The following is a 72,089-nucleotide window of genomic DNA, read 5'->3' on the forward strand; positions in this document are numbered from 1 at the left end:
GTCGCACGACCTTAAACTACATAGTCCTAGTTGCACGACTTTAAATCTCATAACCACAGTCCAAACTATATGACTTTAAACCATAGTACACATCCTGGCTGCATGATGTTAAAAGGCACAGCACCATAGTCTATACTATATAATCAAAAACTGTAGCGGAGGTCTAGTTGCACGACCTAAAACTGCATGATCCTAGTTGCATAGCTTTAAACTGAAAAACCACAATGCAAACTATAAGAGTTCAAACCATAATACATGTTATGTCCCCATGACGTTAAAAGGCTAAGCACCACAGTCCAAACTATACCACCATAAACTGTAGTGGAAGTCTAGTTGCACGCCCTTAAATGGCATGGTCCTAGCATAATGAATTTAAACTGTGCTTCGAAGCCTCACAGTTGAAATTGTGGTACACCTCTTTGATATATGGCTTTATAGAGGCAGTCGCATGTCTTGACGGTTGCATGCTATGCTTTGAGGCCTCACAGTCATAACTGAGGTACACCTTGACTAAGGAGGACACGTCGGAGGGGTGGTGTCCTTTCTCCGGGGGCTTGTAGAGAAGGATGTCGTAGGGGATGTGTAGGAGGGTGTCATGCGGTAACCCCATGGAGACATGTAGGAATAGGAAGCAGTTTATAGTCGTACGAATGTACTATATGTCGCGTAGTTTAATGTCTTGCTACAGGGACGTTTGACATTTTTACTCGTGATGACCCGTAGGGGAGGATCAACATGCCCGTCATTTGAGAGTAAGTGCCCCGAGGGGTTTTCACCACACCCCCCCTTATTTTGACAATCTTGCTCATAGTACCCTCTCTAGTTTTCACTATAACCTTCTTTCTTCTTTTTGACATATTTTGCTCATGGTGGCCTTTGGGGTGCACACCATGTCTGTCATCATTTTTTTTATTGTTATTTTTTTTTTTTTGCCCATGACATCCTTGCCGATTTTCGTCATGCCCGTCTTCTTCTCTTTTTTTTTGTGGAAGAGTGTTTTAAGGTCATGCCACTGTGACCATCAATTTAGCATGTTTTAAGGTCATCCACCGAGACCTGAGGGCATGTTTATGGTCTGGCCTCTGAGATCATCTGTTGTGCAGTTTAACGTCATGCCGCTAGGACGTGTGTTATAGTTTAGGGTCGTATAACTTGGACCATAGAGTTTAAGGTCGTGCAACTAGACCTCCACTACAGTTTAAGGTCGTATAGTTTGGACCTTGCAGTTTAGGTTGGTGCATCTAGACCATGGCTATGCAGTTTAAGGTCATGCGGCATGGACCATGGCTATGCAGTTTAAGGTCATGCAGCACGGACCATGGTTATGCAGTTTAAGGTCATGCAGCATGGACCATGGCTACGCAGTTTAAGGTCATGCAGCACGGACCATGGCTATGCAGTTTAAGGTCATGCAACACAGGCTATGGCTATACAATTTATGGTCATGCAGCATAGACCATGGCTATACAGTTTAAGGTCATGTAGCACGGACCATGGCTATGCAGTTTAAGGTCATACAGCACGGACCATGACTATGCAGTTTAAGGTCATGCAGCACAGACCATTGTGTGGAATCATTCTGCTAATTCAATCTCCCCATTGTTTATGAGATTCTGGATAATGTCTCCAATGGCAAGACACTCCTCAGTCTTGTGACCAAGTAACCTATAGTATTGGCAATAATTGGGTTCGTCATCCCGCCCGACCTCTTTCGGCCTCTTCGACGCAGGCAGTTCGATCACTCCCTTTGATAAGAGAGTTTCCAACAACATGAGGATCATAGACTTTTGAAAGGAATAACTCATGTGTTGGAAATAATTGATTTTGTTCTTAGGGACGTCGAGTCTTTTATGTTAGTGACTCGACTTTCCTACCTCTGAGGTATCCCGTCTTTTTTATGCTTTGACTACCATGCCTTTAACAAGTCCTCCACTCCAAATTCGAAGACAGGATGGAGAAGGGACTGACAATGAGGGAGGCGAGGGTGAGCATACCCTTTCTTCTTATAGTGTTGTTTCGATGATCCGATACGGTGCATGAGAGACGGTAAATGAGGCTTGGTGCCCCGAGGGAGTATGCTCAAGCTTATGAGACTTCAGCACCACTTGACACAAGGCTCTTATCATTTCGTCTTTCGACCTCATCTTGGCCTGCAATTGCCTCAATGTGGCCTTAAGTTGTGCGACCTCATCTTCATAGGCTTTCAATACTTCACTGACTGCTCCGGTTTCACCCTTAGCCATTCTTGAGGGCTCCTTACAATTAAGAGAGGAACTAAACCTTCCATCATCATCCTCAGGGGGACATGTGAGGCACTCATGGCATAAGGAGAGCAGGACATTAGCTTTATAGGGAGGCGTGTTATTCCCTAGGCATGGACAAGCCACTTGAACAAGGATATCATGAGGGAAACGGGAGCTCGCTTCATCCAATACTAGGGAACATTTTTCCTCGAATGAGAATGACGAGCTCTCATGAGAGGCAAAAATGTCAGAGGGAGAGGAAGCGAGGGAAGTAGCATCATTAGGGCCACCGAGAGTAGACAATTGTCCGTCATATGCTTAAGATTTTGTGATGAATCCCTGGAAAGAAGGAAGGAGAGTGGCCAGTGGTAGGGTTCCCTTCTTATTCTGAAGATCGATCTCGACAACAGGTTTCTCAAGCCCTTGCAACAGCTCAACAGTATCAGTTTTCTCTCCAGCTTCATCTTGAGGATCCGGGATGCCAAGGAAAACTTTGAGCGAAACGATGGATCATCCTCTTACATTATGGGAAGGGAACCTGTCTCTTCATGAATCAAACTCTCCACCACAAAGGGATCATGGTCAACGCCCTCGGTGGGTTCGGCTTCCATTTCGCTTGAGGCATCAAGATTGCCCCGCAGCAGTACCTTCTGACTCCACAGGAGTTTAGGGGAAAGTAGTTCGGATCCATGAGCTGCCCCGAGTTCAGTCTGCTAGAAGAACGCTTTGCCCAGACCCAAAATGGGCTCGAGCGTCTGATAAGATGATGGTACGGTTGACTCAGGATTGAAGGAGCCACTGGGGCCAAACTGGCTTTTTGCCCCGTTCGTAGGTTTGTCCTTGCCCCGAGTGGGACTTGGACCTTCATAGATAACCGACTTCATCATCCCCCGAGTAACCATTTTGGTGTTCTCCTCATTCAATGCTTTTCCAGCATCATCCGCATGAAGGGGAGTTAGGGGCAAAAAGGGCTCTCGTCTTCGGCAGAGAAATCTTACGTGGTGTCCTCTTCTTTGCCTTCAAAACTAGGGGAAGTTTTGGATCTATGCATGTGTGCACATTGCTTAGTTGTGCCCTGGGTGGGGCGGGGGGATTGGCACGTGTGTGCCCTCTGCAGAAGGACTTCGGGTGACCTGGTGGTCAACTCGGGCTCGAGCAATGTGTCCAGCCTTAAGAGGCTCGGTGCCATGAGTGAGTGTGTCTAACGGAATGGCCATGTGACCATCCCTCCCAGGCATGTGCTGGGAAGTGGGACTAGGAGGTTCCCCTTTGTGTGCTTGGGCAGACGCAGTAACCAGGCTGCCCAGAGCGGTGCAGTTCATATGCAAAGGGTGTGCAGGGCTAGGTCCAGGAAGAGCCGGACCGTGACAATGCCCCGAAGTAACTTGAAGGTCGCCTCAAGTGATGCAGTGTACATGCGAAAGATGTGCAGGGCTAGGTTCAAGAAGACCAGAACCCTGACAATGTCTCGAGGTAACCTGAGGGTTGCCTCGAGTTGTGCAATGCGCATGCAAAAGTAGTGCAAGGCTAGGTTCAAGAAGACTTGCTCCCTAATAGTGTCCTGAGGTAACCTGAGGGTTACCATGAGGTGTGGCTAGCATGGACGGTTCACTAGCTTTGGTGTGTGTGTGCGAGGCAGTGGCTTTCGAGCCACCTCCTCTTGGTGTCAAGTATCCTGTTACACGGGCTCGCAGTGATAGAGAATGGGGGGTAGCCTCGCAGCGACCCACAGGAGCAATGACAAATGAACTGTCAGTCGCAGGAGAGGGAGGGGCGGGCTCAAGGCTGCCTCAAGCAATGGGACCGATAAGTGAGTTACCGGTAGTAGGGTGTGTGCTGTGTTTGGCGGCATGTGTGCCACCAATGCAGGGTGTGTTGACAGAGGGTCCACCATTGCAAGGAGGTAGGGAGTGAGGGACTTTCAGGTCCATCCTTGCCTTTATCTAGGTGATGAGTTGAGAGCGCGACACAAGGTCGATGCTCAGGAGAAAGGTCGTGCACGAGGTTCACGGAACCTGTTCCCGATGAAAACTCACGAGTGCGGGGATTATGAAATCCCCGACTCGGATGAAGGGGTTAAGTAACCCCAAAGACAGGTGTGTGTATAGTGATCAAGAATTAAAAAGAAAGCAAGGTTAAACCAGAACGATCCAACAATGGGGCAGCGTGTCCCCAGTGGGGTCACCAAGCTGGTTTGGTGCCTCGATCTCGCTCCGGATCTAAGTGATCGGGTGACACGTGTCTCAGGTTTGGAAGACCCGAGACCTGAGATCTCTCTCTCGGGAACCTTGTTCACAGAACAAGGGCAGGTGTCCAACTAGTGAGAGAGAAATTTGGGTCGTGAGGCGGGACTTACCTCACTTGGGTCCGTGACGTGCTCGGGCTGGCTCGCGTGGGCGCCCTCTTAGATCACCTTGGAAAGCCCTCTGGCCTATGGCCGGTTTGGAATCGCGTCCCTTGACCTGTTTCTCCTTTCTTGTAAATACACGCACACACATTAAAAGTACCGACAAGTCGGGCAAGGTCCCCACCTTGTTACAAGATGAAATAAAAATGAGAGAGATGAATTAAAATAAAAATAAGAATAAAATAAAATTAGTAAATAGAATTAGGATTGAAATGGAATGAAGTGAAGCGAAATAAATAAAATGAAATGAAGTAAAATAAAATAAAAGGGATCGAAGAAAATAAATTAAGATGAGATAATTAAGGGATAGTAGAACAAAATAAGTGAAATAAAGGAAAATGAAATAAAACGATTGAGGTGAGAAAAATAAAATAAGGGAGGTGAATGAAAAATAACAAAATTAGAAAAAATGGAATTAGCATTAAATAAATTGAAATAAAATGAATTGAAGTATAACGAAATAAAGGAAAATAAGATAAAATAAGATGAGGTAAATGGAAATAAAGTGAAAGAGGTAAAAATAAAATAAATGGGGTAGATGAAATAAATAATACTTAAGATAAAATGAATAAAGTAAATAACATATAGTCAGGGAACATTAAAAAAAAAATGGAATAAAAGAAGATGATATGGAATAAACTAAAGCAAAATAAGTAAAATGGATAAGGTTGAGATGAAGTAGAGGAGATAAATTAAAATAGCGTTAGATGAATGAATTGGTTAAGAAGGTGAGAGGGTTTGACGAAATAGCGTGAAAGGGAGGGGGGAGCGAAATGTGACGAAAATAATGATAAGAGAAATGAAAACGAAAAGATGGAAGGGGCTTTTGCTTGTGGGTTTTTTTAGAGAGAGAGGGAAAGCGATGAGGTTACAGGGAAGAGAAATGGTGGCGCACGAGGTCACGGCGAGAGCAGCAGGTGGTTGAGGGGCCAGCATGCGACTGAGAAGAGCAGCTGAGGGGGCAACAGAGGTGGAGGAGGTTGCAAGAGAGAGCAACAGGTGAAAGTCGTGGCTGGTGCGGGATTAGAGAGAGGTGGAGGTACCTGCTGCTGATGGTTGCGGAAAGAAGAAGATGATATGGTGTGCAGGTGATGGTTGAGAACGGGAGAAGTGATGACAGCGACTGGTTGTGGGGAATTAGGAAGAGAAGAGGTGGAGGTTGCAGGTGTGGAGCAGTGAGGTGTAGATGGGCGCAGCAACTGGGGCTAAGCGTGGCGGAGATGTCTGCCACCTGAGGTAGGGGACAATAGAGTGGAGTGACTGGGAACAGGGGCGGTGAAAGGTGTGCCAAAGAGAGGCAAAGACGTGAGAGATGGGAGCGGCATATGAATGGACGGTGGTGAGGAGATTGGTCACGAGCACAGGAAGAAGAAAGAGAGATGGGCGAGAATGGGGGGAAAGGAGCAGCAGCCAGCTACCATCTGGCGCCAGAGAGGCAGAGAAGAGGGGAAGCCTGGTTGCAGGCAATGGAATTGCTTGGCAGCGAAGGTCGCGGCTGTGAGAAGGTGGCCGCCCGCGATGGACGTCGGTCGCGCACGACGATGTGGAAGATGGGATGCGCCCGGCGTAGAGGAAAGGCGATAGGGGAAAGATGGCTTCGCGTGGCGACAGGGGTTTTAGTAAGGAAATGGGCAAAGGTGGTCTCCTGGGACTACAGGATATGAGAGGGAGGAAGTCACCCCGAGGGTGCACCAAAGAAAGGGTGCTATGAAGGAGTACGAAAAAGAAGAGAGGGATGAACATGAGGGACCATCACAGGAAGAAAGAGGAGGTGGACCCGAGGGTCCACATGGAGGAAGGGGTCATGCACGCATCACAATAGAAAGGAGAAGAAATTAGGTGGACCTGAGGGACCACCAGGAGATAGTGGGGAAAGGTGGTCATGAGGGACCATAGACAGCGAAGGAGAGAATAGGAAAGGAAGAAAGAGTGATACATACGGCGATAGGCTTCCGCTATATGTAGGAGAGGAGAGAGAAAAAAAGAAAAATAGAGGAAGAGAAGAAGAGAAGAAGAGAGAAAAAGAGAAAAAGAGAGGAAGAGAAGAAGAGAGAAAGAGAGAGTAAAGAGAAAGAGAGAAAGGGAAGAGAGAGAAGAGATAAGCTCTGCGGTATCAACCCAAAAGTTTCACTCCTTTTTCTCTCTCCTAAGACGTGACCCAACAATAGGCAAGATAAATTTGTTATTAAGTGAAGGGTGTACGTACAATGGTATTACGTAGTATATATACAATTGTGTCCAAACATGGGTGGATTGATCAAAATTAAACCTAATTGTTGGAAATTAAGATTTAATTGAATAAAAAGATATAGAAAAATAGGGTACAAAATGACAGATTTGTCTCTTCCTAACAATTTGTGGAATTTCAAGACAATCTCTATGCTGCCTTAGAATGTGTGTGATTTTTCATGGATGATCCGGGGTTATTCTGATACCCGTTTGATCGAAAGATGATTGTTTTCTTGTGGGGCTCAGCATGGCGATCAATTTGATACCAACTTCGAGCCATGGATCGTGCTTTTAGGCCACGATTATGTGACTTGAAATTTGGATGAATCTTGAAACTTCGAATCAATAGTGCGCTGGTTCTTTGATGTTTTTCTATGATTTCTTCGCTAGATCACACTGAGCATATCGTCACGATCGCATGGCAATAAATGCAGCTCGATTCCATGTCCGGATGAAGATTTTGCAACTTTGGAGTTTCAGCTAGAATCCAAAATTTCGATGCTAGAATTTGCAGTCACTTCGTCGGCTTCGTGTGTGGAATCCGACCATTCATCATGTACGGGGTTCGGACTAGAGATATCCTTAGACCTTACGCATGCGATGGAACTGGTTTCACGTTGATCGACTTGCGAGTGCCGTGATTTGGCTGCTCAAGCGAGGCGTGATGCAGCTGATTTTCTTGCAATTTCTTCACGAATTAGCAGCTTCTCTCTAGCTTTTCTTCGCGCTTGGGTGTCGGCGTGGTGTGTGCCACATATCGAAACGCTCGTCTTGACAAGAGGAACATGCTCACAAAATTTGAGGGCGATCCAACTCGGGACGGGTGAGATATGGGCGTCAAAATTCACTGGTCGTGACTGCTCCTTTAATGTAGTTGAGTTGCTGGGTGGCCGCACGGGAATAGCATGTGGCTCCTCCTGTTTCGCTCTTTTACCTATAACTTCTTCCTAGAATGTCTGTTCAAGCTGAAATTTGACCCTTGGCAGTGGTCCTACAGCAATTTGACGCACCGAAATATAGTTCGAGTTATAGGGGTATGTTTCAAGGTACTTGATGATGATTCTGACAAAACTGTTTCTCAGTATGCACTGCCTTAGACATGTTGAAATGCAATGAAACTTGGCAGAAGACTTTTAGAAGTCCTCATGAAGATCTTGACCAGTTTTGGGGCCATTCTAAGGCTGTTGGAATTTCTACTATTTTGTTAGGCGTTATTAACCGAGGACTAAGGTGCTGAAAAATGTCTTCAAACAACGTCCAATTCTGGTGATGACGCTAAAAGATACCCAGATCGGTCCAATCTGAGTGACGACCTTAAAAGCTCTCCCCCTTCTTTTATCCCTGACTCTTCTAGCCCTTCTTTATCTTCTGCTAACGTATCTTCTGTAGGATCATCACGCAAATGCTCAGACTATGAGGCTCTTGACAAAAAGCTGAAGAGTTGCAACATTAGCCGACGACATCGAAGGCAGTTGAAAAAGATGGTAGCCCAAGCAGTCAGCTTCCTGTCAGTTGTTGATGCCTTGCGTCAAGAGCCAATGCAAAGCCTCCTCCTACTACCGAAGAGATTCCCAAGGGGAACAAAAATCACAAGGTCAATAAACCTCAATGGCCCCCTGAGCCTGACTTCGAGCAAAGGATGAGAGAATCAAGAGGGAATAGCTTCTACTCTCACGAGGCATGCCACATGGTGCAGATCTTGGAAGTAGTAACCAATGCTGACCCGATCAGTCTCAAGTCAGGCAAGAAGCTACAGCCACCTGTGCAGAAGCTGAAACTTTTGAAGTACCCTAGTTTTCCACTCATCCCTTACCGTAACACACCGACCAATCCACCACTCCTCAAATTCTCGGATCACCATGGGTCCCATATACCCAATCATCTCCAAGACTTAAACCTCCATCAACCTCCATTTTACTAACACCTGCCCTAGTACCCAATTCAACCAGCCCACGCCAGACTTTGCTAGACCTAGCCAGTTGACACCAAGTCCAGTGGCACAACGTTTACCTACTCAACCCTCACAAACTACCCAATCCACACGGTTATACAGTAAAACAGCCAGTACCCCAAAACCAACCTTCATCATCTAAATCTACGTCACAACCCTCTATACCACCCAAACTTGTGGTGTGCCTAGGAGCCCAAAAGATTGATGATGATAAGGTCAAGTATGACGTGGTTGGGAATTTGAAGAAACTCCCTACCCTTCTCAGTGTCTATGATACCCTCATGCTTTCAAGGGACTTTCGTATAGCCCTTGTTCAAGCTCTATCATATACTGAGGTGTATGAGATCGAAGTAGAGCCCATTGAAGTAGACCCTGCAATTCTAAACAATTATATGGTCGTCACTTTCTTGGATGACGACTTGCAATTGGGAGGAAAGTTTCACAACCGGCCTCTCTTCGTAACTGGTGAGTTACATGTGCGTCCCATCAATCGAATTATGATAGATGGGGGATCAGCAATCAATCTTATCCCAAGAAGGATTCTCACATGTCTAGGGTTGGGATCTGATGACCTCACACCAACGAACATTACAGTTCAACGGTTCAATCAGTTGGGAGAAAAACCAGCCGGCATTGTTTGCCTTCGGCTCAAGATCGGTGCATTAAATGATTACTCCCAGTTCCATGTAATCGACACCGATACCTTGTACAACATCCTCCTTGGATGCCCTTGGATGCATGATAAGGGAGTGGTTCCTTCCACCCTTCATCAACGCTTTAAGCACAGTCGGGATGGGAGACAATACAAGGTCTATGCTGACAAAAGACAGTTCCCCATCACCAAGACACATTATGTTGATGCAAAGTACTACTTTGCAGACCTGGTACCATCTTAAGAGAAATAACTAAGTATGATTGTAAAGACACCAAGTTTTCCTGGTCAAGAGGTGCACACAGCAAAAGAGGTCGTAGCAAAGGCCTAGTGTTGTGTGTAGAAGAAAGAGAAGGATGGCCAAAGACGTGCATGACCTAGGCCATTGCCATACTAGAATGATGCCAATGCTATGAGTGTAATGGGCTCACCTCCATATGCTCACGGTCATCTGCTCACTGCTGTCTGCTCACCACTGTTTGCTCACCACCGTTTGCTCATCGCCGTCTACTCACCGTCTGCTCACCACCATCTGCTCACCGTCGTTTGCTCACTGCCATCTGCTCGCCTCCATCTGCTCACCACCGTCTGCTCACCGTTGTCTGCAGATAACCGTCTGCTCATTGCCATTTGCACACATTGCCATCTACACACCGTCGTGTGCATTTGTTCAAAGAGTACAAGAGTCGTACCTATCAGCGCCGCGCAAGTGACGTCAACCATAGTATTTTTCCAACCACCCCGTGACATCAACCACAGTGGGTCTCACTTACCCATGAGCTTATAAGTCACGCTCCTCCCCACCCTCAACGTCATTTTGCCTTTCCTTCCCTTCCCTCAAACTTTCTCTCTCTAAAACATAGTGTGAGCCTTGTGCTGCTGCCGTTGGGAAGCTGTCATTAAGAGAAAGAGGTGACCTGCGCATGGAAGTTTAGAAGCGTCGTGACCACAGGTAAGTAGGTTTAGTGTTGCGCTTCACCCACATTGATAGGGATCATGATGGATTAAAAGAAATGGGGAAAACTTGGTAGAATGAAATGTAGAATGGAGTTAATGAGTGATTTAACAATGTCAAGGGTTTTGATGAATGTATAAAATGACTTCCACACCAAATTCATGTGACTCACTTAAAATGAGCAAGGCTTGCATTAGAACTGATTTTGACTTGTGAAAGGGTTGTATCCTTATGATAGCATGTTAACACTTGTCGAAAGGAAATTTTCCAGCAACTGTGAGGGTTCTTGCCCTGAGTTTTTTTATAAACAAACGGTCTCCAAATGGGCCCAAATCAGTCTTAAATGAAAGATATACATGTCTAATTTAAGTTTTATTTTTGTATCATGTTAAAATGTTGTATGGATTGAAAGATATGGCCTAAAATGTTGAGATATGTAACTGCTCACCATCGCTGTAAATGCCAGCAACTGTGACTTTTTTGGGCTGCACTTTTGGCCTAGAAAACGACATCTAAACATACTCAATTAGCCATCATTGGAAAGGTCTATGAATAGGCTTAAAGTTGTATGTTTTAAAGTTTTTGAAATTCCCCTCAAAATTTTGAGTTATACCCCAAAATGCGTGAGCATGTTACTGCTCACTGTTTTTCAGCAACTAGTACTTGTTTAGCACCAAGCCTTTGACCTAATAAATGGGGTCCGATTTCCTTCAAGCACCACTATCTTAAGGATCCGTGAGTAAGTTAAAGCCCTGTGTTTGAGGCATTTGAAACTCCCCTAAAGTGGGAGTTATACCTCGAGAAGAGGGGTACGTCACTATCGCACGTCACAGTACTAACATCGTGCTCGTCTCTTATCGTTTCCTCCGAATTTCGCATATGAATTGAAACATTGAGTTTTCCTTGATAAGCGACAAGTGTGAATATTATATGATAATTGCTATGCATATGCGATAAGGTTATGTTAATGATGCTCCGCAACAGTGTGCTATGTGAAAAAGTGATAAATGCATGATTAATGTGATAATTTCTTGATGAAAATTTCATGATAAGTGCCAAAATTTCGTTGATGATATCCATGTGTATGTACCCTATGATAGTCCATGTAAATGATGCTTCTCGCTAAATGCCATATTGTTATAATGAGAATGTGATTTATATGTTATAAAGCATTGAATTGGCACGAATGAATTAAATGCTCGAGCAGGAGAAGAGGCCTTAATGATGACCATTATACAAATGGGACACCCATTGGTAGTGGGTACTGATATGTTATATCATGTGAGACTCACCACTACGCAATGGGACACCCATCGGTAGTGGAGAGTGATGTACTGAGAAAGTGATGGCGTCACATTCCCTAACTCGCACAATGATAGGAACAGGTTAGGGGAGAACGGAGAGTCGCACCCTGAGATTTATGCGATGAGATATGTGATTGATGCCTTGCAAGGTAAGGGCCTATCGAACCCCCAATGTGCGCTGGGGACAGTGTGCATGAGTTGAGGGTATTATGAAGTTGATTACCCCACTTGTCATTACCCTCCCTCTTATGAGATGGTAGAGGTCCTAAGCAACGATTAGCCTGATGGATAGGGCTTCTACTACGGGAGTAGGTGAACTAGGGACTGAGTGGGTAATGATTGAATGGTGAATGAAATAGCTTTTAATTGAGATGGTTGGATTATGATTGCTATTTAGATATGATGCCTATAGTTGATGCACTGATATGATGACTATTGTACATGATATCTATACTGTAGCTTCTCATAGTTGAATAAATTGTTTTATTAAATGGTTAGACTTGTCACTAATGCATAACACTAAATCTACTTACTAGACTTTCAAGCTCATTCCACTATACTTCTCTTTCTTGTAGACTGAGATCAGCAGGTCTAGAGTTGGGAGTATAGGTTGCGGTCGTGGGTCAAAGACAACCACTTTTGAGGAGAAGTTTTAAAATTTGTATGTTGTCGGGCTCTTAGCCCTGATTGTAACTATTTTTGTTGAAATATGTAATTATGGGCCCTGAAGGCCTGTACCTTATTGTAATAATTTTTGGGACAAAATGCAATGTAATATCTTTTGGTAGAATGGGTTTGCTAATATTTAAATTTTTAGACTAATGTATATAATTACTTTCCTTGGCTTGCTTGACTATCAAGATAAAGGCATTGAGTCTACGTCTACTTGAGTGACAAACGCTACATTGGGATCATGAACACATGCTCGATTGCCTCCGTCATGTAAGGTAAGGCGGTCGGGGCCGGGGTCGTGACAATGATGAACCAAGATCAGTAAGAAGAGCAAAACCATCTTCACATGAGGATGCTGAGGATGTAGGGTGTGTCCTTTTTGATATGTTCAAAGAAGATGAGAGAAATGAAAAGATCCTCCCTCTGACCTCTATCAACACCATCACTCCATATCTTCTCCCTGAAGGATTACCTACTTCCCTTGAAGATGAGTCTCTTCCCTCCTCATCCTATCCAGTGATTGCTAATGAGCTCAAAGAAGCCATGGTAATAGAGGTTGTGGTTCCAAGGGTCATCTATACCCCAGACCAGCAAAAGGTCTTGCATATTCCTATTGCGCTCCTCGAGGTAGAAGCCTCAGATCACGCCTATCTCCTATACACGTGCATGCAATAACTAACCTGTCCTGTGACCTTTCGTCTCTTTTGTGAACGCCTCACCGGGAAACCACTGACGGGGTCCTTGTGATCACTGAAAAACCACTGGTGGTCACCAAAGAAACCACGTGACCGTCGAAAAACTGTCGCAAATCCTCAACCCACCACATGCTCAACCCCCGCAACCTGCTGAAACTCCTAGGGCCTTGACTGCCCTCACTAGAGTACCCTGGACCAACCAGAAACTCCCCTACTCACCACCAAAATCCTTGCCCACCGTTGACTCCTCCCTTCAACCGCTAGGATTTTCCCCTTCTGCTCTCTCATGTAACTGTCTTCACACCCTCGTCGGAACTCTCTCCTTCTGCCGGAGTCCTCAAGCAGCTCACAAATAAAAAAGCTAAGGTAAAAAGTGAAAAGGGTTTTTACCCCTTTTTATAACCGACCATTTCCAATCTTGCCCCTCCTAAAAGCAACTGACACACAAGTTTACATGAACTTGTATGCCATTTCCTGAAGAAACCAAGGACATTTCAGGAAGCCTAGGGCATTGAAGATATCAAGCTACATTGGACTGACCGAGTTAGCCTAGCCCAAGTCCAAGACCCGGATGCAACTGTTCAGCTGCTGTCACGAGCATCTCATCTCTGTGTGTTCCCCACCATGAACTCTCAAGCTGTCGTGAGTGTTCATAGCGCCATGAAGCCGCCGCGTGGGATTGTCTCTAAGATCAGCCACTGTGAATGTTTAGTCTTCCCCATGCAACCACCATGAGTGTTGGCTAACGTGCGCGTATCACGGTTGTGTACGTGCATCGCCATACGTACCCATCATCGTGGGCGCTCTCGTCCCCGTGCATGTATTCTGCTGCACGAGTGCATTTAAGCCATCATGAATGTCCAATATGATTGCTCAAGCCGCTGTGAGTGCTGGAGGGTAAGCCCTAAAGGGCCGCCAGTGTCCTTCCATGACGCACATGCCCTTTACATGCGTCTGGGCGCATGTCTCCCCTAGCCGGCCCATTCGTATGCGCATCCGCAAGGTTCGACCCTCATCACCGGGGCCATCCCCAGAGAGTCAGACCCACTTTGTAATCCCCATGAGTTCGCTTCCGCCTACCATCCCTCACTGAGTCACCCTCACCATCTGAACCCACTGCCCATGAATGGTCCTGGCCAGTTCATCCCTAGTGAGTCAGACCACCATCCACAAGTTCATTTCCCATATCTCATTAAGTCCACCCACCCTCATTTGGTGACCTGTATACATGGCGACTCCCGTTACGGTCAAGCTATATGACCCTAGACTATAGTGCACGTCTTGGCCACAGTCCAGCTGTATGACCCTAAACTATAATGCACGTCCTAGCCACATGATGTTAAATTGCTTTGCACAATAGCCAACTATATGACCGTAAACTATAGTGCACCGCCTGACCACATGATGCTAAACTGCTTTGCCCAAGTCCTGGTAGCATGACCTTAAACATGCCTACATACATAGTTCTTACCACCTTCATTTCCTCCCCAGCGAGTCCATCTCCATCACCCTTTATGAACTCACCACATTCCCCAGGGAGGCGACCCCACGCTCCCAAAACCATGGTGAGCCATTCCATCATCCATACTCATCGACCGCTAGTGGGTCACTCCTTATCCACCTTCCATTTAAACACAATCCATCATTCACATACAGTCTCTGCCATCACCCCAAAGTGAGTCAAATCACCACCATACTCACCCTATCACCTCCATAGATCGTCATCCATCTCCGTCACAATCTAGTTGTATGACCTTAAACTATAGTGCACGTCCTGACCGTATGACGCTAAACTACTTTGCCCTGGTCCTAGAGGCATGACCTTAAACATGCCCCCACAAAAAAAAAAAAAAAAAAGGTCATGGTGTAAACCCGAAAAGTGAAATGCCATGAGTAAAAATGACGGACGGGCATGGTCACGAAACCATGAGTAAGAGTGTTCCATAAATAAAAACTAGGCAAGATGAAAACCTGAAAGGGCATTGTGAGTAAAAATGGAAAGACGGTAGACATGACCGTCAGGTCATGAGCAAAAGAGCCTAAATAAAGAGGAGGTTGGTGAAAACCGTCTCTACGACACCACTTCCCCTGTCAAAGCGAAAACCCGAAATGGCACTCGAACCAATAAGCAGGTTGATGCAGCATTCGCCACCATAAGCTGCTTCAGTCAGCATTTCAAGAAAAAAATTATTGATAGCATAATGTCTTGTTATCGGAACCCAAAAACAAATCATTTCACCATACGTCCAATGGGGTGTACATGTTAAAATCATCCCTCCAGATCGCACACAGGGAAGCAACTGTCAAATCAGGTCAATACTTGCCTACAGCAACCAGGGTGAAGCCAACCAAGGCCGCCTTGCCACAATCCCTCCCTAGCCGAAGCAGACATTCAGGGTAGGCCACAAAAAACCCCTGGCTGGGCTAGGCAAGATGGGGCCACAGAGGTACCCTGCTTGTCAAAGAAAAATTGGTGTAGCAGCAAACAATGCCACCTACATGTCCGATGAGGGTGAAGACTTTAAAAGCATCTTATACGTCCAACATGGGTGAGGACTTTAAACACATCCCTTAAAAGTCTCCATGTCTGGGGTAAGCCAACAAAACCCTCAGCCGTCTGAGCGCCTTAGTCACCCTATGGGAAGCAGCTTTGCAAGTGTATCCCTTTGATGTTTGTGTGATCCAGTGACCAGGAAGAAAATTGAAGTTGGAGGAACAATTTTGTTCCGAATGTTGCACTTCTCGCTTCTCTTAAAGCACAACAATCGACGGGGCAAGTTGTTTGAGGTCATCTTCCATCACTTGTATCCCTGGTGTGAATAAGGAGAGAGTAGTTCGCGACCTAGGTCTACAAGTACCAAAATGCTGGTGGACCACAGAAGCTGTAGGACAATAAGCACCGATCTGAAGTGAAAATTCTAACAGTCTCAGAATGCCCTAAGAATGTGCAAGAACGTGGCTAATGGGCTCCTAAGAACACCTGTCAAGATTCATCTAAATCTGATGGGTTTTAAGCAGTGTAGAAGGTAAAATTGTTTCAAGAAATCATGCCTCTATCATGCCGAAAATGGGCTTTGAACTACAATACCATTATCGAAACATCAGATGGCCTCCAGATCATCGTCATTGGATTAAGAAAGGTCGAAAACCCCCGAGTACTGGTTTTTTACGCGTTTGGATGCTTCTGGAGAAAGTTACGACCAAATTACCCAAAATAGGTTGGTAGTACACTATTACGGTGCGCCCTCGGTCAACCAGTTTCCATTAATGGAAACTGTGTATCACCAATTAGGGTGCAAACTTCACAATGTCATATCTTCCTCATCCTGGGTCAGATTGAGCCCAAATTTTGGGAGCATGTTCGTCTCGTCGTGAACCGAGCCGGGAGAAATCGAAGAGAAAAGTTTGCTGGAAAAACCCAAAAGTTGCAGAGAAATTCCAGCCACACGTCTTGCCGATCAAACTACCATATCACAGTGCTCGCCTGTCGGATCAACCTCAAACTAAACCCATTAAGAGCACAAGGTCAGAGGCTTCATCTGAGCCAAACCTTGCACGTGGACGGTTGGATTCGACGCACGATGAGTCCAAAGTTGCTGTAATTCTTGCCATCGGAAAGCAAATTTCGGCCAAAGTTTCCCAATTTGGAAAATGGTTATCTAGGCATCAAATCGAGCCATTCTGTTTGCAGAATGATCGTGGCAACTTGTTCATTAAGCTACAACCAAGAAATCAACAAAGAATACTGAGAAATGCACTGAATCTTAAAATCAAGAGTGCACATTTTTTCATGTTTTTGCCACATCATGATCATGGTTCAAAACTCAGATCCATAGCCCAAAATTGGTACCAAAATGATCGTCTTCTTGAGCTCATCTAGAAAACATTAATCTTACGGCCAGATGGTGATGGAAAGCCCCGAATCAGCCATAGAAAGTTCGCACGAGTGAACAGCCATTACAGGGGCCGATTTAAAATTACCCAAATTGTCGGTGCAGAGGCAAAATCATCATTTTGCCCCCATTTATTTAGATTTTCTTTAGTTCTTTTAATGCATAATTTTCAATAATTAGGTTAAAAATTGATCATCCATCCATGTTTGGGCCCCACTTCTATATAAAGAACGTAGCATTTATATGTAAAAGACCCCTTTTTGGAGGAATAAAAAATTCCTTTTTGCTTGAGCGTTGGGTCACTGCTTGGAGAGAGAGAGGAAAGAGAAAATTTAGATAGGTACCCCTAGGTAACTTTCTCTCTCCTTTTCTCTCTCTTCTTCTTCTCTCATCTTTGTCTATCTTCTTTCTCTCTTATTTTTCTCTCTTCTCTCTCTTCTTCTTCTCTCTCTCTTTATCTTTCTTCTCTTTCTCTCTTCTCTCTCTTCTCTTTCTCTCTTCTCTTTCTCTCTCTTCTCTCTCTTCTCTTCCTCTCTCTCTTCCCTTTTTCTCTCTTCTCTTTCCCTTTTTTCTCTTTCAATCTTTCCTCTCCCTCTTACATAGACGGCAACATCAGCTGCCACCTATATCAATTCTCTCTTTCTCTCTCTTCACAGACGGCAGCAAGCCGTTGTATGTGTCTTTGTCTCTTCTCTTCATCTCTCTCTTCTTCTCTCTTCTAACTTTTTCTCTCCTCTCTCTTCTTTCTCTCTCTTATCTTCTCTCTTTTCCTCTCTTTTCCTCTCTTTTCTTCTCTCTCTTCTAACCTTCTCTCTCCTCTTTCTCCTCTCTCACTTCTTCTTTCTCTTCTCCTCTCTCTTTTCCTCCCTTCTCCTGTCTCTTCTCCCCTCTCTTATAACTTTATCTCTCCTCTCTCTTCTTTCTCCCTCTTCTCCTCTCTCTTCTTTCACTCTTCTAAATTTTTCTCCTTTATGTTCTTTCTCTCTTCTTCCTCTCTCTTCATTCTTCTCCTCTTTCTTCTTTCTCTCTCTTTTAACTTTCTCTCTCCTATTTCTTATTTCTCTCTTCTTCTTCTCTCTTTTTTATCTCTCTTTTCTTCTCTCTCTCTTCTCTATTCCCTTTATGTATCTCCCTCTACACAGGGGTACTAATGTGGGCCTACCCTTTTTTGTGGGCCTAGTCGGGGTTCCTGTAATCTTTCTATCTCTCTCCTCTCACAAGGAGCAATGATGTGGGCCTACCCTTTTTGACGGGCCTCGTTGCCATCCTTGTATTATCTTTTCTTCTTTTTTCTCTTTCTTTTCTTTCTTTTCACAGACGGCAATCAAGATGCTGTCTGTGTTCTCTCATTCTCCCCTCTTCACAAAAGATAGTCAAGCTGCCATCTGTATTCTTTTTCTCTCTGCTCTTCACAGATGGTAGCCAAGCCGTCGTCTATGTTCTCTTCTCTCTCTTTTCTCTTTCTCTCTCTTCTTTCGGTTTTTTCCTCTCTTCTTTCTTTTCTTCCTATTTTCTTTCTTTTCCTTCTCTTTTCTTTCTCCTTTCTCTTCCCCTTCCTTTCTTTTCTTCCTCTCTTCTTTCCTTTGTCTCCTCTCTTCTTCTTTCATTTCCTTCTTGATTCCTTGTAATCTCTCTCTCTCTCCTCTCACAGGGAGAGTGACGTGGGTCTATCCTTTTTGGTAGGCCCCGTTGCCATCCCTCTATCCACTTCTCCTTTCCCTCTCTTTCGTTTCTCTCCTTTCACAAATGGTAGTCAAGTCACCGTCTATATTCTTTCTTTCTCTTCTCTCTTTTCAGATAGTGGCAAGTCACCGCCTATGTTCTTCTCTCTCTTCTCTCTTCACAGATGGCAGTAAGCCACCATTTGTGTTCTTTCTCTCTCATCTCTCTTCACAGACGACAGTAAGATGTGTCTGTGTTCTTTCTCTCTCTTTTCTCTTCACAAACGGGAGTAAGCCGTCGTTTGTATTATTTCTCTCTCTTCCCTCTTCACAGATGGCAACAAGCTGTTATCTTTGTTATTTATCTCTCTTCTCCATTCACAGATGGCAGTAAGTCATCGTTTGTGTTCTTTTTCTCTCTTCCCTCTTTGCAGATGGCAGTCAAGCCTTCGTCTGTATTCTTTTTGTCTCTCCTCTCCTCATAAACAGCAACAAGCCATCGTTTATGTATTTCCCTCCCTCTTTTCCTCTCTTTATCGTCTTCTCTCTCTTTCTCTTCCTTCTAATGTATTTTCTCTATCTAACCCTTTTATTCTCTCCCCCTTGTATTGTAAGATATGTATTGATAGTCTTTTATCAAGGAGACGCCAAAAGGCATTCAAATTGATACAAACTTGATCATGTTATTTTATGTTTTCCTTTGAGTACACAAGCATGTGTGCACTCACCCTATGACAAGGTGGGGTCTTCAGACACACTTGTTTTGTATTCTAATGTGTGTGTGTGATTGCAGTAAAAGAGGAAATAGGCTAAAGGAGGCTATTTTGAACCGGTCATAAATTCGGGGGGACATTCTAATGTGATCTAAGAGGGTGCCTATGCGAGTTAGCCCGAGTACGTCATAGACCCTGGTGAGGTAAGTCCAACCTCACACTTTAATTCTTCTCTCACTGGTTGGTATTTATACTCGTGTCTTACACGATTCACGAGAGCGGTCTTAGGTCTCTGATCCATATCGAACTCAGAGCCACGTCACCAGCTCACCTCGGACCGAGGGCCAGATCGAGGCACCTAACTATAGTTATCGTACACCATACCCTATACCATACACACTAGTTTCTACAAACTATACATCATCATAACCTACCTAAAATCATATACCAGCCTTGGACCCTAGTCTTGACCCACCAAGACTAAGACCTCTCTCTCTTGTGTACATAAAGGGACTAATAAAGGTGCACTTAGGTTCAAGCTCATTATAAACCTACTATCTCTCTTCTCTATCTTTTTCTCTCTGTCCTTCTCTCTTCTTTCTTTCTCTCTCTCTTCTTTCTCTCTCTCTCACTTCTCTCTTTATTCTTTATCTTTCATCTCTTTCTTTATTTCTCTCTCCTCTCTCTTCCTTCTCTCTTTCCCTCTCCTTCTTTTTTCTTCTTTTCTCTCTCTTCCCTCTCTCTTCTCTCTTTCTCTCTCTTTACTCAGACCTAAGATAGGTTCGAGCTTCCTCTTCTCTCTCTCTTCACTCAGACCCAAGGCAGATCTGAGCCTCTCACTCTCTCTTCCCTCTCTTTACTTTCTCATTCTCTTTCTTAGTGTCCACTCTCCCTTTCTCTTTCACGTTTAAAGCCCCAGCCTCACACCTAGGGAGGGCCAGACTTCCCTCTTTATCCTCTCTCCCCGCTCATCTAGATCACAGACCCGCGCCTTATGCAGGTTTTTTCTCTCCCTCTTTCTCTTTCCTTTACTCTCTCACTCCCCTCTCTCCCAAACACATGGACCTGCACCCTAGGTAGGTCCATCTCTCCCCTCTCTATTCTCTTATTGTTTCTCTCTCCCCCCCTCATCAGTTGACTGACCCGCGTCATAGGCAAGTCCATCTCACCCATCTCTATTCTGTCATCGTCTTTCTCTCTCTCTCTCTACCTCATTAGTTGACGGACCCAGCAGGTCCATCTTCCCCCTCTCTACACTCTCATTTTCTCTCGTCCTCTCTTGTCCCACCAGGTCCTGGACCCGCACCTAAGGCAGTTCCACCACTTCTTCACCTCTTTAACCCCATACATACGCCTCCTTTTCTTGTTTAACTCACATACTCACTTCTCATTCAACTATTTCCATTTCTATTTTATTTCATTCTTTCTCCATTCTCTCTCATTTTTAAATACTGTCTTCTCTATCTAAATCATACCTCAACTGCTCATTCATTTTTACTTCATCATTCTTTTATTTTTCTCATTACTCATTGTTTCTTTCACCTCTTGAACACTCGATTTGTGGTCATCCCGAGATAGTGCCCTAAGGTTTTAACTTTTGGATTGTTACTCTAACCATCAACTCGTACAATGAAATCAGGTCATAATAGACATTGATTATCTTACACTCGGTCACTTGGGTTGGGGTCATTATGAGTTGGCTTTCATTAGAGTTATAACCATTTCACTACTCTAACCACTAAGTCGCATAGTGTTTGGGTTGTGGGAGCCTTTTATCTCTCTTCTCTCTCTCTCTGTCGCTAACTTTCTTCTATTCCTTGATCACATTCATGGAGTTCTTTGGTTTGGTGGTATAATTATAGGCTCAATACTGTAACTCCACTTTCCTAATCCTCTGGTTATCAAGGCGTTAAGCCTAGTGCTTTTTCTTATCTACGGTAATACCTCTTAGGAGAGGTTACATCAGGAGGCTGCTCAATTTTCTTTAGGTCGTATCTTCACTTTTATCATCTTCTTCCACTAACTTCTAAACCATGCTCTCATTCTTATTCTCTTCTTTCTTCCCTCTCTTTCTTATTTCTTTAACCACTTCACCCTCTAAACTAGAACCGTTGACTCAAAAGAAGCACATCAAAGAGGAGTACATTATATTTGGATATCATTAGCAGTTTTCAAGTGAGAGTCCAGGCGGAGTGTTGGTTTTAGAGAGGGGATCAAATTCAAACCGCACTGCTGGACAACCAGAAGGCCTTCGTTCATTGATCTAAGAGGGCTATAACCTGGGCTTATCCTACGAACTCAAACCACGGTGAGGTAGGTTCGAGTTCATCTCTTCATCGCTCTAAAATCCACTTATAATTGGACATACCTATCCGCACGTGACTCACAAGACACATATGCTTGTGACGGTCAAGGCAATTGTTCGAGAGGGGGTCGATGAACCTGGGTCCCCGAGGGAGCCCGAGCGAGGTAGATCTAGGCTCGATTAACTGAAGACTCCATTGGGGTGTAAGCCACCCTATAGTTGGTTCCGTCCGCTCTCAAACAAACATTTCATCTCACTCTCTCTTAAAAATTGTATGGAGTCCAATTACTCCTATCTCATCCGAATTAGGGATTTCATCATTCCCACATTCACGAATGTACTTATGAGAAGTAAGATTTTTCAATGTACTACTCTCATGTATCTTTTGAGTGGTCTCTCTGACCCTACTACCTGAGCTCAGGCTCAGGGAAATTTGAGAAAGGGACCTCTACTCCCTCTCTATCGGTATCAATGGGAAGCCCATTACTGTAAATTGCATGAGTGGTTCTAAAACCGCCACCCTTCATGCTCACACTGCTACTGATGGACTTTCCATCAGTCATAAGCTCAAGAGTGGTTCTAAGACCACTCCCTCTTCTCTCGTAACTAGTTCTTCTAACCCCATTCCTTCAATGGGTAATCACAAGGTTATCCCATTTTCACTCCACACGATCACTACTCGTATTGGTTTGTTGCCCCACACACATCATGCTGACAGTTCCCTAGCCAAACCACCTCACTTGAATGGCTTCAAAGCCATTCGACACACACTTACACATGTCACGGCAAAGGGCTCAGCCATGCTGTGATGAATCAAGGCAAGCAGAAGCTTACCCCTGTCACTTCACTCACTTCACGCGTCTTGGGACCGGACCCATTAAAATTGGCTCTCAAGCCATTCATGCATTGCATAATATTCAAACAGCTCAGGGCAGTTTGAATACTCTATGCGAAGGATTGCATCAATTGCATAGAAGGAATAAGAATCCAAAAAAGGTATGTGATTTCTATCTAGTATGTTATTTTTGTTTTCCACTGCTTTCCGATTTCACTGATGAATCCTACAAGCTTGTCCTTGAGTTGGCTCTTGTCAAGAGAAAATAGAGATATGGTGGGGTGAATATGAACGACCACACACAATAATCGTATAAGATTTGACACACAATTTTCGTTGTTAGCATGTACTATATTATATATTTGATAAAGTCACTGATTTTGACCAAGAATCGACTAGGTCAACAGAAACTCCAATAGACAAATTTTGAAATACTACAAAAAATTTTAAGTGATGCATAATTTGTTGAAGAAGGGATCTACATCACTTTCCCTTTTTGAGAGGCCTCCCTCCAGCATAGAAAGAGACAAAGAGACATCCTTCATATTGGAAAATAATAGATGCACATGATTTTGGATTTGAAATTGGCTAAGACCAAACCAATTCTAGAAGGTATTCGTACCAACCCCTCCCACCCAAAAAATGACCCCCTTTCAATTTTTTTCCTCTTAGTTTAAAGCTTATTGTAGATACCCCGATCTCGACTAGAGAAGTTATGGATATGTTGAAATGTTATGGATATGTTGAAGTTATCTCAATCTTATCTCTTCCATTGTATCTTATTACTTTTATTCTCATCTTGTACTTATATCCCTTTGTCTCACTAGTAGATATATCTTTTCCTTTCTTCTTCATATTCATTTCCTTATCTCTATAGTCTTATCTCTCTCATTTTATATGATGCATGCTTGGTTTAGCCTTATCTCCTTATCTTCTTATTTTTTTTGCACATCATAGTTAGATTCTTTATCTCCGTGTATTTCTACTTCCCTAGTTTAGTTGTTTATTTGTGGTTTTTCTCTCTTGTTCTCTTTTAAATCTATTTTCTTAAAACCATCTTCTAATCTCCAAACCCCTTTTCGAAAGCTTTCTATTTGAATTCCAACGTTGAAATAAGAGTGAAGCCTGGCAGTCCGAGAGAGATAAGGTCCTCCCTCGGAACGTAATTTGACGGGACTAATAATCTTCCAACTCTTCGATTTGTTAGCACTCGAAGTCCCTTGCCCATATGTTCGAATATAAACACTTATGTAATGTTTTTCCAGACCCCCTAAGTTGCCCCTCATAAACCCCTATTTTATTTTATTTTTTTTATGGATTGGCAATTCGGACCAATCCAAACCGATCTAGATTGGTGATCCAGAGTTTCGACACAAATCTGTGAGGTGGACGATCCATATTACAGATCAAAGTTTTGAAACACTGAGGGGAGAGATCTTTCTTATTTTTTTAGATGCACATGAAATAAGGTAATAGTATCCTAAATCTTAACTCTTTCTTGGATGCCTGAATTTTGTTTCTTGGATAGTAATGAATTACTATAACACATGTTATCTCCAAGGGTAATTTATTTTAAGGGAATTTGTTAAAATACACTTGAAGTAGTCCGAAAGGATATGAGAACTCATGTCATTACTGAGGGTATGGTCTCTAATAGAACAGAATGACGGACCAAGATTTATGTAGCCTACCCCATTTAATTGGGAAAAGGTTGTGATGATGATGATGATGTTAAAATACACTTGAGATTAGCTACTTCATATATTTACTCGTATGCTATGCATTTATTTCAAATGTCAATCAAAATGCACATGATTTTAATTTCGAGTCCTCAAAAAAAAAAAAAAAAAAAAAAAAAAAAAAAAAAAAAAAAAAAAAAAAAAAAAAAAGGAAAAGGTTAAAACGCTAAGTAGTTAAAAAGTGAGGTGTATTTTGATAAATTTCTTTTCTTTTAATACTCGTGACAATACAAGTGGCAACTAGGCTCATCTCATCTGATTAACGGATTGGATGTCAGCCCAAAAAAAAAAATTGTGGAAAAAGAGCACCAATTGGATAGTGGAAGCCTATATTTCTTTTGTACCTTACAACTCATCAAATGGACGATGATTGTTCCTTATGTACACATATTCCTTATGGAGACTGCAAAATAATTTCCCTAAACTCCAATGTGGTCTTGGAGTATGCTATTTCATAGTCCATTGCACTATTCTATTATTCTATACCATGCCGTTAAATTTAAGAATTTCAAAATTCAAAAAAATTAACAGAACGTGGGCGGCCAACTCATTTTAGGAAAAGAAAAGAAAAGAAGAAGCATTAAAAACCAAAAAAATTGGCCCTAGGTTTTTTCCACGTCATTGAGGCCAGCATATTTGGAAGCGTTTTAGCCGTCCACATGTGAAATGGACGGCCTACAATTCTTCCCTAATAACTCGCGTCTTGTTTCTACCATTCCTTTTTTTTTTATTTTCTCCTAATAATTCTCGCCCCAAATTTTCAGTACCCATGTTCATCGTATATATACCTTTTGACCCCATTTTCCTGTAACCTCTCTCTCTCTCTCTCTGGTTCTTTCTGAGGGCTTTGAATTTTCAGGCGACCCATCATCGCCATTGGCGAACGGATCCGACGGTGGAAATCGGTTCAGGTATCTTCATTTTATCAGCATTGCAAATCCTAAGTTGTGGGCTCTCTCTCTTGATCATTTGACCTGTTTTTCTTCCAGATTGTGGAGAGCAATCTCCTAAACACATCTACAGTCTGCTTCTCTGAGTATATGTTTTTAGAGAGAGAAAGTGTTTCTCCTCTTGGGCTGCGTAGATGTTTTAGAGAGAGGAACACTTTCTCCTCTTGGTCTGTGTAGATGATTTTAGAGAAAGAAAGTGTTTCTCCTCTTGGTGGATGATTTTAGAGAGAGAAATTAATTTTCGGCAAGCGAGAGAGTTTCTCCTTTCAGTTTTTTTTTTTTGGTTTTTTAAAAAAATTGTTGTTTTTGCGGTTTCTGGAACTAAAAATTCGTTCAGGAGAGAGAAATGTGCCCTTTCTTCATTCTTTTTTGTTTTAAGTGGATTTAAACCTTTCTCTTTCTACATTTTTTTTGTTTTATTTTATATATATATATATATATTCACATATATTATTTCGGCCTATATGTTGTTTTTTAGAGGTTGGGGCTTCTTCATTTCCAGTTCTTGTTTTTTTTTTTTTTTTTTAAGCACAATATTTGTCTTCAATAAAAATCACATCTCGATCTCTAAAACTTTTGTTTATGTTCATTTATATTTGTAAGAGAGAGACGTGAGGTGTACGCCCAGTTTTTAGTCTTTTTTTTTTAATATTATTATTATTATTATTATTATTATTTTATTCCTCATTTTTGTGCCCAGTTTTCTGTTTTTTCAATAGAATCGTCTTTATAAATCTTGAAAGTTGTTTTTATGGGGGAGATAAATCTCTAAAATTGTTTTTTAAGAGACAGATTTATTCTTTTCCAGATCTGTTTCAGTCTAAATCTGTTTTTCCTTTATTTTTTTAATCTGATAATACAGTTTTATGGATCCCTGCAGGTTTGAGCTGAGCTCGTTGCAATAAACCTAACCCCGGATTTGCCCCAAATCCTAATTGCAGACAACCCAGAAACCCATTTTCTGTGCACCCTCAACAAAAGGCCAAACTTTGGTCTGAATTATCTTTTCACCCCAAAACTGAGAAAGCTCCTCACTTCAATTCAATCTTGAGCTTGATAATAATTTTCATCATTGTCTTTAAAATTACTCTTTCTAAACCTATTTCACTTAGATTTTCACATTCAATTAACAATTCTTTTAATCTCTAGCTAACTAGCCATGGCTGACACCAAACCAGACCCAACAACCCAGCCATTAATGTATGAAACCCAAAAAAACCGAACACCCCAACCATCAAGAAAGAATCGGAACCTGCCTGATTTCCAACAATCAGTGAAACTCAAGTATGTAAAACTCGGTTACCATTACCTCATCACCCATGCCATGTACCTCTTTCTCTCTCCTCTACTTATCATAGTCATCGCCCACCTCTCTTCTCTAACAATTCAAGACTTCCATGTCCTATGGGAGCACCTTCGTTACAATCTTGTCTCAGTAGTAGTGTGCTCAGCTCTTCTTGTTTTCCTTTCCACCCTCTACTTTCTTACTCGCCCAAGACCTGTTTATCTTGTTGATTTTGCATGCTATAAACCTGAGGAATCACGTAAATGCACACGCGAGATCTTCATGTCTCGCTCTCAACTCACCGGCTCTTTCACTGACCAAAGCCTCCAGTTTCAAAGAAAAATTCTAGAGCGATCGGGCCTTGGAGAAGACACCTATCTCCCTCAAGCCGTGCTCAATGTACCCCCAAACCCATCTATGGCTGAGGCTCGAAAAGAAGCTGAGGCTGTCATGTTCGGTGCCGTTGATCGCCTCTTTGAAAAAACTTCTTTGAAACCTAAGGATATTGGAATCCTCATTGTGAACTGTAGCCTCTTTAATCCTACCCCTTCTCTTTCAGCTATGATAGTGAATCGATATGGGCTTCGAGGAAACATCGCGAGCTATAATTTGGGGGGAATGGGGTGTAGTGCCGGTCTCATATCAATTGATCTTGCAAAAGACCTCTTACAAGTGAAACCCAATTCGTACGCTCTAGTAGTGAGCACCGAGAACATCACTTTGAATTGGTATTTTGGGAATGATCGATCGATGTTGGTCTCAAATTGCCTATTCAGAATGGGAGCTGCAGCTGTTCTGCTCACAAATAAAGGGCGTGATAGACATAGGTCTAAATACCAGCTTGTGCACACAGTGCGCACCCACAAGGGCTCAGATGGCAGGTGCTTCGGGTGCGTGACCCAACAAGAGGATGAAACCGGTCGTATTGGTGTCTCTCTATCCAAGGAGCTCATGGGTGTTGCAGGGGAGGCCCTAAAGGCTAATATCACAACTCTAGGCCCTCTTGTTCTTCCTCTTTCTGAGCAACTCTTGTTTTTGAGCACGTTGATAGGGAAAAAGCTATTTAGAATGAAGTTGAGACCTTATATTCCTGACTTTAAGCTCGCATTTGAGCATTTTTGTATTCATGCGGGTGGGAGAGCAGTTTTGGATGAGCTTGAGAAGAACTTGCAGTTATCAGAGTGGCACATGGAGCCTTCAAGAATGACTTTATATCGGTTTGGGAACACATCGAGTAGTTCGTTGTGGTATGAGTTAGCATACACTGAGGCCAAAGGGAGGATTAGGAAGGGGGATAGGACTTGGCAGATTGCATTTGGATCAGGGTTTAAGTGCAATAGTGCAGTTTGGAAGGCACTTAGAACTGTGAATCCTGCGAATGAGACAGTAAACAATCCTTGGATGGATGAGATTGATCAATTCCCTGTCAAGGTTCCCACAGTGGCTCCCATTTCGAACTGAATATTCATCATGAACAGGACATTGTTACAGGAAATTAGGAACTGCGTCTTACAATTGATTCTTTTCTTTTATAAGGTCCTTGTTGGAATGGAAAATTTTTATGGTTAGGGAATAAGAGCTACAATGCAGAGTGTCTGGTATTTAACCTTCCTCCCCAAAAAAACGAGATGTTCAAGTTGGGGGCTCTTATTGTTTTTCATTTCTTTTTGTATTCCTTTTAATTTAGTTTTTATTTTTCTGAGGCAGTTGATGGGAATGGTGGGAGATCTGGTTTGTATGAGTGAGCTGGAGGCAAGAGATTTCTGAGACACAAAACCAGCCTGACCTGTCTTTCTTCTTCCCTATTCATTATTGATATTGGGAATGTATTTGGGTGGAATTGTATTTGGTCTTTTTGAGATTGTGACTTTGGGTTCTAATGTATTATTTTATGATGGAATTCTATTGGTCATTCATTATGTTTTATCCAAAATATGAGATTTAATATAATGAGACTGTTTATTTTTGATACAAGGTAGTCACAATTACTTACAACTATCCGATGTGAAATTTGATAGTTTGGGTGCATCATAAAGTTCGAAAAACTTTATTTTGAAGTTTGAGCGTAGTCAATGTAATAAGTGCAACAACTCAATTTCACATCTAATGGTAAAAAATTATTTGTTATCACTTTATACCAAAGGTAAATCGTCTCATTTTATATTTTTTGGATTTTATGTTGTTTGACAAAGGTGAAGAAAGTTAGAAAAAGCACAATTTGAAATTATTTGTTTTTAATCTTGCCTTATGGCAATGGGCTCGGAGCGGACTAGGCCCGGCACAGCCTTGCTGTGGCCCTGGCTTAGGCCTAATCTGAGGCCCGGCCTTCGTGCTATGGTCGCCCAGCCCTCATTTGTGGCCCCGGCGATAGTTCTTCAGCGCCATTTTTCTTGTTTTACATCTTGCATGTAAGATTTTGTCACATCATAGAGCGTATGTCAGTCTCCCAATGGAGATCTATCAAGGTAAACAAGAGGACACTAAGGGAATGTGGTAGTTGCAGTTCGGTGCGAACTTGGAGATAACCCAACGTGAGCACCATAGAAAATTATTTTATTTTTACTTTTATTCTTATAAAAAAAAAGGAATTATATGATTGTTTTTGGTTTTGAATTTGTTTTATGTTAGTCTATATCCATATTATTTAGGAAACCCTTTATATAAGGTGTAAACTTTATACTATAGAAATAAGGCGCACCTCAAAAAACCATTTGAGAAGGTTGTTTTGATGCCCAAAAACCCTTCAATGATCCTCTGCCTTGAGAAGCATCGATGTGAAAAAAAAACTTTCAAGTCCTGGAACATGTATATCTTGTAATGTATTATCTATACTGTTTATTTTCGACATTTTCAAATATTTCTAGATCTACTTCATCTACATCATTTTTTGAGTTTTAAATTTCATAATTAGATATACAAATAGATTTTTAGGTGATTTATAGATAGCCCTTGGAAATTCCGGCTAATAGAATATCTAGAAACCTCGATTTTGAGTCTTAGGGATCATTTTAAGCCTAATGAACTATAGAGAACCTAGGCACTTTAAAATTGACCCAAAATCACCCAAAATTGGCTCAAATGATAATGGTCCCCAATAGCTTTCTAAGGGTCTAAGAATCACCCACATCTAATACAGTATTCGAAAGTTATAGCCCTGAGAAAATTGTATAAGACAAATAACACGGAGGTCCTTGGTGCGCACCGCTCTGCAGGTCGCGCATGGGCAGCAGCATTTATGGAGGTCGCGGGCCCATGGCCAGGCACCCCTCTATGAGTCGTGTAGGCCCAATAGGCAAAACTCCCATTAAGAGTTCAGGAAGGTTTTTTTGGCATAAGTTTTTAAATTTCATAATTAGATATACAAATAGATTTTTAGGTGATTTATAGATAGCCCTTGGAAATTCCGGCTAATAGAATATCTAGAAACCTCGATTTTGAGTCTTAGGGATCATTTTAAGCCTAATGAACTATAGAGAACCTAGGCACTTTAAAATTTACCCAAAATCACCCAAAACTGGCTCAAATGATAATGGTCCCCAATAGCTTTCTAAGGGTCTAAGAATCACCCACATCTAATCCAGTATTCGAAAGTTATAGCCCTGAGAAAATTGTATAAGACAAATAACACGGAGGTCCTTGGTGCGCACCGCTCTGCAGGTCGCGCATGGGCAGCAGCATTTATGGAGGTCGCGGGCCCATGGCCAGGCACCCCTCTATGAGTCGTGTAGGCCCAATAGGCAAAACTCCCATTAAGAGTTCAGGAAGGTTTTTTTGGCATAAGTCTGACTACGCAATTTGGCCCTAGATACAGTGTTTTGGACAGTTTTACCCTTTGGCAAAATCAGGATAATTTTATAGGATAAAGAGTATATATTTTAGAAGTCCCTAGGCCTAGTCTATATAGACCCTTAATTCCCATAAAATTCATCCAAAAAATCCCTAAAAAATCTAAAACATAATAGAAATCCCCATAAATTTAGAAAAATCCCAGAAATTTCCCATAGATCCTAAAAAATGATATAAATTCGTAGAAAATCCTAGAAGCCCTAAAATCTTAGAAAAAAACCAACAAAACCCTTATAAAATAGGTAAAACCCTCATGGAAATCCCAGATCTAGAAACTCTAAAGGACTCAATTTGGTATTAGAAGCCCTATAACTCAACTCAGAAAATCTAACCTATTTTCAGCAAAACTTTTGGCTATATAACTTCTTCAAATTAGCCTCTCAAGGAAGAGCCTACAATCAAGGAGAAGGTGTACAAAAGGTGGTTTGATACAAGCAATAAACTCCGAGTTTTGGGTTTCTCGAAGTAAGTTCTCTCATCTTTATTTTTATTTGTTTATTTCCTATTTACTTCTTCACTTCATAATTTAGGATCTTATTCAAAATTATAAACTTTTAAAAGATCTATCTTGGTGTGAGATTGCATCTGGCACTGCCAGTAGATCCAAATCTGATTAGATATGCCGGATATGAGTATGCTTTGAATCGATAATTTGATTTGTCCCACTTTTTCAACCTATTTGTTATATTTAACTTGTTTTGCAAGAATTTAAAGTGATCTCATCAGAGATTTGCTTAGATTTGCGCGTAAACAATTTGGCACACACCGAAGGGCTATCGAGCATGTAGATTCACACCTTTAGATCATTAAAAGTTTTATATCGTTCTCAACTTTTGTTTTCCAAGTTTTATATCGTTCTCAACTTTTGTTTTCCAGTAGAAACATAGAAAAGCAAGGGCTAGAAATTATCAGAAAAGTCCTTGGAAACTCGATCATGGGTTTCCTGCATTAGCCTAGGTCATTATGACTCACGCAGTTTCTACGTGAATCGAATCGACTCGCGTAGATCAGTGGGTTGCCAGATTTTTTTCTGGGGGCCTATTTCCTGCTAATTTTTTTTCCCCTATGTTTCCTATTCTCAGCAACATCGCTTACTATTTTCCCATAACAGAAAAAATAAATAATAAGAAAGTTTAGATTAATTCGTTAGTATAGCTTTATTTCTCTTCGTATTGTAGGTTGGCTTTGTTTGCATATTGCCTGTTTGCCACAGATCCTACACCCACCACATGCGTGCTCATTCTCCACACTCGGATCACACTGGTAGCACCTTCAAATACGTTTTATTTCAAATGATTTTCTAGGACCCCTAAACTAACATCGATATGGCGCAGGATCCCAAGTTTTGTGCGCATAATGGTTGGGGATATACCAATGCGAATGTGAGTACCTCTACAAACTTCCTTAGCTCAAAACAACCCACACATAGTAAGCCCTCGCCTCCGCTATATTCTTACATGAGCACCTATATAGACCTATCCTGACTTCAACTTTTTCACTAGTTAGTGAACCTTGACCTACCCAGTAGTAAATTAGGTCTGTAAGGACGTGGACTTTGCCGTGCGTGAAGGAAGCCACCGTGCGTGCAAGGGATGTCACCGTGTGTGTAAGAAGAAGCCACCGTACGTGCAATGGATGCCATTGTGTGTAAAGGAAGCCGCTGTGCGTGTAAGAGATGCCGACGTACGTGTGAGGTAAGCCGTCATGTGTGACACTACTGAGAGTGAATGTGCTTGCTCCTTCTTGAGTGCCATGTGTGCCACTTGTTCACCACTGAATGCCACATGTCCGCCACTTGTTCACCAATGAATGCCACATGTCTGCCACTTGTTTGCCACTGTAAGCTACCTGGATGCCACTTGTAGCCCCTTACATGCCACCTGCCTACTGCCTCCCCCTCTTTGCTTATATAACCCCTCTCAAGAATTTTTACTCTCTCTATCACTCATGACCTCCCTTCAAACACTTAGAACCTTAGGCTTGGTCATCCTTGGAAGCTTGTCATTTGAGGGGAATCTGTGTGGGGCAAACTTGAAGTTCTTTTGGATACAACTAAGTAGATCTAGCATCCATGACTTTGTTTGATTGATTAGTATGAAATCCAAGCATGCATGTGAATGTAAATATGGGGTGGATGTATGTTAATGAAATTATGCTAAATTGTGCCCTGTATTTCCAAAACCGTGACTCTTATTTGTGTAGTCTTGAAGGCATCACTGTTGGTTATGAAATTTTGTGGGGAAGTACCTCTTTGAATCTATTTTAAGAAGGAAACGACACCATATCAATATCTCTTTTGATTGGAAAGTTATGAGCCATTTGCTAGAACATGCCAGAATAGCGAAAAGAAATTCCAGAAACTTTACATGTTTTTGTGTAAGATTGTTCGATGACGAAATCAGTTGGAATAAGCTCAAACTACTTCTAAATGAAAGATGTGTGAATCTATTTAGAAAAAGTCTTGGAAGCATGATCAAATTCTCAGTGATTCGAAAGTTATGTTCATCATTCTACAAGGATACCACACTGAATTTTCTGTTGAATTTTTCAGAACTATCCCATGTTTTGTGCAACATTATTTACTGACCAAAATGTCTTAGAATGAGACCAAACCATTTGTAAAGGAAAGATAAATAAGTCTATTTTCAAAATAGCTTTGCAACCATCATCAAATTCCCTATGGAGTTGAAGCTACGCTCATTTTTCTAAGAGATTATTTCACTGAGATTTCTACTCTGTTATGAAAGTGAATGCTTATGGATTTAGTAAATGCTTATGAATTAGTTAATACTTATGAAATATTGAATGAGCATGGTTGTAATAAGAAATACTTATGAAATTAGTGAGTTCTTATGAATTAGTGAATGCTTATGAAATGTTGAATATGCATGGCTGTAATAAGATATGCTTATGAAATGGTAAATGTTTATGAATTAGTGAATGCTTATGAAATATTGAATGAGCATGGTTGTAATAAGACATGCTTACGAAATTAGTGAATGCTTATGAAATGTTGAATATGCGTGGTTGTAATAAGATATGCTTATGAAATGGTGAATGCTTATGAAATAGTGAATGCTTATGAGATAATAAATGTGAATAGTTGTAATCAGACATGCCTATGTGATAGTGAATATGCATGGTTATAATCAAACATGCCCATGAGATAGTGAATGTGCATGGTTGTAATCAGACATGCCACAAATGTGATGTGAAGCACTATGCAATGGGTCATCCATTGATAGTGCAATATGGTATGATAAGAAAGCTGTACTGGCAGTTGAGAGCTTTCCCTGACTCCTTATGATAGGACGGGAGTTAGAACGTGCATGTTAATATTTTGGTGGGTCGTGCCCCCCAAATCTATATGAGCACTACGCTCTCTCACCAGAAGGGCATAAGGAGAGGGTCGTGTCTTGCAAGGCCCCTGCCTATCAAAAGCCCCAAAGCGAGCTGAGGACTGTGTGTGTGTGTGTATGTGTATGTGTGTGTGAAGACATTACGAAATGGATCATCCATTTGTCATCGTCTTCCCTCCTGAGGAATGGTAGAAGTCCTAAGCAATGTGATTTGGCTTGGAATGATTGATAGGGCTTCTACTTCAGGAATAGGTGATATTAGGATTACATCATTATATATTTGCTTGAATTATTGATCTGTTATTCGAATAAAAAGAGTTGATAAACTGTTAACTCTTATGATATCTCATATCTGATTTGTGCTTGCTCCACCATGAAAGAAATTTCTCACGGCATGTTGAACTGTGATGCATGACTCCATATTATATAACTTACATGAATTCTGGGGACGATTATGAATAATTGTGTATAGGCAGGAATGCATCGTGATTGATCTACTTACTGGGCTTCATAGCTCATCCCTTTGACTTTCTTTAATGTAGAGTGAGTACTCGCGGTTTGAGGACGGACGGTGGGGTATTCACGACTGGCAGTTGATGACCCATACTTGATAAGAAGCTTCCTTTTTGATTGTAGGCATTAGATGGTAGTTGGCCGTATAGTTGTTTTGTTGTGAAGCTATGTATTATTGTTATTGGGCTTTTCGTGCCTTGAACAATTTGTAATAAACAGGAAATTCTATATAATTTGGTTTTAGTTTGTTCAGCTTTTGTTTTGGTTGTGTTGGAGTTTTTTTTTTTTGTTTTCTTTGATTCCTTGTTTTCAAAAGCCTCGAGCAACTCTCACCTGAGTGGCATTCGCTACCTCTTATCGCCGTCCCGTACCTTGTTACTCTGTGACAATTTACGGTATGGGGGTATGGGGTAGGGCTGTGACAATTTATGGTATCAGAGCAACCAGGATAATATTCTTGGCCTAAAGAGTCTTAGAAGTGTCCTTAGAGTAGTTTTTTGGATAGGCTAGTAACTGGGTGTTCCTGTTTTAGGTCAAGATGACGAGGACTCGTGCCAACAATATGAGTTTTAGTAATGAAAACACTGAGGCCTTGGGGGAATTCTTCAAAACGCTTGGGGCCATGACTCAAATGATGAAGGACTATATGTCGACCCCGACTGCCTCCACCCCAGGCCTAGATGACAATAGATTGATTGAGAGCTTTAGAAGACTTGCTCCTCCCGCATTCCCGGGACACGGAGAAGTGGAAAAAGATGAAAAATGGAGGAGGCAAGTAGAGAAGATATTTGGAGTGTTGCATTGTTCCAATGAGCAGAAGGTTAGGCTAGGGACCTTTATGTTAGAAGGGGATGCCGAGCACTGGTGGAGTTCGGTGAGGCAATCTTGGGAATAGATAGAGACTGAGGCAACTGGGGAAAGTTTTCTAGCAGCATTTAATGAGAAGTATTTCCCCGATTCAGTCCGAGAAAAGAAAGAAGTGGAATTCATTGGGCTACATCAAGGGGGGTTATTAGTGGAATAATATGCTGATAAATTTACAAAGCTCTCTCGCTACATGGCACATATCATCAATACAAAGGCACGTAAGGTGAGCAAGTTTGAGAGGAGCCTCAGGCCGAATAAACTAGGCAGAATAATGTCAACTAATCTTAAGACATTCTCCCCGTTGGTGGACCTAGCTATGAAGATTGAGAAAGACTGTGAAGAGTTCCAATTAAGGAAGAAAAGAAGAGTAAGGTCCACACCATTTGGGAGTTTTGGGAGGAAGACTCGGTCGCCTCCTAGAAGTGACTTTAGGGGAAAGGCTAATCAGAGCAACCAGAAAATCCAAAAGACATTCCCGGATGATGTGAGGGATAACTGACGCATGGCCTGCTCATACTGCAGAATGAATATCCACTTTGTGGCTGTGTGCCACAAGAAGTCGAGAACGTGTTTTGGTTGTGGCAAGCTTGGCCGCCTAATCAAGGACTGCCCTGTGAAGAGGCCAGAAAATCGATCAAAGACTCAAGATCGGGTGTTTGCACTCACAAAGAAGGAAGCTAAGGCGTCTACCTCAGTGATTTGAGGTACACTCTTTGTTTGTGGTAGAGAAGCTAGAATTTTGATAAACCCTGGTTCTTCTCATTCTTTTGTTGCACCTTACTTTGCATGTCACATAAATGTTGAGCCTTCACTTCTTGACTGAACTTTAGAAGTATGTACACTCATGGGGAATTCTATGGAAACTAATATGGTGGGGGGTTGCTTGAGGGTGTGTTCTGCCCATAGACTTGATACTTCTAGATATCCGGGACTTTGATGTTAGTTTGAGCATGGATTGGTTGTTTACACACCATGCCACTGGTAGTTTACACACCATGCCACTGGTTGTTTACACACCATGCCACTGTTGTTTACACACCATGCCACTGGTTGTTTGCACACCATGCCACTGTTGGCTAAGAGATGTGTGGTCGGATGCCTCGATCTTGCCTCCCCGGATGTAGGTAATCGGGTGACACGTGTCTCAGATTCGGAAGACCAAGGACTTGAGATCGCTCTCTCAGGAATCTTGTTCGTAGAACAAGGGCAAGTGCTCAACTGGTGAGAGGGGAATTTTAAACGTTAGGTCAGGACCAACCTCACCTAGGTCCATGACTTACTCAGGCTGACTCGTGTGGGTGCCCTCTTAGATCACAACGAAAAGCTCCCCTGCTGCTTCAGCTGGTTCGGGATCGCCTCCCTTGACCTCCAATCTCCTTGCTTTCTGCAAAGCATTAGCATGGTTAATTTGTAAGACAAGTGGGCCGAGGGACCCACCCTTGTCTTGGGCTGAACATGCATATATGTGCACATTCAGATGGTAGAGAAGATGAGAAGTTAGGGTGACGAAGAAGAGAATTTAAATAAGGGGACAAAAGAAAAGAGAACTTAAAAAGGGGATGAGACTAGCATGATAGTTGTACCAATATAGTGACCGACTCGGAGTGGTAGCAAGACGGGCATGGTAACTCAGACCAGCACAACGATAATATTACTTGAAACCAAGGCCGATATAACTATCATAATTTGGTGTGGCAGCATGACGAGCATGGTATTTGGACCAACACGATGGTAATACTGCTTTACAGCCAGACTGTTATGATAGTGCTAGACTTAGTCTATCTTTTAGTCAAGCTAGAAGAGAAGAAAATAAAGCAAAGAGAAGACGGGAGACGACGGAGTAAGAAGGTCCCGGCGGCGTTAGGCATCGTTGCCCACAGCCGTGGAGTAACAGTGTCGTGGTCCCTGGACGACACTGGACACCGCTTCTGGCTGTGGAAGGGCGACCAATGAACTGCAGACGGCGTTAGCCATCATCGTCAGCAACACGATCCTTTGTAGGCGCCGATAGGTATAGTCGTCTGTGATAGGCACAGAGTGCACAAAAGAAGCTTGCGGATGGCGATAGGCACATGTAAGCATCGCCGCGACCCTTCGCGGGCAGTGGTAGGCATTGCCATCTGCGATAGGCACATGGTGCAAGAGAACATGTTCATAAATGGCGATGACTATCGCCGTTTGCACTTGCGCAGGATGTCGAAGACATGCCTGCAAATGGCGATGAGCAGCGCCGTCTGTGACCCATGAGAAGAAAGAAGGATGGCTTGTGGTCGGCGATGCATATCACCTCACGTGACACCAATCTTGAAACCGAAACAAGAGCCCGACCCGTTGCTTGAACACAGCCCGGCTCACCATGTGCTCCTTCAGATGTCGTTATGCACAACGACGACTAATGCCATGCATGAACCATGTTGATGGAAAGAGACGAATGAGGAGAGGGAGAAAGAAGCTCACGCACGGCGCTGCCATCGCCATGCACGACCTGCGAAGTCACAGGAAGAGGAAGAGAGAAAGAGGCATGCATGGCACTGCCACTGCTGTGCATGGCCTCTGAGAAAGACTCAGTAGAAAAGACGAAGAAGAAAGAGAAGAAGAGAGAGAAGAAGAGAGAAAGGAAGAGAGAGAACGAAAAATTAGAGAGAGAAGGGAAGAGAGAGAAAATACCTTGAAGGTAAGAGGAGTGCCACTCTAAACTTTCTCTCTCCTCTCTCTCTCTCTCTCTCTCTCTCTCTCTACAAAGAAGAAACATGACCCAACTCATGCTCTTGAAAGAATAATTTTTATTAATCAAACGTCTCTGTGAGTTCAAAAGAGAGGTTTCTTTACAATAAGAGGTAGCGTTTATTTATAGACTAGGGTTGAAGCATGGGTGGATCACCCAAAACTAACCCTAATTGATGATAATTAAGGTTTATTTGAATTAAAAAAAAAAGAAAATAGGGTGCAAAATGATTGATTTGCCCCTTCCTAACAATTGGAGAAATTTTAAAATAGTCCCTATTGAGAACTAAGGACGTTCTTGATTCTTCTTAAACGATCCATTGATGATCCAGCATCTGAATGAACAAAAGATGATTGCCTTCGTGTAGGGCTTGATGCTGCGATCATTTTGATAATAATTTTAAGCCATGAATCACACTTTAAAAGTATGATCACATAACTTGAATTTTGAATAGATCCTGAAAACTTTCGATCGATAGTACATCTTCATCTTGATGTTTTTCTTCGATTTCTTTGCTGAATTGCACTGAGCATGTTACGACGATCGCGTTGCAACAAATGGGACACAATTTGGTGCCCAAACGAAGTTTTGACAATCTTGAACTTTTGGCCAGAATTTAGAATTCCGGCTGTCGGAATTAGTTGTGACTTCGACTTGATCTTGTGCAAAGTCCAACTGTTCATCACGCACAGGGTTCGAACTAGTGATAGCTACGGATCTTACGAATGTGATGCAACTAGTCTCATGTCGATCGGGCTGGCAGGCACTATGATTTGGCCACTCGAGTGAGTACGCGTCCTGCTGATTTTCTGCAACGTGTGCCTTCGAATCACAAACTTCTCTCTAGTTTTTCTCCCTGCTCCGACATCGTCACTGGACGTACAACATATCAAAATGCTCGTTTCGATGAGATGAACACGCTCCAACAAGTTTAAGCGCGATCTGATCTCAGACGAGAGAGATATGGGCATCGCTAGTTCCCTGTTGTTGATTGTGCTTTAATGGAGTTTAGTTACAGGGTGGCCACATGGGAATAGTGTGAGGCTCCTCCTGTTTCTCTCTTTTTCCCATAACTTCTTTCAGATCCAATGGTGGTGGTTCCACTACCATTTGAAGCTCTAAAAGTAGGGTTCTAATTATAGGGGTATGTTTCAGGGTGTTAGAGGTTGATTCTATCGAAATTGTTTCTTCGTTTACACTGCCTTAAACATGTCGGAATGCGACAAAAATTGACAGGAGACTTTTAGAAGTCCTTATGAAGATCTTAGGCAGTTTGAGATCATTCTGAGACTGTCAAAATTTCCACTGTTTGTCAGGTTTTATTGATCGGCTTCTCTTTTATTTTGCATCGGGGACTCATGGTGCTGAAAAATGTCTTCGAACATCATGCCCCGCCGAATGTTGTGCTTCGAGAGAAGCGAGAAAGACAACATTCGAAAAATTTATTTCTTTTTTCTTCTTAGCCACAGGACCACGTGAATGCCTAGGAGATTCACATAATGTTGTAACTAGGATGCTCAGACGTTTGGATGTAATATACAGGTCCATCAATGGAGACTTTGGGGAAGAAGATACTTTGAGGGATCTTGTCGCGGTCCTCACCCTCACGGAACGTAGGGATTAGTTTTTAATGTCTTCACCCTGTCAGACGAGTTTGCGACATGGAGAGGTTGGTATTTATAGTCCTCACCCTATCGAACGGTACCCCAGAGGACCATTTTGTGTTTTTGAGGGATATTGTGGCCATCATCCTCACCTTAGGGACTCTCTTTGAGTTTGAGGGATCTTTTGTTCATCATCCTCACCCTCAAGGACTCTTTTGATTTTGGAGGGATCTTTTGATCATCGTCCTCACCCTCAAGGACTCTTTTTGATTTTTGGAGAGATCTTTCGGCCATCGTCCTCACCCTCAAGGACTCTTTTTGCTTTTGGTGTTTGGGAGATCTTATGAGGCTCTCATTTTTGAGTGAGACATATTGTGTTGTGATTGGATCCAGACAACTGAGGATTTTGTGTGGACCTCGTTGCCAGAATTATGCCTGTTTGGAAATTGGGTGGCGGCTGAGGCTATGATGCTGCATCAACTTGCTTTATCGGTCCAAGCGCCCTTTGCGGGGAACCGTAAAGATGGTTTTCACCAATGTCCTTTATTTTTGAGCTCTTTTACCCATGAACTTGTGGCCATGTCCACCTTTTTCATCCGTTTTTGCTCACGTTGCCGTTTCGGATTTTCACCATGCCCAGGTTTTATTTGTACGGAACTCTCTTACTCATGGTTTCATGACCATGCCCGTCCATCATTTTTACTCATGGCATTCCCTTGTCTCGATATACACCATAGATATTAGTCTTTTTTTTTTTGTGAAGGCATGTTTATGGCCATGCCTTCAGAACTTGTGCAAAACCTTTTAGCGTCATGCGGCCAGGACGTGCACTACAGTTTAAGGTCATATAGTTGGACCATGGTGGTGATGATTGGCAGTTTGTTGAGGCCATGGAGTGAGTATGGTAGTAGTTTTAACTCACTTTGGGGAGATGGTACGAGGCTACGTATGAAAGATAGATGACGTATGAATGGAAGGTGAAAAGTGGTGACCCATTACCTAACGACGAGTATGGATGGTGGGATGGTTCACCATTTTGTGAGCATGGGTGAGACTCACTGGGAAATAATGGAGGATGATGAAAGACTTACTAGGGAGGTAATGAAGGTGAAGTGTGCACACGGATGGGTCGGTTAGGGAAGACGTGCATGAAAATGCACGTAAAGGGGGCGTGCAGGTATGTGTGTGGGGACGCAATTTAAGGTCATGCCTCCGAGACCTGTGCAAAGCAGTTTATTGTCATGCGGCTAGGACGTGCACTATAGTTTAAGGTCATATAGCTTAGACCATGGCTATGTAGTTTAAAGTCATGCAACTAGGACCATGCAGTTTAAGGTCGTGCAACTAGACCTACGCTATAGTTTAAGGTCTTATAGTTTGGACCATGCAGTTTAAGGTCGTGCCCCTAGACCATTTGCTGGGTTACCATATAAGTAAAACTCCGTGGGGGATAGAGACAATGGTTCAGTGAGAAGTAGACCTACTGGGGATTAACGGGGCAACTATGACTTCACGAGAATAATGAGCAATGGTATGCATGTAACTCTCCTGGGGATGGTAGGCCAGAGCACAGGTGCAACCCTACTGGGGATAATGGTGGAATATACCTGGTGGAGAGGTACATCTGTTTCACAGTTTGAAGTCATGCGAATGGACTATTTGTCGCATCGTTTAACGTCTTGCTACAGGGACGTGCGTTGCAGTTTTAAGGTCTTGTAGCTCGGACCATGGCTATGCAGTTTAAAGTCATGCAGCTAGGTCCATGCAGTTTAAGGTTGTACAACTAGACCTCCGCTACAGTTTAAGGTCTTATAGTTTGGACCATACAGTTTAGGGTCATGCACCTAGACCATAATGTGGTAAGAAAATGTGGCTCCATGTGGAACAAAGCCGTAACTGAAGAGTTGATTCCCTAGGGATGCAAAGTGGTGGCCTGCTTGTGGGGATGACAAATCACAATCTAGGTGCATCTCCACTGGGGACAGTGGGAAAAATCCACAGTCAGGAGTGCTATAGCACGCGCACGACGCTAGCATAGGAAATGTGAGGCACGCAGCGCTAGACTTAGATAATGCACACAACGTTAACATGAATAAGGCACGTGACGTTAAGCCTTTTAGTGAAGCACGCGATGTTAAGCCTTTTGGTGAAGCGCGCAGCGTTAAGATTTTTGGTGAAGAGCACGACGATAACTCCTTGTGAAGTGCATGACGATAGCTTCTGGAGGATGCGTGCTATGTTAAGGCGCAACGATAACAATAGATGGCAGCATATTCATGAGGCGTAGGCAGCAATGACTTGCATTCGGGCCTCGGGCTTGACCCTCCTCGGCCTGGACCTATCGTCGACTAAAGTCGAGGATTGGAACGTCATTTTGAACTTGTGAAGGACACTTTGTGGCACTGCAGACTATAAAAGAGGGTAAAACCCCATTTCATTGTTTTACCTTTGGTAAAATAGTGAAGAGAGTTTTAGAGAGTCAAAGTTTCCGTCAAGAGACTTCCTGCTAGAACTTCTAGCCAAAACTCGAAGTGTACAGGCATTCAGGAGCTCAACGGTGAACTCAAACAAGTCGTGAACCTTCACAGAGTGCTTGTGAATCATTTTCAGAGAGTTCCAAGGCTTCTCTAGTAGGGAACATGGAGCTTTCGAGAAGAAGAATGGAGCCTAGTGGAAGTGTAGGCATTGCAGCGGAGCTTCACCGAGTTCTAAGGCACTGTCACGGGAACCCTCGGTGATTCTCCGGTAGTTCCCTGGTCACCCGTAGGTTGCAGAGAGGTTAGGGGATTCTGACGGTCTACTAGTTATCGGAAGAGAAGAAGAAGGAGTAGCAGTGGGCTCACCAGAAACACAGTGACATTTCAACGAGTTGTGGGGAACTGTAGAAGTATGAGGAGGGAAAATCGAGAGGTCACAGAGTGCTCTCGGGGGACTCTAGGCTTTTCGTTAGCTTTGGTCACCGGTGGAAGAGAGGGAAAGAATGGAGAGGGTTTCCCCGCGAGTAGAAGGGAAGGTTTCTAACATGAAAAGGAAATGCCTGTGGAGACCTATGGGTCGCGATCTGTAACGGTCGGGAGGTGAAAAGCCATGGGACAGCGAACAGTCACCCTCCACACGCACGGTGACAGGCCACGTCGCAAGGGGCAGGCGTGTGGTGCGTGCAAGTGTTTGCAGCTATCGCTAGAACACAAGTGGTGTTAGCCCCCCATTTGCCCGTAGACGGCATTGTATCTTGAGTGAACAAACGATGCGTCTTGGTCCTCGTGCGATGCTACTACTTTACTTCGACGAACGGAGAAAGGCCCTTAGTCGTGAGTGTTTGAAGACATTTTTAGTGCCATGGGTCCCCGATGCGGATTAAAAGAGAGAAGCTGATTAATAAAGCTTGACAAATAGTGGAAATTTTGACAGTCTCAAAGTGGCCTCATAACAGATCAACATCTTCATAAGGACTCCTAAAGGCCACCTGCCAAGTTTCATCCTAATCTGAAATGTCTAAGGCAGTACAGACAAAGAAACAATTTCGAAAAAATCATCTCTAGCACCCTGAAACGGATCCTGTAACTAGAATTATATTTTTAGCACGTCAAATTATTATGAGACCACCGTCATTGGATCCGACACGGTCGAAACCCCTATAGGTCACGTTTCGGCTTAATCAGGCACTCAAGGACAAAGTTATGGGTAAAATACCAAAAAGGGATAGGCCGCACACTATTCCCGTGTGGCCTTTCTTCACCAAATCACCATTAAAGGTGGCTATTTTTACTGTCTCAAGCAGTGACTTTCGGGGTTCATGTCTCATTCATCCCGAGTCGAATCCCACTCAAATTTTGTGAGCATGTTCATCTCATCAAGATGAGCATTTGGATATGTGGCACGCCCCTGGATGATACCCGAGCAGGAAGAAAAGCTAGAGAGAAGTTGTTGATTCGTGAAGAAAGTTGCAGGAAAATCAGCAACGACATGCCTCTCTCGAGCGGTCAAATCATGACGCTCGCACATTGGATTGGCATAAGACTAGTTTCATCGCATGCGTAAGGTTTAGGGCTACCATTCGTCTGAACCCCGTGTGTGATGAATGGACGAATTTCACACACAAAGCTGATAAAGTTGCTGTCAATTTCGACACCGAAAATCTAGATTCTGGCCAAAACTCCAAAGCTGCAAAATCTTCGTTCGGACACAAAATCGAGCTGCGTTTATTGCCATGCGATCGTGATGACATGCTCAGTGTGATCCAGTAAAGAAATCACAGAAAAACATCGACATGAAGACACCCTACAAATCAAAAGTTTTCATGATCTATGTTAATTTTAAGTTATGTGATCATGCCCTTAAAGTGTGATTCATGGCTTAATATTGATATCAAAATGATCGTAGTATCAAGCCCTACAATATGGCAAACATCTTTTGTTCATTCGGATGCTAGATCGTCTATGGATCGTCTGAGAAGAATCAAGAGCATCCCAAGTTCTCAATAGGGATTGTTTTAGAATTTCTCAAATTGTTATGCAGGGGTAAATCAATCATTTTGCACCCTATTTTCTTATTTTATTAATTAAAAAAAGATGTAATTATCTTCAATTAGGGTTAGTTTTGGGTAATCCACCCACGTTTCAGCCCTAGTCTATAAATAGATGCTACCTCTCATTACAAAAGCCAGACTCTTTTAATTAAAGAAAAATTCATCTTTAAAGAGCAAGAGTTGGGTCACGTTTCTTCTTTGGAGAGAGAAGGAGAGAGAAATTTTAGAGCGGTACCCGTCCCACCTTCAAGGTATATTCTCTCTCTTCCCTTCTTCTCTCTCTGGTTTTCTTTTTCTCTTTTCTTTTTCTCTCTTCTTTTCTCTCTTCTTTTCTTTCTCCTTCATCTTCTCTGCAGAGTCTTTCTCAGAGGCCATGCATAATAGTGGTAGTGCCGTGCATGCCTCTTTCTTGCTTTCTCCTCTTGAAACTTTGTAGATCGTGCACGACGATGGCAGCGCCGTGCGTGAGCTGCTCTCTCTCTCCCTCTCTTTTCGTTCATTTATTTTCCTCAAAATGGTTTGTGCACGGCGTTAGTCGTCATTGTACGTAACGCCATCTGAAGGAGCACATGGTGAGCCAGGCCGTGCTCAAGCAACGGCTCCTGTTTTAGTTCCAGGATTGGCATCACGTGTGGCGATGTGTATCATCGACCGCAGACTATCTCTCTTTCCTCTTATGGGTTATAGACGGCGATGTCTATCGCCACTCGTTGGGGTCCCACCAATGCTTCATGTCTATCGCAGACAGGGATGCGTAATGGCGTCTGCAGGCTTCTCTTGCGCCCTATGCCTATCGCAGATGGCGATGCCTATTGCCGCCCGTAAAGGGTCGGGATGATGCGTAATGCTGTCCGCAGGCTTATCTTGTGCCCTGTGCCAATCACAGATGGCGATGTTCATCACCGCCTGTCAAGGGTAGCTGGATTGCCTATCGTCGTGGCTTCTTTCGTACGCTCAATGCCTATTGCTGCCCGCGAAGGGTCGCGGTGATGCCTATCGCCATTTGCAAGCTTATTTTGTGTGCTTTGTGCCTATCGTAGACGACGATATCTATCGCCGCCCGTGAACGGTCGTGCTACTTCTCGTCTTGCCGACGGTGATGGCTAACACCGTCTGCAGTTCTTTGCTCACCCTTCTGTCGCGAGTAGAAATGTCCAGTGCTATCAAGGGGCCACAGTTTGGCTGTCGAGCAGTATTGCTGTCGTGTTGGTTCAGAGTATCATGCCCATCTTGCTGCCACATCAGATTAGAACGGTCAAATCGGCCTTGGTTTCGAGTAGTATTTCCGTCGCATCGGTCTGAGTTACTGTGCCTGTCTTTCTACCAATCTGAGTCGATCACTGTACTGGTCCAGTCCTCTTCTCTTTTCTCCCCTTATTCAAATCCTCTTCTTCGTCACCTTAACTTCTCATCTTCTTTACCATTCGAATGTGCACATCTGTGTATGTTCACCCTAAGACAAGGGTGGGTTCCTCGACGCACTTGTCTTGCAAATTAACCATGTTAGTGCTTTGTAAAAAACAAGTAGATTGCAGGTCAAGGGAGGTGATTTTGAAACAGCTGAAGTAGCTGTGGGGCTTTCCGTCGTGATCTAAAAGGGTGCCCACGTGAGTTAGCCCGAGTAAGTCATGGACCCAGGTGAGGTTGGTCCTGACCTCACGTTTAAAATTCCTCTCTCACCAGTTGGGCACCTGCCCTTGTCTTGTGAACAAGGTTCCTGTGAGAGTGGGCTTAGGTCTCATGCCTTTTGAAGTCGGGATACATGTCACTCAATCACTTAGATCGAGGGGGTGAGATCGAGGCATCCTAACCAGCTTGGCGACTCCACTGGGGACATACTACCCCTTTGTCGGTTTTCTATTGCTTGATCGACATCACCTTTTGTTTTTTGCGCTGCACTCCATGGCATTTGTGTTATTCAACTCGTTCATCCGAGTTGGAGATTTTCTCATCCCCACACTCATGACCATCCCGGGGAAGTGAACTTCTCAAGCGTCGTTCCCCACACTCCTTTTGAGTCGGGAATCACAGTCCGGCTCCTAGGTTCATTCTTAGATTGGTGCGATAATGGACTAAAAGGTCCTTAACTCCCTGCTTTCCAGTCTTGGGGCCCTTTGCATTGGTAGCATGTCTGCTACCACCCACCCACAACACACACCCTGCTACTAGCAAGTCCCTGCTAGTCACATTGCTAAGGTACACCGAAAGGCTGCCCTGCACGCTTTTGTGAAGGCAAGCAAGTTGTCATCGCTCTTGAGGGTTGCCACAAGGCCATCCCCCATACTCCTTCACCAGCTCGAACCTCTATGCCTAGAGGATTGACACACCGAGGCGAAGATCCTGAGGCCTCCACCTCTCGCACACACCTAAACGCTCATGGTCCATCCACTCGAGCCACACCTCAGAGCAACTTTCATGTTGCCTTAAGCTTGCGTCAAAGGCTAGGTTTTCTCGGGCTGAACCCTGCACGTGCCATGGATTTGCATCCCACAGCTCGTGGCAGCGCCACTTTTGGGCTTGCTCGAGCACACGGGGGTCGACCACTTCTTCCTCCCTCTCAGCACACACAGCTTCACCCTGTGAGAGATAAGCTCCCACCCGGTCCCTCATAGACATGAGCTCATAGGTCTCGACCTCCTTAGGTCAAACTAGCTAATTGAGCCCGGGCTGACCCCCAAATCACCCGTAGGGCTGCTTCTAGAGGTGCACACGCACCAGCTTTACAGGTTCCAGGGTTATACCTAGCCTAGCGCAGGTCCGAACCAGGTTCACACCCAGGTCCGAACCTAGGCCCCCTCTTAGTCTGAGCCGAATGCTCGTTCCTAATTCATCTTGATCCAGTCTAGGTCTACACCTGGTCTGATCATCAAAATTCTCTGGGTCCAACTTCAGACTTATACCCAACCTAACCCAAGTCTGAACTAGGTTCACACCTAGGTCCGACCCTAGGCCCCATTTTGGTCTGAGCCAAGGGCTCGTGCCTAGCCCAATCTTGATCCAGTCCGGGTCCACACCTAGTCTGATTATCACAACCCTGTAGGTCTAAGCTCAGGCTTTCACCCAGCTCAGTGTAGGTCTGAACCAGGCTCACACCCTGATCCGAACCTAAACCCACTCTTGGTCCAAGCCAAGACTCGAACCCATCTAGTCTAGGTCTTAGTCTAGGTTCTAGCATAAGTCTAAGTTTAGAGTTGCCTCTAGACCAAGACTAGGCTTACCCTAGTTCAAGGTCTGAACCTAAAACCCATTGAGTCTAGCAAGTCTAGGTTCCAGTCTAGTCTTAGCCTAGGTCTTAGTTAAAGTTTTGCCCCTAGAGTCAGGTTAGGTCCGCCCTAAGTCGTCGAGTCTAGCTCTTACCTAAGTCCAGATTCTAGAACCCCAAAGAGAGTCACCATGTCGGTTACTCAAGGTGACCATGATGATTGCTCCACGGCCGACTCTAAGCCTAACCTGCCTAAACCTAAGGACCAGTATGCTGCGATCCCTTGGGATTATCAATAGACCTCAGATCAATCCATTATCCAATGCCCAGGTCTTCAAATAGAGGTAGAATCCGATGGGTCCACCCCTAATCCTAAAATCTGTGTGGCCCGAAAAGTCAATTCCACTTGAAAAACTTTGAATAGTTAGGGAGTTCGACCGGGAGTCGTTCTACAGGGGCTTTTAGGCAACCAAAGTAGAAGTTGAGTGAGGGAAGAAATTCGTGCAGCATCTAACATCAATTCCCGTAACTCGAACCAAGATAACCCTGAGGTCCAGCGATCTCAAAACTAAGACCCAGCTAGGTCTACGTGATCTAACTTAGCCTCAAGCCACCATAGTTCAACTCATGATATCTTGAACATTGTACGAAGTAGAGGTGTCAGCCCAAACTGACCCTTAGGCGAGATGAGTTACACTATTCACACCCCAGCTTACAAGTTGATGCCATATCTACTTATTGGTATAGGTGAACCCTTAGCACAACCGAGTCAGCAGATTCTTCAATCAGTCCCTCTAGTTCATCCGGTCCAACAAATTGTGCAATTTGTAACCGGTGGTGACACTTAGGGGTCCGTATGCCCCTCAAGCACAAATGTATCAAACTGCCTCGGTAACTGTGGCTCCTCAATCTCAGGCCCATGCAGGCCAACATGTACCCCAAGTTTCGACTCATCAATCTACGCTTGGGAACCCACCGACCTGTGGGCCTATTGTCATGCCAAATACTCAATAAGAAGGCACCCTAAAAGCAATGCAGGATATGCTTGTAAGAATGGGCATGAATGAAATTCTACCCCCGAAGGCCTATGTTCATGAGACCCTTGAAGGCATGGGAGACTTTCCCCTAGGATTTGTCGTCGCAAAATTTAGAAATAAGTTCAATCGGAAGAGCGATCCAGATACTCACGTTAACGCGTACCTCCTCACCGTTAGAGCTTTGAGAGACATGCCTAACGAACTGAAGGCCATATTTTCATTGTCCGGCGAGGCCTGAACTGGCATCGGAGAACAATGTCCGCTTGACCACACATTACTCCAGATGAAATGTTCAACTTATTCATCTCTCCCTACCGCGAGTCGACACTAAGACCTCTCTCCTTGGGTGAGCTTAGGGCAACGAAACAAAACCCAAGAGAATCCTTTAAGGATTTCATCGGTCGATTCCGCAAGGCAACGATGCGGGTCATAGAATGTCCACTTACTGACTCAGCCAATATCTCCATAGCCTTAGAGAATTTCGCTCCTGAATACAAGACTTTCTTAAGCCAAGTTCTTATCCCCCACTCCTTCGACTTCATGATTGAGCGGGTGGCGTGACATGAAAGAGCCAGAGGGACAGCCCTCAGCACTAAGCCCGACAATAAACTGATAACAGCTCCCCAAAATAAGAGCAAAAACAATAACAAGGGGAATGCTTCGGGTCAAATTAATGAGATTGTCGTTAACGGAAAGGCTCAAGGTTTAACCGCTCAACAACAATCAGAACCAAAATCGAAGGGGTCAGCCTAGAGCCAACGCTCAATTTAATAACAAAAGGCGAGAGGATAATTTCACCCCTCTCAAAGACCCATTAGAAAAAGTGTTGGAATTACTCTTGGCTCGAAATATGTTTATCTCCCATCACCAATTGAACCACCATTTCAAGTCACGGATAAGAGCAGGTGGTGTAAATGGCATCAAAACCATGCTCATGATATCCAAAACTTCTTGTATTTGAAATGAGTGATTCAAGGGTTAATCAATAGGGGGGACATCACGGTCGCACCTAGATTGTTGAAGAACTTAATCAAAGGAAGGGTACCTTAACAAATTCTCTCCCTAAAAAGAAGGTCACAACGACCGAAAATCTGGGAGCTCAAGATAACTCAAAAGAGAACGTTGTCATTCACATGATTGAGAGTGGAGACGAAGAAGATGATCCCAGTCAATTCATAATTTCTTGTGATTGTAACTTTCAAGAGTCCGAAAGGATCTTTTGAGCCTTCTAAGAGGAAGGCCTTCACCTCCAAACCTCGATAACCTTCCCAAGTGGGATCGATATAATGAATATGGCACATTAGAGATTGATATGGTCAGGATCAACGAAAAGGGATCATCTTCCAAACTAGGAGCCAACACCCCAAAGTCTCCCATTACTCTTGCTAAGGCTGATCCTATCGAGCTTCAAGCTGACGAGGTTGATTCCCTAACCCGAAGAGGCCGAGTGTTCAAACCCATTCAATTGATGGCCGATATTCTCGATGAAAGGATGAGAAACACCTCCAAAGCCAAGCAAACAGCAGGGTTAGCAAATCACGAACCGAATAAAGAAGTTCAAGGATCCGCAACCACCTACGATCTACCTGCTCATCTCGGGAAGATCCAGGCTCAGATCTCCATCTTAGAGCTGCTCTCCAATTCACCAGCACACAGAGCCCAGATTGAAAAGGTCCTCACCAAGACACACATCCCGAGTAACCCATAGTCGGATGATTTGTGCGGAATGATCAACAAACTGATGGCACTAATGCTAATCGTGTTCACAGACGATGACATCCCAGCCAGCTTCAACCGCTTTCATGTCCAACCTTTGCACATCACCGTTTTCATGTAAGGATACGAGATACGGAGAGTGCTTGTTGATAATGGGGCATCCTTAAACATGTGCCCTATGAAAATAGTGAAGCAGATAGGCAAAGGCCCGGATGACTTCAAGCCATGTCAATTAACTATCGCTGCATACGACGGGACCAAGAGAGAAACTGAAGGCATACTGCCTCTTACACTCAAGATTGGCCCTACCGTCCAATTGATAAATTTTTATGTCTTGGACATAAAACCTTCATTCAACATGTTGCTAGGAAGACCGTGGCTGCATGAGAACCTCATTGTCGCCTCTACGCTCCATCAATGCCTCAAATTGCCGACTAAAAATGGCGTCGCAAAGGTATGTGCTGAACCCCCTCTTTTCTCAATCCTAGTATACATAACGGGAAGCTAGCCGTAGGGGTCTATCTTGGAGAAATCCCACTATCTTCCTTCGAGCAAGCTGATTGTGCCACCTTACGCCTAGAGGTCGGTGACCCTGGTCCTCAAATTTTGTAAACTTCTGCATCGATGGAGGACATCATCCAATTCAACATTGATAAGGTTTTGGGTCCCTTGAAGCTTGACACATGCTCTTCTCCCAAGGCTTCCAACTAGGTCAAGGCTTGGGTAGTCAAGGGCAAGGCGTAACGAAGGCAATTTCTGAATCATCCTAAGCCAAAAATGAAAGCAGGGATCGAAGAAGACTCGGCTGTTCTCTCACCTTATTTCAAAGCCGGATGAAGCCTTCAAGCTATCCGGCTTTGAATATGAAGGCATTCAAAGCCTCGATCTCTCGATGCCCATCCTTCAAAAGGGTCAAAGGTGATCCTAGAATCCCTAACGGGGAATAATTCTTCTTTCGCATCTCAACATACAAAAGAACTAGGGATGGAAGCCCTTTTTGCTGATCAGGATTTGAAGGTCTGCACAATTGGCTCTAACAAAGCCAAGCGTGCTGATCTGCCTATTCAAACCCAAGAACGAAATTGGTCAATCACTCTCCTATCTTGAGAATCATTGGAAGCATACTAGAGGCACCTTCAAGTCCCGGTGCCAAAAAATAGATAGGTGCAGCGCGACCATCTAACCACCCTGCGCTTCCAGTCCCCAACATTTCTCACGCGAGTCTCATAAGGGACACCTCTTGTGTTATTTCAAAATCCGTTGAAAATTCAAAACATGGTAAAGATGAAGATCTCAAGATGACAGTGCACAATACTAGAGGTAGTCCGATAACGGTGCACAATACCCCATATGACGAATTGGACTATCAAGATTAAGATCAAGAGAGCTAAGAGTCTGAGGAAATCCCTCAACTTGAGGAACTCACTTCCCATGTTAAGCAATTCAAGAAGAGATTCGATGGTGACCCAACAGCTATCATCGAAGAGACGATCGATGTAAACCTAAGAACGGAGAACGACCCAAGGTTAACCAAGATTGGAACCTCCGTATGTCTTGAGAGCAAGAAAATATGTTTCCTTTCTCAAAGAATATCGTGATGTCTTTGCCTGGTCATACGATGATATGCCAGGGTTAGATCCCACATTGGTGCAACATCACCTAATATTCAACGAAGGGGCAAAATCTATAAGGCAGAAACTCTGATGTCAAAAGACCCACCTTGAGCTCAAAATCAATGAAGAAATCGATAAACTACTCAAGGCTAAATTCATTACCCCTGTCGATTACTCAGAATGGTTGGCCAACATAGTGGTCGTACCCAAGAAAGACGAGAGGATCTGAGTGTGTGTCAATTATGGAGACCTCAACAAGACATGCCCAAAGGACAAGTTCCCATTACCAAATATAAATGCCTTGGTCGAACGCACTGCGGGGCACGAGATGTTGTCATTCATGAACGACTTCTCTGGTTACAACCAGATCCTCATGGCAGAAGAAGACCAAACCAAAACATCATTCATAGCGTAATGGGGAACCTACTACTACTGTGTCATGCCTCGGCCTAAAAATTACAGGGGCAACTTATCAGCAGGCAATGACCAGCATCTTCCACAATTTAATGCATACCATCATGGAAGACAACGTTGACGACATTTTGGTCAAGTCGAAGACTAGGTCAGAGCATCTCACCAACCTGAGAACCATTTTCAAAAGACTTTGGAAACACCAACTCAAACTCAATCCACAGAAATGTGCCTTTGGAGTTGAATCCGACAAATTAATAAGCTTTATAGTAAGCCAAAGGGGCATCGAGATGGACCCGTCCAAAATACGAGCCATCACTAAAATGCCCCCTCCCCGAGACATTAGAGAAATCCGTGAGCTTCAAAGTGGCATACAAGCCATAAGGCGTTTTATTTCAATGGATAATGAATGCCAAGAAGCGTTCGATCAAATCAAGGAGTATCCTTAGTCCTCCTAGTCTAGATAAACCCTTATTCCTATACATATCTGTGAAAGATAAGACTATGGGGGCAATGTTAGGACAATACGATGACCATGGAAAAGAACAAATGATATACTACATCAGCAAAACCATGGTGGACTACTAGACAAGTTACACGGATGTGGAGAAGAACTGCATGACACTTGTGTGGGCCATGCTGAAGTTAAGACATTATATCTTATCTCATTCAGTCAAGCTCATAAAAAAAATAGACCCACTCAAGTACTTATTGGAAAGTCCAGTCCTTAATGGACGTTTGACGAAGTGGAGAATGCTATTGAGCGAGTTTGAGATTGAATATGTTAACAAAAAATCGTTCAAAGGACAAGCCATTGCTGACCACTTAGCTGAACATGCATTGCCAGATAACTCTCCCGTCAACACAAATGTCCTTGATGAGAAACTCTTCACAATTGAGGACTCAATTTGGGATCTGTACGGAATGAATACAGGTCGGATGTAGGAGTCATACTATGCTCACCTGAGAAGATTTTAATGCCAACAACCATCAGATTTCTTATGTACCATTAACATTGCTGAATATGAAGCCTTGTTAGCCGAGCTCAAGAACGCCATGGGAATGAAAAGCCAGCAAATACAAGTGATTGGTGACTCCTTACTAGTCATAAACCAAGTTCAAGGGATTTGGAAGGTGAAAGAAGAAAAGCTTAAAAAATATGACCCCATATTTTAAGAAAATCACCTTTTCGCACGTAACTAGGAAAAATAATCGGTTCGCCGACACCCATGCAACCCTTACTTCAATGGTTGATATTCCTTCAGAAATCACCATGATGCAGGATCAAACATGACCTTTCCCCACCAAGGATTGAAGAAGAAATAGAGCAAGAAAATGAGAACAATGGGGAAGTGTCTCTCGTGGCTTTAGATGCACTAGTTAAGGTATAACCATGGTTCCATGATGTTATGTCCCTGCCAAAAGATGGGTTATACCCCGAAGGAGCCACCAAAAAGGATAAAGAAGCCATTCAAAGGTTTTCTATAGAATTCTTAGTAAGAGGTGATCTCTTGTTCAATAAATCCTTCTATGGCATCATTCTACGGTGTCTCGATCAGCCAGAAATCGATCAAGTATTAACAGAGTTACACAATGAAGGAGGTTATTTTGGGGAAGCCGCCTTAGCTCAGAAAATCACGCGCCAAGGCTATTACTGGACCACCATGGCTGATGATTGTTGGAAGATCGTTAAGAGGTGTCCCAAATGTCAACTTTATGAAGAACTCATCCATGCATCGTTCGTACCACTCAACTCATCACCACTCGTATGGCCCTTCGCCATGGTGGGTCTTGATATCATCAAAATGATCTCACCAAAAGCCTCAAACGGCTACTATTTTATAATAACGGCTACAGAGTACTTCATAAAATGGGTAGAGGCCACATCATTTGTCAAAATTGAGGAACAACATGTTGCCCGTTTATAAAGAACAACATTGTGTTCAGATTCGGTGTTCCTGAGTCAATCAGTATTGACAATGGATCTAATTTCAAAATTGAAAGGGTCACTAAGATGTGCAAAAAGTATGGGATAACGCAAAAATTCTCCACACCTTACTACCCTCAAGGAAACAGACAAGTAGAGGCCACAAACAAATGATTTCTCAGAATTATAGATAGAATAATAGAAGGTGGCAGAGATTGGCACGAAAAGCTAAACGACACGCTATGGCCCTACCGGACAACAGAGAAGACTCCTACTAGCATGACCCTATACTCATTGGTGTATGGTATGGAAGTAATGCTACCCATTGAAGTTGAGATACCGTCTCTTCAAGTGCTTATTCAAAAAATTTCAGATGAGGAACAAAAGATCGAAGCACGAATCATTGCCCTCGTTACTTTGGATGAAAGACGATTACGAGCAACACAAAATATTGTTGCTTACTAGAGTAGAATTGAGAGGGCATATCAAAGAAAATTTGTTCCTCAATAGTTCAAAGAAGGGGACATGGTACTTACAAAAATCTTCCACACTCATACAAATCCACACCCTTTAGGCAAGTTCAAACCTAATTGTGAGGGGTCATTCATGGTTACCCAAGTGCAAGCAGACAATTCTTACAAGATAAAAAATCAGGAGGGGTACGAACTCAACAACCCCATTAATACGATGTATCTCAAAAAATACTACCTGTAACGGGCTCAAAAGCATGATGAAAACCTGAAAAGGCATCACAAAAAAAAAGAAAAGAAAAATGGACGTGGTGAAAACGCAAAAAGGCATCACGGGTAAAAAAAAGAAAAAGAAAAAGAATAATAGTAAAAATCTCCAAGAAAGCTTCCGATTCAAAACACTCAAATTCAAAAAAGTACTTGCAAGTTTCAACAATACTACACAAGCAGATCTTGAGGATGAAAACTCCTCATAAACCCTGCAGGTTCCCAACAAAACCATATCCGAAAGATGCGAGAGGATGGCATGAATGGAAGGCCAAAGTGACTTCGACACACCCTGGAAGAACGTCGAGACCTCTCCATGATGGATGCCCTCAAGAATCTAGAGAACTCTTCATGGACCCCGGAAGCATGGATGAAAGTTCCAAAGGTAGAAGGACAACTTCGAGACTTTGGAGTTCTCACGATCCCACAAAGAAATCCTTGCATCCTCTTTGGGTAAAACATAATAAAGAAAATGACCACCAAAGGGGTCACAGGTGGCAAAACTATAAGGCCCATCCCTTTTGAAAATGATTTTCAAATTGACTTTTAAATCATCCATTTTCATAAAAAAAACCCTTTTAGAATGGACTTCCTCCATCACTACAAGAGGTTAAACTGTTAATCAATATGGCCTCGTTCTCGAAGTCAACTTCCTACGCTTTTTATGAAGGCTTGAAACTAGTCAGGCACTCCATGGTTGTATGAGTATAACTGCCAACTACCACATATCAAAGATGGGTGAACCTCGCCAATGTTGATATTAGTCAGTCTAGGAGCATTTTTCTCTCGACTGGATCCCCTGTGGCAAAATGAGGCAAGCTCATCCCTGTATGTATGTACGATGACCGAATAGCCAAAAATTCGAGACAAAAGCTCTACAACTAAGGGACTGAGTTTGTAAAAATTCAGTTCGAAAAGTGTGTGCAAAGAAAGCATCCCGCTCTACTTCGACGAATCAATTACACACGTATAAGTTGATCAGGGACCCCCCAACAGGAGCAATAAAAAATAAATAGAGGGTATTTCACATTCCCATAAGATCAATCAAAATGGCAAATAAAAATTTGAATGTCTCAAAACTCTGATTTTATTCATCCACTGAAATGGGCTTATTACAAGCATTCACGCCATCAAACTTGGTCCTATGAAAATAATTCCTACTTTCCCAATGGGCTTCAATAAAACGCAAAAAGTACTGAAAATAAGAATGATCATGAGATCAACTTATTCATGCCAAGAAAAAAATAAAGAAAAAGAAAATATTTGACTATTCAGTCTTCGGCTTCGGATCAACATCCTTCTCCTTAAGTTCCACCACGAAGGATATCCATCGAGCCATTTCGGCTTCAGCTTTTTCCAAAATGATGTAAAACACATCCTCATTAGATTTAATTCGTTTATTTGAAGAAGAGGCATTGTCTTCTCTAGAAAGCATGGAATCTTGAGCAGTAGCAAAAGGTTCACCATGAAGTCTCGAAGATCTGGGGCATAGTGGAAGAGGACAGACACGTTCCCACCAAGAATCGTAGTTGGAAGTGGTCGTGGGCTGGTCTTGCTTGATCAACCCCTCACTGGAAGAAGACTTCTTCCCCTTCCATGACAAACCTAGCTTAACAAGAAGCATGGAAGAGTGTCGTGGAAGCGGAAAGATAGGGCGATGATCGATCGCTTCCAAAAATAAAAATTTCAAAAAATTTAAAAGAAAGAATAATTCGCTCCTCGGTGGCATGAGCCAAAACTGCCAACCAACTTTCCACAAAATAGAAATTTCAAATAATTCAAAAATAAAATGCTCCTCAGTGGCACGAACTTAAATTGTCAACCAATTTTCAAAAATTTCAACAATAAAATAAAAAAAAATAAAAAAAATACTCCTCAGTGGCATGAGCCTAAACTGCCAACCAAAGTCCAATTCAGTTCAACGTCAAATTCGTGCGACATGAAAGAGCCAAGACAGGTACCGTCTAGCCCCATATGATGTAAAAGGTCAGGTGTATCCAAGGTACAACCACCCTGTTCAATGAAAAAATGTCAAACTCGTGCGACGTAAAAGAGCCGAGATAAGTTTTGTCTAGCCCCCTATGATGCAAAAGGTCAGGTGTATCCAGGGCACAACCACCCTGTTTAGTGGAAAACCGTCAAACTCATGCAACATAAAAGAGCCAAGGCAGGTATTGTCTAGCCTTGTATGACGCAAAAGGTCGGGTGTATCTAGTGCACAACCACCCTGTTCAATGAAAGACGTCAAACTCGTGTGACATAAAAGAGCCGAGACAGGTACCGTTTCGCCCAGTATGACGCAAAAGGTTGGGTGAATCCAGGGCACAACCACCCTGTTCAATGGAAAAACATCAAACTCATGCGACGTGAAAGAGCTAAGTAGGAACTGTCTATCCCCATATGATGTCAAAGGGTCGGGTGTATTCTCTCTAGCACCGTATGATTTAAGAGGGTCAGGTGTATTCCATCAATCCCCGTATGACGTAAAAGGGTTGGGTGTATTCTCTCCAGCACTAAATGATTTAAAAGGGTCAGTTGTATTCCGTCAATCTCCGTATGATGTAAAAGGGTCGGGTGTAATCTGTTTATCCCCGTATTGACGTAAAAGGGTCGGGTGTATGGTCCATCACTGCATGGTGCTAAACTGCTTGGAGGGCTCTATGGTTGTAGGAGTTAAAACTGCTAACCAACCTTGTTTTTTAAAATATCTTTCTCTTTTCAAAATTTTCACTATATATCTTGTGTTTTCAAAAACTTTAATTTCTTTGTTAAAATTTTAACTTGTCCCTGCTTTAGGTTCTATTTCAAATCTCCCCCTACTTTCAAAATTTCTAAAAGACTTTTAAAACCAAGGAGCTTGGACACCCGTATATGATGATTATCGCGTTGCCGTGATTGTCGCATTGTTGCCTCGTCTCTATCTTCTGAAACGGCTAGACAAGTCTCTTCCCATAGAAAGCCTTTTCCTATAGACAACCTTAGAAAACCCTAAGGAAATCAAAGATGTCTGGGTTAAAAAAAATTCAAATTGTGAAAACCCTTGACGTTAAGTAGCATGGTTAGAAAATCCAACTCGAGTTTCAAGCTCGTGTAACTCACTGACATCGCCGAAAGCCCTAGGAGGAAAAATGCCCTAGGTCGGTGACCGCAATGAGTTAGAGGGACTAGTTGGTGTGCCCCCTGGCCACGTGACCTAAGAAAGAAATCTAAAATGTCTGCAATATCTTTGACGTTTACTTGCCCCTTGAAGGATAGGGAATGCTTAAGTGCCTGCTTCTTTGCCACTCACCTGTCCCTCAAAGGACAGGGAGTTCCAAAGAGGGGCAACTGTAGACACCTCATTTTTAATCCTAAAAATTTTATGATTTTCTGATTTAGGACCACATTATCCTAGTAAACCCAAAATCCATAGTTCACATAGCCTACCCTATGACCCGGAACCCTGCAAAACCCATGTTTTTACCCAGAATCTTGTAAAAACCCTGTTTTACCAAAAACATCATTAAAAATAGTAAAAAAATCCTTTTTGACCCAAAGTTTCTCTGAGAGCTTCACAGGAGGCTGAGGAGCACACCCAAAGTGAAGCAACGTAATTTGGACAAGGTTTGGGTTGCACGACACTAGTGGTGTTGCCAGGGTGACACTGGTAGTGTCGTCTAAGTCATCTTGCAGATGCCCTGTTTTACCAAAAACATCATTAAAACTAGTAACAAAACTTTGATTTTCTCTGAGAGCTTAAAAAGTGGTTAAGGAACAAAATAAAGTTGTAAAATATTAATTTGGACAAATTTTGATGGGGTCGACACCAGCAGTGTTGCCTTGGCGACATCAGCTGTGTCACCGGGGTGACACCACTAGTGTCACCCAACTTTTTTGTCCTAAAATAAAAATTTCTCTTTGTGAGTGTTTTTCTAACATTTTATCTAAGTTTTTTACAAAATTTATTTAGGCGACACTAGGCGTGTCGCCCGGGGGACACCAGTAATCCGTACCCCTAAAATTGTTATTTTTTGGATATGGATCTATTGGTTACTGAAGTATATCCTTTCCAACAGATCCTTGGCCCCATAAAGTCCCTTTTTTGTGGCCATTCAAAGGGATACTTGGCACGAACCTACCCCCTGACCATTGCCAGAGGGCAATAGAGTGTGGGATTGCGACTGGAGGTCGTGAACGTCACCCAGGTGAGAGTGGCTCAACGCATGGAAACACGGAATCAAGAGCAAACCATGAAAGAAAACTAGAATAAAACCATTCATCAAATAAGGAAGAATTCAAAAGTACAGCCATCTCATTCATATAAGTGTTAAAAAGCCTTTACAATTCCTTCAAGGCACTACTGACCAAAAAATACACAAAATGAGGTACACCACATATTACTGAGACATCCAAAACATAGAATGAAAGTCTTCAAAGGATGGCTTCTTAAACCTCTTGACTTCTAGCTCCAAATCCCCAATGGTCACCCACCTTAAGCACAGGTGTCAACACTCTTCACTCAAGAGGTGTCAACATGCTTCTCAACACTCTAACAAAAATGTGAGAAAGGAAGTTCAATATATATATAATGCATAAGTCACAACCACCTTTCTTAAAGTAGAGTAATAAAGACAGTAGATCACAATTACAGTTAAAAGCTCGTGCAGAAAGTGTAAATAAGTCCAGCAAACAGATTTATCTACTCCTAAAGTAGAAGCCACATCGATTAGGCTGAGTCAATCTTGAACTTGGGACTTCTACCCTCACTCAAGAGTGTGGACCATGACAAGTGGAAGACCCACTTTGTAAGGCCCTCACACACACACGTCTCCCCAATGCGCTTTGGGGTTTTTGATAGACAGAGGCCTTGTAAGACACTACCCTCTTGTTGTGCCCTTTTTTGTGAGACGATGTTACACTACCATTAGGTGACCCAATGTGTAGGGCTCACAAAGATCTGGGGGGACGCGACCCTCCCAACTACTCACATCCTGAGTCCCGTCTTATCATGAGGAGTCAAGGAAAAATTGCAGTTGCCAGCACCATCCTTCACACAGTAGGTGCCCTTCCACATATAGCATAAGCATCATGATACCATCATTCACATAGTAGGTATCCATTCACATATAACATAAGCATTATTATACCATCCTTCACACAGTAGGTATCCATTCACATATAACATACGCACTGACTGGATTTCTCTCTCTTTCTTCTGTCACAACCGGCGCAACCCTAGTACCTACTGGATTTCTCCCTGTCTTTATAGTTGACGAAGCCTAATGTTGACTAGATTTCTCTCTCTCTCTCTCTCTCTCTCTCTCTCTCTCTGTTGTCACAATCAGCACAAGCCTAGTGCCAGCTGAATTTCCCTCTCTCTCTTTCTTTCGTCACAAATGGCACATGCCTAGTGCCGGCTGAGTTTCTCTCCTTTCTTCTCTTCTGACACAGTCAGTGAAGCTTAGCATCGCCTGTATCTCCTCTCTCTTCTATATCTAATACAGTCAGCAAAGCCTCTCTCTCTTCTTCTCTATGAAACACAGTCGATGAAGCCTACCGTTGACTATGCTTTCTCTCCCTTCTCTGTTTAACACAGTCAATGAAGCTTAGTGCCAACTGCATTTTCTCTCTCTTCTTCTAATACAGTCGGTGAAGTTTACTGTCGACTGCATTTTCCATCTCTTGCGTCTAACACAGTTGGCAATGCCTAGCATCGACTGCGTCTTTCTTCTTCCCCTCTCCTTAATTCTCTTGTCTCTCACACTTTTCTCTTCCTTTCTTCCCCCTCCTTCCTTCTATTCCCTTATTCTCTTATTTCATTCCTTCCTTATGACCTTCTGTTATTCTTTCATTCAATCAAGAAGGATCAAGGTTAGCCTCTCATGGTAGTCCTGTCGTTTAGCTGTAATGTTGTTGTGCCAAAATTACTTGGCCCACTTTATTGCCACGATAAACTAACCATCGTACCTAGCTAGTCGGTATCGATAATGACGTCTAGTAGTAATTCTGTGAGCGGTCTGAGTAATCGAGCCCGTTTTGCTACCACGTCAGGCTAGTTATTCACCAGCTTAGTCACGACCCTGATCTTCCTGCTCAATCGAATTCTTCTCTCCCCCTCAATCGAATCATCTTGTTGATCTCTGCGCTGCAAGCTGCAAGAGAAGTCTCGGTGCCCTGGACATGCTCCTTCAGTTCCACCACCGTTTGAGTTTCCTCCTCCATCGCCAAAGTTTCTGACTCAATGGTGCCATTGAGTTCGGATAAATCTGAAGCAAAAGAAGCCTCCATGGCCCTCCTCTGAACCATCTCCATCTCAAGACTTGCGAATTCCTGCCCCAATATTAACATGTCCTCTCTTATTTCAATCATTCTGTTGTAGCTTCCTTGTGCCTCCCTCTTGAGATCCTGCTGACGGCCAGTTATCTTGGCCTTCTTCTCAATGCAAGCATCTATCTTCTTGCGATGGCCCAAGATCGACTCCTCTAAGGAGGTTATCCTGCTAATTTCTTTCTCATGATGTAACACTCTCAACTGCTAGCTCTCCAACTCGTTTAGAGTTGCATTAAAATGGGAAAGCACTTCTGGTGCACTCTCAACTGTGGTGGTTGCAGCAAACTCCCTCAGTTTTGTTAAAGCTTCTCCTAGATCGTCGAAAGGCAACTCCCTTAAGCCTTGAGGGCTTGCTCGAAGCATGCCTGGAATCATGCTAGAAACCCCTCTAAAGATGGTGCTGCTAGGATTACTACTGCTGAAGAAACCTCGACCTCAAGGACCGGGCTTGTCGAAGTGATAGCCATCTCTCCTCTGAGATAATGACAAAGGCTGGAGATTCTTGCCCCCAGACTCAAAGGTAGCCCCAGACTCAACCTGCTCAGGTTCTTCAATGTCAGTCTCGCTACCTTGACCCTCTCTCATGGGGACGTCAACTTTTGTCCCAGCAAGCTCTGAAGAAATCTGTTCCCCTTTCTCTTCATCCTCCTGAACTGTTGCCTCAGCAATAACAAGTTCAACTCTTCCCCAACAAATTTAGTCTTAGCCATGGCTTCTTCCATTTGGCTTGCACCTTCAACAGCCAGAATCTCGGCCACGAAGAGCTTAACCCCCTCATCTTCACGACCTGTGACCACAAAGGCAGCAACCACTTGATTCTCGAGTGCATCTTCAACTACAGGCGCTTCTTCTTGAGTCATAGTCTCTACCTCGGTTGGGGCACTGAGCTCCTGAAGCACGAAGACCACATTAGCATCAGATTCCCTTCCTAGGGCAGCTGCTTTAGGACTTGGAGCCTCGTCAGTATCAGTCGAAACTGCCTTCAACTCAAGAACTACCCCTGTATTTACCACCCCAAGATCCGGAGTCAACTCCTGATCAGAAGCATTGACAATGGTCTCAGAGCTGCCGAAGTCGTCTGCCTTAGTTCCTAAAGAAAAACAAGACAATTCAGGAGAAACAGAAGGTGGTTGACAGAGCGCAGAGGGCGATACTGGGTGAGCTGATAAAAGATCATAAGAGGAAGAGCTACCTCCTGATTCTAACATCATAGGAAGGTTGACACTCTTACACCTCCGAGTACGCCCACTAATTGAGGACAGTGCACGAGTACCAACAGCGGCTGAGCGCTTTCTTTTCTTCCCCTCTGTCGGAGTAGGAGCGGCCACTTCAGAACCATCTCCCTGAGAAAGCCCTCCAACCAATTTACTATGGGGACCACTCCCGATCAAGGCGTTCAAGTTCTATGGGGGATGCTTCTCCTAACCAAGGACTTGCCGCCCCTCATCCCACTCGAAGATGGAACTAAGATTATCGAAGACACTCCCAGTCCTCGTCTTCATTGCAAGAAATTCTGGCGAGGCCTCATCAGTTGTTATCTCGCGTGAAAGCCCTAAAGCTCGCCAGTTAGAGGGATAGTCTAAGACAAATATCATGAAAAGAGCAGGAGCATCTGCCAGTATCCTTTGCCTGGTATTTTGGTGCCAGTTACCGTTCACCCCTTTCCAAGGGTGATCTTTATCCCAATATCCCTTGCTGGTGATTCTCCACCAGTTCACATAGGCCTTGGTCGTTCAGACCCGCCTGCCAAAATGAGGCAATACATATTTGCTGATTTATGTCATCTCTAGACACATAGACCAAGCGGTCCGTATATGCTCTGGCAGACAACACTCACGAAATGTTCCAAACTCCTCCGTTTTCCCCTTGTTTACCTTACCTTGACGCTTTTCAAAAAACATCGAGAAGGGGCAGCCTTGATCAAGCCCTTGTTGGCGGGCGAAGCGGTGAGGAAAATAGCCCTCTAACCTGGCACAGTGCGGAGTCCGATAAGGTAGAACTCCCCCTCTGATACTCAGGATGAACATGAGCTCCTTAATGGTTGTTGGAGTGTTGTTTAGCTCCTTTCCCAACTCATCAATGAAAGCACGGTCGGTGAAGCTCCCTATCGGAAAGGGGACCCGCCTGATGTTTAATGAGTCATTCCTAAATAGACCTCGAGCCTCCCCTGGGGTATGGAAGATAGCCTTCTAGTTGACATTCGTCGTCAAGAAGGGCCAAAGTTTATCTCCTGAGCCCTAATGCTTGACATAGGTGTCAGGGAAATGGGCCCCTACCCACCCGTACACGTAATGCATAGGAAATGAAGTTTTAAAATCCCGGGACATGCCTCTCCTCCTACAATGTCATTCCCTCCCTCTTTGCCCTTTTAGGCCTTTCCACGAGAGATGGACTTCAAGCCATGGTATATGTTGCACAAGACTGGCTAAACAAGGGCATACTCACCCCCTTTGGCCATGTTGCATGCCATAGACAGTATGCTTGAACGAATGTCAACCGCCCATCCAGGGAGCACGAATTTGCACAAAAATAAGGCCAAATATGCCGCCAAGAAGACAACCATCGCTGGTATCAGGTTGATATACGGGAGGTGTCCCCTTTGCAACTCCTTTCGTTTGCCTTTCGGAGTGCCTGAACCACCTTCGGGATAATCCCACAAAAGAATTTCACCCATTTCGTGAAGGTGACCCTGCCATTGCTAGACCGAGCAGCGATAGACTACTAGGTCTTGAAGATTTTGTGAAGACCATGTTAGCACCACTGAAGATGATAGAGTTCGGGCGCACAAACTCATCATACATAGCCTCGATCATCGGGAGACCTCCAATAAAATGAAGATCTAGTAAAGAGATCCCTGCTTCCCCATGCCCAAGAAGCCAGGTATTGCTAACATGGCTCCATGTATCTAGTAATACCTTTACTGTATTGGAGCAACAGTCATAGTCGCTGCCTAAACACTGGACTGCTGCTAATAGTGAAGCACGTTCAAGAGTTATTTTGTACGACACCAATATCTTCGTCGTCTAGGAAGAGTATCCCTTCAAGTATTGGTGCTCCCCCTGAATTCGAAGGCCTTTTGCTAACCACATTAGTAGTCCTTTTGCTTGTACCATTCGTTTCCCTAAGGTAAGCAAGTTCTCTCTGGAAGCTATGTTCCTATGCATGCAATGAAGAAGTGCCATCCCTTCTTTAGTACTGACATTGCAGTCATTGCCCTTGCGTACTTCAAAACAAATGGGGTCAGTAATGAAAGTGACACTGAGGGGCCACTCTGGTTCGCATACTGGCTGGGTCAGCCAAATGGGCTCACCCATTGATAAAACCTCACCTATAAAGTCACAAGCACCGACTTCTCACTCCCTTGGAAGCCTCTTCACATCAGGAATTTGGTAAGAAGAACCAGCCATTATAAAGGGCTTAGTAGTTTACTCCCAAAAGTTGCTAAGACACTGGTTCAGTGCCAGACTAGTTTGCCAACACTTAGCATTGATTATGTTTCCTAAAATGCCTAGCGCCGACTGTGTTCGCTAATAGTTAGCGCCGACTGTGTCTGATAACCCTTAGCACTGGCTGCATCTGCTAGCTCTCAGCGTCGATTGAGCTTGTCAATGCCCAGTGTCGGTTGCGTACCAATGGCTAGCGTCGGCTGAGTTTGTCAACACTCAGCATCGGTTGAGATTGTCAATGCCGAACGCCGTTTGTGTCCTCCAAAGGCTAGTGCTGACTGTTATTGGATCTCTCACACGTGCCACGAATTCTAGTTGTGACACCTCGAACTCCACTATGTCGACTGATAACCGTCGCCACATCCTTCAGCACCACCTGACACATGCACGAATGCCAACCATCACCATGCCTCGTTGCTCTGCCTGACACATGAATGAGGTAACCGTACACCTTCCCTGCGATGATTCACCTCCCGCAACTGTACACCTTCCTTGCGACAGTCTACCTTCAGTAACTGTTCATTTCCCTGGACCCTTTCGTTTCTATCGAAACTCCCTTATCATTCCCAAAAACCTCTGCAACACCGTTAAGAATGCCTGGAAATCCCTTAAAACAGTGGAAAGCCTCAAGACTCACGGAACTACCCACTACTTCATTTCCCACCTCTTCTACACTAAAAAAAACTACAGTTAGAGCTCTTCTGTTTCCCGAAAAACTCCCCAGAGAACTCTCTTTTCTCTCTCCTTTCCCTTTAAACTTCACAAAATCCCCCGACAAGGTTTTTGCTCGTCAAAAAACTTCCCTGCAAGACCCTCGCTAGAATCCCATTGTTTGCTAAAAACCTTCCCTGTAAAACTTTTGCTGGAGTCCCACTGCTTGTCGGAACTTCTACCGAGCACCCTCTCCTCATTGTTAATGAAAAATTTTGTTTAAGTTTTTACCCTTGGTGAAAAGTAGAGAAAATGGGATTTTACCCCCCTTATATAGACCAAAATACCCTCAAATGCCCCTCACAAACTGGGAATTCCAGTCGTGCCCAAGGGGAGCTAAGCGATGATGAGTCGAGTCGGGATTTGACCCGAGGCCCGAGGTAACTCTCATCAATCCATACCCAGCACCGCTTGAGTTTCAAACAACCCTAGCGTCGGTTGGCTTAGCTTCAGTTGGGTTCAAACGATATCTTGGGTCATTCACAACGCCGACTACGTAGTCAAAATGAGGATCCCGACTGAGTTTCAAACAACCCTAGCACCAGTTGACTTAGTTCCAGTTGTGTTCAAACGATATCATGGGTCGTTCCCAACGTCAGCTGAGTTTTTAACAACCCAGCGCTGGTGCCAAGTTGAACACTCACAAGAAACAATGATTGTTACACCTGGGACAAGTGATATTTCAAGCAGCCTATTGTTACCTACTTCAGGCTGAAGCCTTGTGTGTCTTACTACATTATCCCCAATGAGGAGGTACCTTGACTCTGACCTATTATCCTTAGCAAAGTGGAACCTAGGTCAATAAAAATTAAGTCATGAGTCCTCATCCCCAATAGAGTTATGGTCATTCTTGCCGCTCAACCCCCAGTGGTTTGCATCATGCCTTGTTATTCTGGACCACATTTGTCACCTCTTCTCCAATAAGGTCAGCCTTCCTATCTGGACCCCTCATCGGTCCTACCTATCTTATCCTTCGGGAGTCAGACTGCTGCCCACAGATCCATTCCCCATGGAGTCTCACCTACACAGCGACCCAAGCTTTGGTTCGCGCTACATGATCTTCAACTGCACAACTTTGATCTGCATTGCACGACCTTAAACTGCACAAATTTGGTCCACGCTGCACGACCATAAACTGCACAGCTTTGGTCGTGCCACACAACCTTAAACTGTACAGCGCTGGTCTGTGCTACATGACCATAAACTGCACAGCTTTGGTATAGTTGCGCGACCGTAAAACAACATGGTCCAAACTATATGACCATAAACTGTGGCGGAGGTCTACCTGCACAACCTTAAACTGCACAGTCTTAATTGTATGACTTTAAACTGCATAACCATGATCCAAACTATATGACTTTAAACTGTAGCGAAGGTTTAGTTGCACGACCTTAAACTGCACGATCCTAGTTGTATGACTTTAAAATGCATAACCACGGTCCAAACTATATGACCTTAAACTACACGGTCCTAGTTGCACGATCTTAAACAATACGGTCCTAGTTGTATGACTTTAAATTGCATAACCATGGTTCAAAATATTTGACCTTAAACTGTAGCGGAGTTACACGACCTTAAACTGCACGGTCCTAGTTGTATGACTTTAAACTGCATAACCACGGTCCAACTGTGTGACCTTAAAATCATAGTGCACATCTTGGCCACATGACATTAAACTATTTTGCCCAGGTCCCAGAGGCATGACTTTAAAACTCAGCCCCTCATATGCGTGCACACCTTTTACGTGCATCTTCTTGCACGTCTTCCCTAAATTGACTATGTGAGTGCACCACCTTTCCTAGCTCCTCAGTGGGTTCTTTCCCATCATCATTCTACAACATTCCCTCGTGAGTCTCACCCGTGCTCACAAAATGGTGAATCATCCCGGCATCCATACTCTTCGTAAGCTAGTGGGTCACCACTATTTTTCACCCACATTTCATACATCATCCATCTGTCATAGGTAACCTCATGCCATTTCCTCAAGTGGGTCATACCACCACCATACTCACTCCATGGCCTCCACGGATTGCCATTCATCACCACCATGGTCCAGATGTATGACCTTAAACCATAATGTACATCCTGGCCGCATGACGTTAAACTGTTTCGCACAGGTCCCCGAGGGATGACCTTAAACATGCCTTCATAGAAAAAAGGATGAAATAACAAGCATGTTGTATACCTTAACAAGGGAGCTCTATGAGTAAAAATGATGGACGGGCATGGTCACAAAACCATGAGTACAAGAGTTTCATGAAAAAAATCGGGCGTGGTGAATATCAGAAAGGGCATCGTGTGTAAAAATAGAAGTATAAGGGTGGACATGACCAAAAGGTCATGGGTAAAAGAGCCCTAAAATAACAAGAAGTTGGTGAGAGCAATCTATATGGTGCCTCTTCCCAAGTTCATGAGAAAATCGACAAAGGACGATTGAACCAATAAACAGGTGGATGCAACACTCATCTTAGCAGGCGGCTTCAGCCCTCACTCAAAAAGAAGAAAGCCCTTGGTGTCACAATGCTAGGACTCTAAAAATAGGAGCTTTAAGGAAAATATTCTAACAGCCTGAGTCTAGTTGCAAAAGGACTCGGAAGACAGAATATTCGTCAAGACGGCAAGACAAGTCTCATGAGGAAGAACATTATCCCCACGAGGTCACAGACATACTTTAAAAATAAACATTACAGAGGCAAGAAACTGACAAAGTCAAGGCGAACCTGCCAGAGACTTCAGCTCGCCTAGTCAACAGGCCCAGACCTTCGGGACCGAACAAAACTGCCCCCGACTAGACCCGACAGATGAGACCTATAGTGGTATTCTGACTGTCAAAAGCAAACCTGGTGTACCAAAAAATAGCACCGACCAAAGAAAACAAATGAACCCAGACATAATGGGAACAATGCCCTTCGACATGACACTCAATTGCCAAATGGGCTTAATTCTGACTGTTTTCAAGAGGGTGAAGACTTCCACAATATCCCTCAAAAAAGTCTCTTCTCCCCCTAAAGTCTCCATGGACGGACCCGCGAACAATGCATCCTTATGTTTGAGCATCCTAGTTACACCATTACGTGAATCTCCTTAGCGTTCACGTGGTTCTGTGGCTAAGAAGAAAAAAAAAAGTAAAATCCGAAGGACATTTTTTGAATGTTGTCCTTATCAATTATCTTGAAGCACAAAATTTGGTGGGGCAAGCTGTTTGGCTGCATTTTTCAATACCTTGGTCCCCGATAGGAAGCAGGTCAATAAAGCCTACAAAACAGTGGAAATTTTGACAATCTCATAATTGCCCCAGAATTGGTCAAGATCTTCATCAGCATATCAAAAGATCACCTGCCAAGTTTCATTATTATCATACATGACTAAGGCAGTGAAAACAAAGAAACAATTTCAGTAAAATCGCTCTCTAACACCCTAGAATGGACCCTGTAACTATAACCATACTTTTGGTGGGTCAAACAGCTATGGGATCACCACCATTAGATTTGACATGGTCGAAAACCTAAATGGATCAAGTTTTCGCTTAATCGGGCACTCCAAGACAAAGTTATGGGTAAAATACCAAAAAGGGGTAGGCCGCACTCCATTCCCGTGTGGCCAACCTGCACTATAACACCATTAAAGGTGGCTATTTTTACAGTCATGGGCAGTCACTTTTGAGGCCTATATCTCACAAATTTGGTGAGCGTGTTCGTCTCATCAAGATAATAAATTCGATATGTGGTATGCCCTATGACGACGCTCGAGCAGGCAGAAAAACGTGAGGGAAGTTGCTGATCCGTGAAAGAAGTTCTAGAAAATTTAGCAGCAGCAGCACCTCATTCGAGCAGCCAAATCACTATGCTCGCACACTTGATCGGCACGAAACCAATTGCATTATGTGCGTGAGGTCCAAGGCTATCTCTTGTCTGATCCTCACATACAATGAACGGTTGGATTTCACACACAAAGGCGTCAAAGCTGGTCTAAAATCTAGCCACCGAATTTCAAGATTTCGACCAACAACTCAAGACGACAAAATCTTCATTCGAACACAAAATCACGATGCATTTGTTGCAACATGACCGTGATGTCATGCTCAGTGTGATTCAATGAAGAAATTGAAGAAAAATATAAAGGAACGAGCACGATCCAAAGTTTTCAAGATTCATCCAAAATTCAAGTCTCATGATCATGGCTCAAAAACATGATTCGTAGCTCGAAGTTGGTATCAAAATGATCATCATGTCGAGCCCTACAAGAAAATAATAATGTTTCGATCAAATGGGCATCAAAACAACCCCGGGCTAGTAATGAAAGATCATGCAAATTCTCAAGCAGCAGTAGGGACTGTTTTGGAATTCCACACATTGTTAGACAGGGGCAAAACAGTCCTTTTGCTCCCTTTTTTAGAATTTCTTTTAATTCAATTAAATTGTAGTTATCTTCACTTCTATGTAGTTTTTGAGCGTATACCAATGTTTAAGCCCAATTCTATATAAACAGGCAATGCCTCATTGTACAAGGGGGGATTCAATTTCTTAGATCAATCAATAATGTTTGGAATTTTTCTTAAGCTCATGCGTACCTCTTAAAGAGAGATAGAGGAGAGCGAAGAAAAGGGTCGGTACCCTTCAGGAAGGTTACTTTCTCTCTCCTCCCCTCTTTCTTTCTCTTCTTCTCATCTCTATCTCTTTCTCTCTCTTCTTCTCATCTTTATCTCTTTCTCTTCTCATCTCTATCTCTCTCTTTCTCTCTCTTCTTCTCAGCTATATCTCTTTCTCTCTCTTCTTTTCATATCTATCTCTCTCTTCTTCTCTTCTCCATCTCTCTCTTTCTTCTTTTCTATCACAGTCGGTGAAGCCTAGCACGAGCTGGATTTCTCTCTCTCTTTCTTTTGTCACAACCAGCATAAGCCTAGCGCCAGCTAGATTTCTCTCTCTCATTCTTCTGTCACAACCGAAGCAAGCCTGGTGTCGGTTGGATTTCTCTCTCTCTTTTATCATAGTTGGCGAAGCCTAACACCGACTGGATTTCTCTCTCTCTCTCTCTCTCTTTTGTCACAACCGATGCAAGCCTAGCACTAGCTGAATTTCTCTCTCTCTTTTTTCTGTCACAACCAGTGCAATCCTCGTGCCTGCTGAGTTTCTCTCCTTTCCTCTCTTCTGACACAGTCGGCGAAGCCTAACGCCGACTGCATCTCCTCTCTCTTCTTTTTCTAATACAGTCGATGAAGCCTTGCCCCGTAAGGATCCTCTCTCTCTTCTTCTCTATGTAACACAGTCTGTGAAGCCTAGCACTGACTGCGCCTTCTCTCCCTTCTCTGTTTAACATAGTCGGTCAAGCCTAGAACCAGCTGTGTTTTCTCTCTCTTCTTTTGACACAATCGATGAAATCTAGCGCCGACTGTGTTTTATCTCTTTTCCTTTTAACACAATCGGCAATGCCTAGTGTTGACTACGTCTTTCTCCTTCCTCTCTCCTTTATTCTCTCGTCTCTCACACTTTTCTCTTCCTTTCTTCCCCCTTCTTCCTTCGGTTCCCTTCGTCTCTTATTTCATTCTTTCCTTATGACCTTCATTCTGTTATTATTTCATTCAATCAAGAGGGATATAGGTTAGCCTCTCATGGTAGTCCTGTCATCTAGCCGTAATGTTGTTGTGCCAGCATTACTTGGCCCGCTTTATTGCAATGACAGACTAACCATCGTGCCTAGCTAACCGATATCGGTAATGACGTCTAGTAGTAATCATGTGAGCCAGTCAGAGTTACCAAGCCCATTTTACTACCACGTCTGGCTAGTTATTCACCAGCTTAGTCACAGCCCCGATCTTCTTACTTAGTCGAATTCTTCTCTCCCCCATCTTTCTTTTCTTATTCTTCTCTTATTCTTTTGAATTCGCATGCCTATGTACGTTCACCAAAGAGGAAAAGGGTGAGGTCCAACCCACCTGTCTTATAACCTTTGCCATATGTGTGTGATTATAGAAAATAGGAGAATACAAGCCAAGGGAGACGATTCCGAACTAGTTTTATTATTGGGGGGATTTCTTTGTGATTTAAGAGGGCACCCATGTGAGCCAGCCCGAGTAAGTCCCGAACCCACCTTAAATTCCCCTCTCACCAGTTGGTAAAACCTGCTCCTGTTCTCGAACGAGGTTCCCAAGAGTACGATATTAAAAAATGTCTCTGGTCTTCCGTCGAAACCCAAGATACATGCTGCCTTATCGTCAAAGATCCAGAGGGCAAGATCAAGGCACCTAACCAGTACAAACCATTTATTGTGTTAACTTGAAAGTACGGCTTGCAAGGTTCATATGCCCTAGTGTGACCGTTGATGATGGGGATTTCTTGTGCCACTTTTGGGAGTGTATCTTGGAGTGGAATTCCATATGCGATACCCCTTTCTACTCCCCTTTATGTGGTTATGGAATTGGAGTTAAGGTCATCCTCACTGCTTCGATCTTGAGTATCCTTAGTCATTAACTCTTGCGTCAGGTTATGCTCGTTTTGTTTGTCATTTACTGGAATTTCTAGTTGATTTTTTCGTGTGCTTCAAGGCCTTTGTGGATCTTCCTCAGGTTTGTCCACAGCTTGTGATTCTCCTGAGTTAATCAAGTTGACATCAATATTCTTTATCGAGGCATCTAGAGTTTCTTTTTTTTCTTTGCCGTCAACATCTTCTTTTTCGACACTTATCATGCCGTTATCGATGAGATCTTGAACTCCATATCTGAAAGCTCAAAATTCCTTAGTGTAATGGGCATAGTTTTGATGTCAATCACACCATCAAGATGTATCGCCTCCATGGAAAGGAGGAATCTTGGCTGCTGTCGCTAACTCTATGAGCCTTGCCTTAAGAAACTTCTTCATGACATCGATCATAGGCTCATCAATGGGAGTGAATCCCTTGGTGTAGAAGTCTGCATTCTCCATGTGGTAGAATGAATTTTAGTCTTTGCTTGTGAATGGTTTGCAGAAGGGTTGCTTTTCTTGATCATGCTCACTTCCCCTTCTTGAGACGTTTTTACGGCTGTGGCTTTATTTTCCTTGGCTCTCTCATATTGT

General features: G+C 43.4%; 1 protein-coding gene and 1 long non-coding RNA gene across 2 annotated transcripts; both read left to right on the forward strand.

Annotated features, from left to right (window-relative positions):
- The first annotated feature begins 25,019 nt into the window (after positions 1 to 25,019).
- Positions 25,020 to 28,458, forward strand: LOC18444705 (3-ketoacyl-CoA synthase 11). Its single transcript, XM_006854869.4, has 2 exons — positions 25,020 to 25,165; positions 26,085 to 28,458. The coding sequence occupies exon 2, from the start codon at positions 26,364 to 26,366 to the stop codon at positions 27,948 to 27,950; it is 1,587 nt and encodes a 528-aa protein (XP_006854931.1). The 5' UTR covers positions 25,020 to 25,165; positions 26,085 to 26,363; the 3' UTR covers positions 27,951 to 28,458.
- A 1,903-nt stretch (positions 28,459 to 30,361) lies between these two features.
- On the forward strand, positions 30,362 to 34,459 carry LOC110008163 (uncharacterized). The gene is made up of 3 exons (XR_002282768.2): positions 30,362 to 30,800; positions 31,670 to 32,029; positions 34,237 to 34,459. It is a non-coding gene; the product is annotated as an uncharacterized LOC110008163 (long non-coding RNA).
- Positions 34,460 to 72,089: the final 37,630 nt, after the last annotated feature.

Source organism: Amborella trichopoda, chromosome 5, assembly GCF_054954075.1.
Source record: "Amborella trichopoda isolate Santa Cruz 75 chromosome 5, AtrichopodaSantaCruz75HAP2 v2.0, whole genome shotgun sequence".
In the NCBI taxonomy this organism is placed as follows: Eukaryota; Viridiplantae; Streptophyta; class Magnoliopsida; order Amborellales; family Amborellaceae; genus Amborella; species Amborella trichopoda.

Excerpts from the sequence above, each read along its gene's own strand:
- LOC18444705 (XM_006854869.4), top strand. The coding sequence starts at position 26,364 with ATGGCTGACACCAAACCAGACCCAACAACCCAGCCATTAATGTATGAA.